Below are 70360 nucleotides of genomic sequence, written 5' to 3' on the forward strand. Positions count from 1 at the left end.
GGCAGATGAAGTGTGCTGAAGTCACCTTCTAGAACTGTCCCTGGCTGAAGAAGATAGCCCCCTCCCCCACCTTGTCCTTGCAAGCTCATGGATGCACACAGGCCAAGGCAAGAGGGAGGTCATGGAGGGGGTGAGGAGGAGACAGAGGACTGGGGAGAGGCTGGAGAGTTCTTCTGAAGGAGTCCTGAATTGAGGCTTTAGGGATGAAGCAAGAACACAGTGAAGGAAGGGCTAGACTTCCTGGATGGAGGAACCAGCTGGGACAAAGACATAGGCTAGGAAATCAGGCAAGGAGGGCAATACAAGATGGTTCGTAATAGTGTTTGCCTTCAAATCCTTAGGTCAGCTCATCCCACTCTTCCCTCTCTTCCTTCCTTCCTTCCTCCCTCCCTCCCTCCCTCCCTCCCTCCCTCCCTTCCTTCCTTCCTTCCTTCCTTCCTTCCTTCCTTTTTCCCCCCCAGGCTGGCCTCAAACAGAGATCCACCTGGCCCTGCCTCTACTTCCCAAATGCTGGGATTAAAATCATGAGCCACCACTCGGCTTTTCTTTTTTTTTTTTTTTTTTTTTTTTAGTTTTTCGAGACAGGGTTTCTTCGTAGCTTTGGAGCCTGTCCTGGCACTAGCCCTTGTAGACCAGGCTGGCCTAGAACTCACAGAGATCCGCCTGCCTCTGCCTCCCGAGTGCTGGGATTAAAGGCGTGCGCCACCACTGCCCGGCTCGGCTTTTCTTTCTGTAAGACAAGGTCTCAGTAGCTAGCCTTGGATGTCCTGGAACTCTCTCTATAGACTAAGCTGGTTTCTGAACTCACAGAGATCCTCCCCCCCACACCTTGCTTCCCAAGTGCTGGGATTAAAGGTGTGCACCACCATGTCTGTCCTTCCACCATTTTAACACTGGGTTTAGTGTATTGCTCAGGCTATCCTCAAACTCTTGGATCTAAACGATCCTCCTGCTTCAGTCTCCAAATTATCGGGGACAAAGATGCTCTGTTGAAATGTTAGGTCTTGATTTTGGGGCATTTTCCAGACAGTTTTACTTTTATATAACCCAGCTTGTCTTGCACTGGATATGTAACCAGTCCAGGCTGGCCACAAACTCACAGCCATCTTACTTCCAACTTGTGAGTGCTGGGAACACAGGCTATACCTAGTGTAACCTTTGATCTCAAATGTGCTAGGACACTTGCCGGCTCTAGGGGAGGCTTGTCCCCACTGGCTCAGGGTGGAGGTACGCTGAGCAGCCTGGCCTGGATAGGGGAGGCAGGTTGGTGGATCGTGGAGAAGTCAAAAGTCAAAATTCCAGAATGGCTCCTGGTTAGAGGAAGTAGGCGGAGCACACTGGTAGAGCCTCCACCCTGAGTAACCGTGGCTCTGCGTGCCTGTGCTTGGGGCTGGAGGCAGAGGTTGGTACGTGAACGAGGCCCCTGCTTCATCTTAGCCAGGGCTTTTCTAAATGCCTGCTTGTGACGTGAAAAATACTCGCACGTAGCAAGATCGTCATAAATCACAGCTATGTGCACTTTAAAGCGCCATCCTTAGGAGAGCCTACAATTCAATCAAATGAATTCAATCAAAAAGAAACTCCTCAGGAAACTCAAAGGTGGTTTTGTCCTGGAGAAGCGGGAAAGTACAGGAGAAACGAGAGTCAAGCTTTTCTTTTCCATAAACTTTTCAAAACTTACACCGTTTCGGAGACTGGAGAGATGGCTCCGTGGTTTGGAGCACTCGCTCTTTCAAAGAGGATCTTGATGGAGTTTCCATGCGCCCACATGGCAGCTCCCAAGTCCCTAAGTACAGTTCCAGGGAATCCAGCGCCCTCCTCTGCTCTCTGCGGGTACCAGACACGCAAGCAGAGCACATACATACACGTAGGCAAAACACGCATACACATAAAATAAGTTTTGAAATAAAATTACAGTTTTTGAAACAGTGCATAATAAAAAAAATACGGCGCTCGCCTTTGCTCGGTCATTCTTGTATGAGGAGGTGATGATAGAGGACGATGTTCTTTTAATGTTCTAAATTAGCAAAATACAGTTCATGATGAAATTTCTGTCTTGGAAACGGTGCATTCATCCAAAGCACCCTGGGAAAGTGGAATGGCCCGATCCGCGCACCTGCGACCCCGCGGATGGCCGGCAGGGGTCAGGAGAGCTCCACGCAGAGCCCGAGCAGGTCCCCGCGGTGTCCAACGCTATGCTAAGCGGCTCGCAGAGTTTTGAGGCCGGAGGCGGAAAGAGAGCACTCCGGATCTGTGTAGGCTGCGGATCGCGACCAACGACCACCCAGGTCCGAGGGTCCCAGCTCCCATCAAGGCCCGCGAAGTGCTAGGCACTTCCCCTAATCCCGCAAACTGCTGCTTTACACGGTCTCAGGCTCCACCCAACCTTTCCCCAGCGTCGGGGCGTGGCTGACTCACCCTTGGTCCCTGAGGTTTAAGTAACTCCCGTTTCAGGGCTTTGCACGGGGGCCTTAAGCAATCTTGCCTGGAGCACCCAGTTGGTTGCAAAGGTCAGGGAATTGGTGTGCGAAGTGAAGCAATATTACAGAGGTAAGGGACTACCACTTCGCTACAGGGTTAAGACTCAAGTCTCTGGGGACAAACTCCCTCCAGGCCCACGCTGGGTTGTTGTAATATTCTGTGGCTGCCTTAGCCCAGTGTCACTTCCCAGGGGACCCCGGTGTCTACATTTATGTATCACTAGATTTTGATAAAGACCATGACCAGGCCACAATTAACACATCTCATTAGCCCCTGCCAGCTGCCCAATCCACTTTTCAGGATACAGTTTGTTTTGTCTTTTATTTTATTTATTTATCTTTATTAACTTTATTTTATGTGAATCGGTATGAAGGTGTCAAATCCCCTGGAACTGGATTTTCAGACAGTTGTAAGCTGCCATGTGGTTGCTGGGAATTGAACCCAGGTCCTCTGGAAGAACAGAGTTCTTAACCGCTGAGCCATCTCTCCAGTCCTTGTCCTTTATTTTTAAAATATTTCTTGAGTATATCACATTAAACAACAACAACAACAACAGGAAAACAATCACATCCTTCCTTTGTTGTTACAGCTGGATGAACACAGGTTAGGTAATTGTAGAGATTTCAAGGTTCCAGACGCACTGGCCCTCCCACCGCCAGGATCTTCTGTTGCGCCATAGCATGGTAGGGGACCTCACATGACAGCAGGCACACTTGTTTAACAGCCTTATCTTATAAAGCCACCAAAGTCACGAGGGTCCAACTACCCAAGCCATTAGCAGACGGCTGGGGTTAGGACTTCTTAACACGTGTACTTGGGGACACGCTCAAGTTGGTAGGGTCCCAGGGGGCATGACTGGGCGATATGCTTCTTTCTGTTAACTTGTGGAGGTCAGAGGACGACTTGAGAACCAGTTCTCTCCACCCACCACGTGGGTTTCAGGACTCCAATGCAGATGGTCAGGCTGCTAGGCAAGACTTCATGCAGGCCTGCAGGTCCCCTGCCGCATTTTGACCATCCATCGTCTGTGGGTCATTCCAGTGTCCTGCCTTGGCTGACCACTAGGACCCAGAACAGCTAAGTGAAGGGGCAGCCGCGAGCTCCTTAAGATGAGACTGGGTTGGGGTTGGGCAGGTGCCAGCTTCACCTGTCTCAAGCCTCAGCTCTTGGCTGTAGGCTCAGACCAAGTATCGTTGGGCTAGGATCCAGGAAAACCACTTAGACCTTTGGGAACTGAGGAGTTGACAACTCAGGTGCTCCACCTAGGATGCTATATGCACCAGCCCCGGGTTGGGATGTTCAGGTGCTCCACCTAGGATGCTATATGCATCAGCCCCGGGTTGGGATGTTCAGGTGCTCCACCTAGGAGGCTATATGCATCAGCCCCACGTTGGGATGTTCAGGATGTTCCATTTTTTTCACTACTAGCCCATCTGTTTCAATTCTGACCTTGAAAACATCAAGCTGTCTGGATAGTAAGTAACAAAATAAAAACAAAACCACCCTCAGAGATTGGGCTGGGCATGGTGGTGGCACATTCCTTTAATCCCAGAATTTGGGAGGCAGAGGCAGAAGGATCTGAGTTTAAGACCTGCCACAGATATATATTGAGACAAAACAAAACTCAGAGATGCGCCGGGTGTGTTCATGCCTGTAATCTTGGCACTAAGGGGGCAGGGGCAGGCTAGTTCCTGTCTCGAAACCAAACAACTCTCAAGGATGGTCTCCAGAAACTTAATACAGTTCTCCTGCCTTTTGATGCTGGAAAGCCCCACTTTCTTTAAGAGAAATCACAGGGAGGTGCATATGCCTCATGCTTGTAATCCCAGCTCTTGAGGTTATGGGCAGATCTATAGTTCAAGATCTTAGTTCAAGGCCAGTCTGGAGCCCCAAATAAAACCATGGAGAAGTTGGAAGGGGAGGGAGGAGATAGTAGACTCAGTGCTACAGGGCTTGCCTGACACACTCCAGGTTCAACCTCAGCACCACAAAAGAAAAAGTCACTGGGAAATTTGAGTCTGCGACTTCCCATTCCAGACTCTTCAAAATACTCGGGATACAGACAAGTGGCTTGCTTCTCCTCCAGACACTGCTTTGGGCACAGAAGGGTTCGATTTGCAGTATGTTTAATACAAAATGGCAGCAGCCACTGTGCAGCCATAACAAAATTAGCCACAGGGTGTCTAGAGAAATGTACACAGGCAGAGAGACTGGAGTTGAGCCAGGCAACCCGGGCTGGCCACAGGGCCTGTGCCTGCTGCCCGGTCGGCTGCAGAAGGTCACACAAACAGTCCCAGCGCTGGCCCGTGACAGAGTGATGCAGTCAGATCCAGGCACACCAGGGACGCCATCCAGAGACAATCTTTCATGCTGTCATGGCTAGACCAGGACTCTGTCTTCCACGGGTCTGTCACATAGATGTTCTGGAACTGTTTAGACCTTAGGGAAACAGCTAACGAGGACAACAAGGTTTTTGCCTCTTCCTCAAGAAAAGAGGCCGTTAAGAAAATTGGAAGCAGCAGCACTCCCGCTACAGTTGCGTGGAAAGGGCTCCCTGCCAGGTTTGCCCCAGCTCAGGAGTAGGGCACCTGCATATCCCAGGTGCCATCCCAGAGGGTGAGAACATCAACATCGGGAGTGGAGAGTAAGGGCACAGTCACTGAAGCCCCCTACGAGCCCCAGAAAAACCCAAGTCCTTTGTGCGGTCCATTTTAAGCTTTCCTGACAGACTGGGCTGACAACGGCCGGAGAACCCCACCTCGTGCGGGTGGTGTGCTACCGTGTGAGGGCATGCCTCTGCTTCTAAAGGAAGGCCTCAGTGCTAGGACCGGGGGCGTCGGCCGCGGTGCTAGCGGAAGTCGGCATTGAATGCTCTGCCAATGACCAGCCGCCTCACTTCGCTGGTCCCGGCTCCGATCTCATACAGTTTGGCATCTCGAAGGAAGCGGCCCATGGGGAAGTCATTAATGTACCCATTTCCACCTGTGAAGGGAAACAACGGGCGGAAGAGAAAGGGCGGAATTGAAGGCAGCGAGAAAAGGAGAGCCAGGGAGTCATTCCCTAGTACCTTCAGGGATTGGTTTCTTTGCATATGACCTGCGTGCATTCCTTCAATACCCTCCACTCCCCGTGTAGGCCAATGCTCTACCACTGAGTTATGACCCCAGCTCATATTTTACATATGTCTAGGTTGTTTATATATCTAATGTGATACAAGTGCCTTTTAGATAGTTGTTATAGTGGAATGTTTAGACATGACAAGAGAAGTCTGTGTTCATCTCAGGACAATTTTCCTTTTGTCTTACACTTATTTATTTTGTGTGTATGTGTGTGCATGCACATGTGTCTTGGCACACATGTAGAGGTCAGAGGACAAGTGTGTGTGTGTGTTTGTGTGTGTGTGTGAATTTTCTCCTTTAACCAAGTGTGTCCTGGGGACCAAACTTCCTTCCTTCTGCGAAAGGGTGTGCCTATCCTAGGCTGGCCTTCAACTCATAAAATAGCCAAGGCTGACCTTGAACTTCTGATCCTCTAACCTCTAACTTCCTGAGTTCCGGGATCTCAGGTGTGTGCTACTGAGTGCTACACTGAGCTAGAGCCCAGGTTGGCCAAGAAGTTACTAAGTAGCCCAGGTTGGTCTCAGTCTCGTTGCAATCTTCCTGCTTCAGTTTCCCAAGTGCTGGGATTATAGGTGTGCACTCCTATGCCCAGCCTTTTCTGAATATGTTTGATCGTTGGTTGAATGCAGAAGAACCCCAGGATATACAGGCTCTGGAGGACGGCTGAGGCAATGAGGGACGCTTGTTGGGACCAGGAAGGCATGGGAGAGCTGGTCTAGAAGGTCAGAATGCTGAGGACCTAGAGATGGACAGGACAAAACCTGGGCCTGGGACTGCAGAGTGTTCACCTAGAGTGCCCAGAGTTCCGGATTCAGTCCCTAGCACCATACACAAACCAGGTGTGGTGGCATATGCCTATAATCCCAGTTGTCAGGAGGTGGAGGCAGGAGGATTGGAAGTTCCAGGTCATCCTCAGCTATACGACATTCTCACACACCTGGGACCTCATTTAAAAAAAACTGCAGAATGAATGGCAGAGATGGAATTCAAACCTAAGCCACTGATGAACGAGGCTGCTCCCCCCGAGACTCTCTCTCTCCATTTCCTGCTGACCTTAGGCCAGGCAGGGAAGATAAGGAACACTTGGAGCCTCCAACCTCCGCCCTGCCATTTATTTTCCTCTTCCCTTTTTATTTTTGGGGTTTTTCTTTGAGACAGTGTTTCTCTGTGTAGCCTTGACTGTCCTGGAATTCACCACATAAACCATGTTGGCCTTGAACTCAAGATCCACAGGCTTCTGACTCCTGAGTGTAGGCAGTAAAGGCGTATGCCACCACCACCCTATGGGTTTTTTTTTTTTTCCTCTCTTAAAAAATTGATTTTATGTATATGGATGTTTTGCCAGAATGTCTGCTCACCACATCCATGCCCGGCCTCTAGGAGGCCACACAAGGATGTTGGTTTCCCCTAGAACTGCAGTTACAGATGGTTGTGAGCTGTCAGGTGGGTGCTGGGAATAGAACCTGGGTCCTCTGGAAGAGAAGCCAGTGTTCCTAACCACTGAACTGTGTCTCCGGGCCCCACTCTCTTTACTTACTGATGGCCATTACAAAAACTTCCCTTTCCTCATCGCTGGAGGCAGACAGAGCCTAGGGAGCCAGCATGAATGTGGCTAGCGTAAGCCGAGTGAGGAGTGGAGAGGGAGGGCCACTCACCTAAACACTGAATGCCGTCCAGGGCTACCTGCGTGGCACACTCGGCTGCATACAGAATCACACCGGCACAGTCCTGTGGGATGAGGCTCTGCTCAGCAGGGTCCTGACAAACCCACAGGCCCCGTCCCCTGAGATGACCCACCAATCCGCCTCTTCTTCCCCCGAGCTGGCCCTCACCTTGGCAACAATGTGGCCTTCATCACAGGCCTTGGCGACGTTGTAGACATACTGTCGACATGCCATGAGGCGGGTGTACATGTCAGCCATCTTTCCCTGCATCAGCTGGGCACAAAGGGAGGCCCTGGGTCAACACGCTGGGACATTCTAAGGACTAAAAGCAGGTCAAAGGCAAGGACAAGCTGAGGGCCAGGGATGAGGCGCCAGGAGCACCGAGAGTTGCCTCCCGTGTTGCTAACTTTCAGCAGCTCCTCCCGGCGGACGGGCAGGATGAGAGATGCGGCTCCCTTTCCCCTAAACTCCAGCAGCTTTACCCTCCAGCCTTGCAGAGTCGAGTTCGTCCGTCTCCAATAGGAATGGGCAGGACAAAGTGACGGACCCCCCAAAGCCAGGCTGACTGGGAAAGGGGCTGCATTCTAAGAACTCAAGCTCATTGCTAGAAGAAGACAATAACCCAAACCGCACCACTATCTCCTCCTCTCCTTTAATCCAGCAAAAGAGGACACTTCAGAAAGTATTTCCCTTACCTGGAATTGGCCGATTTTCTGGCCAAAGGCTTCCCTTACGTGCAAATAGGGAATGGTGTGGTCCAGGACAGCCTGCATGATCCTGCCGGAGGAAGACAGCACGGGGGTGTGATGGGGTGTGATGTCAAGCGGGGTGAAAGGGTGTCAGAGGATTAGGCCTGAGGGTTGAGGTGGGAGGAGGAGGAGGAACTGAAGTCCCCGAGAGAGACTCCCTGCTGTCTCAGTGACAGCATTGCCTGCCCAGCTCCCAGGCAGGCCCACAGATCTGTTGGGTGTGGTGGAGCAGCAGGCAGGTGTCAGAGTCTGCATTTCTTGTTTCACAACCACACTGACTAAGCAGAGTTGCTCTCGGGCCTCACCTGCCATCTGTCACATAGTGACATTTCCCCGTGTGAAGAAATTAAATACAGGAGGAGATTCAAGAGGACAGAAGATAAACCACAAAGTAGCTTCCTTTGTTCCTCCCTTCCTTATCAGGGGGAGGCTGCTAACCTAACAAGACTGGCAAGCTCAGGTTGCCCCGGGTTTCACACTCATCCAGGGGCGCACTAGCTTCCCCAATAAACCTCACACTGGTGAAGCGTACCCACCAGTCCCCTCACACTTACCCAAGGGGTCCACCTGCCAGCACCAGGCGTTCCAGGTCCAGCCCGCTCATCAATACGTAGACCCCCTTACTCTCTTGGCTCAGGATATTAGCAGCTGCCGGGATAAACGCCAGAGAGGGCCGTTCATAGCCTCTTCACTTTTACACAAGGTACTATGTTACACAAGGCACAAAAGCACACTATTTGACCTCCAACTCGGGTTTCCGGTGAGAGGAAAATAGAGCTTTTGTCACTTCAGTCAGAAGTGGGGTTCTCGGGACCCTGCACCGTCCACAACACTACAGAGCCCCAAGTTGTTAGGGCTTTCTTTCCTCACCCTGGACTCCCTAGGATTGGTTTGGAAGTCACCCTCCCCTCTTCGCTTCTTTCTACACCTGATGTCTACTCATGCAGAAATCAGGACTCATGGGACTGAGGTCCTGTGCTCGGGTTCAGGGTCACCTTTTTGCGATGTCCATGAGAACTGCTTGGTCGAGAGTTAGGGTGGTCGTGACAGAAGCCGATGGGCAGCTACCCCCTAATGAGGACTCAGGAGATGTGGGCAGAGCGTTTGGTACAGAAACTTGACAACTTAATCCACCTTTAAGGCTGGTGAATGCATTTTCTGTCTTTTCTAAGAGGCGAGTCTGTATGGATTCTTCCTCGAGACTCTTTCTGGACACGGCATTCTGTTTCTGGAAGGTTCACACTGATACACGAAACGGTCCTTATTCATGACCAGATCCACGCCCTCCACTCCCTCACAGAGCTACATAGTGTCACGTTCACAGTTACGGCACAGGGGATAAAATATTCCTGCAAAATCAAATTACCTCTCCTTCATCGAGTCTGGCTTCTGTCAATTTATTTCAGAAGGGCTTTTAGCATCATTACCGAGTGTAATTCAGAGTGTTGTGGTTTGGACACAAAATGGCCCCCTGCGGGCCGGTGCGCTGAAGTCGGGGTTCTCTGTGCAGCAGTGTTCTGGGGTGGGGTTTGGGACGTGACTGGACCATGAAGGCTGGCCCAATCAATGGATTAACCCGATGACGGATTCCTAATTTGACAGCATTAATGAGACAATGGAAACACACACAAGGCCTCCAGGAAAAATGGGCCGCTGGGTGTGTGCCTTTGAGAGTCTAATGGGACTCTGGCCTCTTTTTGATCTCTGCTACTTATCCTGATAAGCCGTTCTCCCCAGGCCCTTCTACCTTTATGCTCTGGCTCACAGTACTGCAGGAACAATGGAGCCAACAGATCATAGGCTTGACACCTGAAACCATGAACCAAAAGAACTTCTTCCTCCTTTAACACATTTCTGTTGGGTTATTTACAAAGGAGACAAGAAGCCGGCCTAGCACAGGTTGGCTGCACAGAGTGATGGAAGGATGTCAGCGGGAGACGGTAAGCCTTCCCTTTCACCAGCCTTCATCTGGGCAGGCAAGCAAGCAGCAGCAGGGGCTGTGGCCAGGGCAGACAGCTGTCCAGGAGCTGTAAGCCCACAGCCTAGCTGCATATCATGGAACACGTAATGGTGGTGAACCTCAGTAATGCTGAGATGGGCTTCTCCAGCTTGCAGAGGAGCCAGGATGGAGCCTCCCTTATTATCGGGACACTTACCAGGAACTTTGCAGTCTTCGAAAACAAGCTCACAGGTGTTGGAGCCCCTCATGCCCAGCTTGTCGAGCTTCTTGGAGGTACTAAAACCAGGCATACCCTTCACAGGAAACCAAAGGAGGCCCTGGTTAGACTTGCCCCAAGGGGGCCTAGTCAAGGGGAAACTCACTCTATCTACCGATTCAGATACCTGCCCACATCTTACTCCCAAGTTCTCTCTCTGGATGCAAAACTCCAGTCTTCAAGCCCCACCCACTTTCTTCCCAACACCTCTGCCGCCAGTCTGCTACTCCTAAGTTCTCAGGGGAGCAGTTCTTCCTCAGCAAAACATGAAGTCCCCAGCTCTCCTCACTCTTCCAGGGACACGACTCTGAAGACACTCTCAGAGCCCATGCCAACTCCTCTGTCCCCTTTTCCTTAGCCACCTGTCCCACGAGCACGCTTTGACCAGGGTAACTTGGATGCACACGTGTCATCAGGTGACAGGGGAGTGAAGGCACACGCTGTTTCGTTACCCCCAGGCCTTTCCAGTTCCCATCTCAGCCAGTGACTCCTCCTCCTCACAGGGTGCCCTGCCCAATCTCTTGCTTAGCTTAACCATGTTACTACTTTCTACCATTCCCCTGCAGCTAGGTCCCCAAGCCTCAGTGGCACCTGTCCTCTTTCTTCACCAACAGTAGGCAGATGGTGTGAAGACAACACCTGCTCCCTTAACTTATATATTTCCAACTTTTTCCAGGCTGGGGCGCACGCCTTTAATCCCAGTGCTTGGGAGGCTAGGGCAGACGGATCTCTGTGAGTTCAAGGGAAGCTTGCTCTATACAGTGAGTTCTAGGCTTGACAGGGCTACACAAAGAGATTCCATCTTAAAAAAAAACAATAAAGCAACAACAAAAGATGACCCTGGTTTTCTTTTCTCTATAGAGAAAACTTTGCTGTTTCCTGCTTTTATTTTTTTTGGGACAGTCAAGCTATACAGTCCTGGACCTTATTACAAGGATCAGGCTAACCTCAGACTTGCCTCTGCCTGTCAAGCGCCGCTCATATTACAAATACACATCACCTTGTCCAGCTCCTGGTTTAAAACTAAAGCAGAACCAAAATGGAACTCTTGAGTTCTAATCTAACTCCTGATGTATCCTGTCCTTGTCCATACTATTGGAGGGACAGCGTCCAAATCGGCATTTGCATTCCCACCCATGCCTCAGTCTCCCCCACAGCTCCTACTCAGCCCAGTAAGAAAATCCCATAGCTTCTTTTTCTTCTTCCTTGACTCTGTAGACAGACAGCTTTTTTGCCTTCAGACTTGACCCAGCCTCTCTGGATCTCTTTTTTCTTTTTCTTTCTTTTTTTTTTTTTCTGTAGTGTTGAAAATTGAACCCAGGGTCTTGTGTGCTAAGCAGATGCTCTACTTCTGAGCAACTGGATCAGCACCAGACTTGACTTCTGGGCCACCTTCCTCAGCTTCTGCTACTGGCTCGCTCCTGAGAGCAGAGCACAGAACACTGAACACTGACTGAATCTCAATTGGTTGGAAAGTCTCTCTGATCCCATGCTCACCTTCTCCACAATGAAGGCTGTGATGCCCCGAGAAGCTGGTACAGCAGACAGATCTGTCTTGGCGTAGACAACGAGGACATCGGCGTCAGGGCCATTGGTGATCCAGAACTTGTTGCCATTCAGAACGTAGTGATCGCCTAAGGGACAGCAGGCCACTGGCTGTGGGCTGAAGTCTCCTGTCCTGCTTCAGCCAACCAGTCTGGTAACTGCTGCCGCCTTGCTGAGAAGCCATACTGGGAACCCAGCAGAGACCCCCACCTGCCTTGTGGCAAGTGGCCTTACCTTTCTTTTCCGCTTTAAGCTTCATGGAGACGACATCAGAGCCAGCATTGGGTTCACTCATGGCCAGGGCTCCGATGAAGTCACCGCTGATCAGCTACAAGGAAAACCAAGACCCGTCTTGTTAAGACCTTGGAAGCCCCCTGCAGCAGCTCCCAGGACTGCTCTTCCTGCTCATATTCCACCCTGCAAACTCCCCGCAGAGCAAGGTGGAGTAACTATCTGGAAGGCCTCTTTTTCTTCCGCTTCCACATCCACCACTTTTGGCAGCAGTGGGGATTGGCTCCAGGGTCTCAGGCATGCTAAGCACGGGATTTACCACTGAGCCCTCCCCTCAGCCCCCAGTCTTTAGACCTTTAAAAATTATATTTTTATTTATTTGCTCTCTGTGTTTACGTATGCACAAAGGCCACTGTGTGTGTGTGTGTGTGTCCTCATATCAGAGGATAATTTGCGGAAGAAAGTTGGTGCTTTCTCCACTATGTGTATCAAAGTCAGGTTATCAAGCTTGGTGGCAGGCAGGCACTTTTACCCACTCCTATTTGCCTTGAGACATGGCCTTGCCAAACCACCCAAGCTGGGACTCATGATCTTCCCTCTTCTGCCTCCCAAGCAGCTGAAACTCCACACGTCACCACAGCTCTGACTGAAGGCCCCACCCCCATTTTTTTTTTTTTTTTTTTTTTTTTTTGAGACAGGGTTTCTCTGTGTAGCTCTGGCCGTCCTAGACCTTGCTCTATAGACCAAGCTGGCCTTGAACTCAGAGATTCCCCGGTCTCTGCTGCCTAAGTGCTGGGATCAAAGGTGTGCGCCACCACCACACGGTTAGATTTTTTGATTTAAGTATTTCAAATCAATCTCAGTCACTCTCCTAATTCTGTTTAGTTTGTGGGAACAAGAAGAAAATGAGAATCTGCTTGTCCCCACCAAGGGGAGGGCATGTCATACAGTGGTAGTGCCGAGTCCGTGCGGATTCCTTCATTCCCGTCTCCTCACCTTGGGAAGGTATTTCTCTTTCTGCGCCTCATTCCCATTGCGAACAATCTGGTTGACGCAGAGGTTGGAGTGGGCACCGTAGCTGAGCCCTATTGCTCCAGAAGCTCGGGATATCTCTTCCATCACCAACACATGTTCTAGGTAACCCAGGCCAGAGCCGCCATACTGAACTGGGAGTGGGGCAGTGTGGGAAGCAGAAAGGCAACCAGGTTACACTGGAACACTGATAGGAGTCTTTTATGTTAAAAATTGTTTGGTTTTGAGATACAGAGTTTCCCAGTAGCTATGGAGCCAGTCCTGGAACTCACTCTATAGACCAGACTGGCCTCCAACTCACAGAGATCCACCTGCCTCTGCCTCCCTAGTGCTGGGATTAAAGGTGTGAGCCTCTACCGCCCTGCAGGAATCTTATTAATTGGCAGAAAAGAAACACCCTAGTAGCTATTCCAGGTTCCCCTAGCGAGGCTGGCAGGCTGTTACCAGGGGCTCTGCTCAGAAGGACATACACCTTGTTCTGTTTGACGCTGGTGCGGAACTGCACTTCAGAGACTATCATGGCTGACTCTGGCTTTATCCCAGACATCTTCAGTAAGGACAAGCAAAAACCTGAGCACCCACTCCTCCAGAAGTTATAGAAGGCGGAAGCAGATGGATGCAGGAAGAAAGAAGGCAAAGAAACACGAAGGGGGTGGGCGGGAAGGAGGCCATGCTCAGAGCACCAAAACCAGTTACAGACTGGGTATGTGCAGGGACCTCAAGAAGGTGAGATTTTAAAAAAGATTTATTAGTGTTTTTCCTTACCTACCATGTGTTTAATGCCACACATGTACGGGTGCCCCCAATACCAGGAGAGCCCCTAGAGCGGTGACTCTCAATCCCTTTGAGAAACCTCCAAAAATATTGACATCACTATTCGCAACAGTGGCAAAATTAGTTATGAAGTAGCAATAACTTTATAGTTGAGGGTTACCACATGAGGTACTATACTAAAGGGTCGCAGCATTAGGAAGGTTGAGAACCACTGCCGTGGAGCTAGAGTTATAGGTAGCTGTGCTCCACACCGTGTGGATACCAAGGGCTGAACCTGGTATCTGGAAGATAGGGGATGCTCTTAACCACCGAGCCATCTCTCTGGCCCAGAGGTGAGAGTTTAAAGCATAGCTTTGGGAACAAAGTGAGGCTGATACATATATGTAGCCTACGCAACAGGTGCGCATATACACACAGAGATATATATAAAAAAAAATTTTTTTTTTAAAGAGGTTTTCAGAACGGGCACAGTAGCAGACACCTGTAACCCCAGACTGGGAAGGTGGAGGTGGGGAGATCAAGAGTTCAATGCTGTCTTTGGCTTCGTAGCAAACTCAATGCTGGCCTGGGCTATCTGAGGCCCCATCTCAAAAAATTAGGAGGGAAAGGAGAAGAACAGAAAATGGAAAAGAGAAAGGAAGCACGTATTCCTTGTAAGCTGTTTCCCAAAAATCCAAGTGTTTAGGTCCCTTGGTCCAATAAACACGCTCGTCTGAGCTCTCAGGACGCAAAACGCTCAGGAGAGTGAAGCTGCCAACCACAACTCCGGGAAGTAAAATAGGAAACAGAACTCCTGTCTGGCCTTCAAAACTCATCCTTCAGCTGGGGCCTGCTGGTGTAGGCCTATGTCTCAGCCACCTGAGAGCCAGGAAGAACACATTCAAGTCTTAACCTGGCTACGGAGGGAGTTCAAGGCCAGCTAGGGCAACTTGGTGAGACCCAGACTCAAGATAAAACAATAGGAAAAGAGGTGAAGAAATAGCTCAATGTTAGGGTTCATGTCTGGCATGTGCAAGGCCTTAGGTTCAATCCCCAGCACAAACAATAGCCCTGGCTATCTTTTCGAAGTTCCCACTTGAAAGGACTTTATCTGAGTTCTTGTTTTTGTTTTCTGAGACAGGGTTTCTCTGTGTCCCAGTCCTAGCTGTCCTGGGACTCGCTCTGTAGACCAGGCTGGCCTCAAACTCATAGAGATCCATCCATCCCTCTGCCTCCAGAGTGTTGGGATTAAAGGCATGGGCCACCACCACCTGGCTTGATTTCTAAATTTTTAAGTGTGGTGCTGGGGGTCAAACTTAGGACTTCATGCAAAGCATACACACTCTTGCCAATAAGCTACTCCCCTGCCCCAGGTTTCTTCTGCTTCATTTCTTTCCTTTTCTTCCTTCCACCTTTCTTCTCAAATTCCTGCTCTTCTTGCTCTTCCTGCCTTACCTCTGAGTTTTGGGATTATAGGCACCATTCGTTTCTGTCATGTTGGGGACAGGCATTCTTGCAACTGAGCTGTATCCTCAGCTTCTTCCTCAGGGTCTCATATACCTCAGGGTGGCCTTGAACCTCCAACCTTCCTACCTCTGTCTCTCAAGTGCTGGGGTTACAGGAGTTTAATCACACAGCCTGGCTTCAGGCCCTTGATTTTAAATTCCTTCTTTGTTTTATTAAATACATTCTGATTCAGAAGCATGTTATGTTGGGCTGGATCATAAACCCTCAAAGCACAAAGAGAATCTCCCTAGGGGGTTCCCAAAAGGCCCTTCCCTATGTCAATGTGAAACTTGCTCACATTGACATGGTTTAAATGAAACAGTTTCATTGTATCACCAGAGTAAGTTGCCAGGGCCAACTCAAACCCCAGGAGGATATATGGTGAAATATACAGACACTGGTCAAACCAACACTTGTCTCTGATACCAAATCCAGTCACATCTCTTACATAAAGAAAACGGCAATATAATTTATGCATACCTCTAAATCCTCTACTACTCATTATGTAAATAGTGCATGCTTTGTACAAATAGTAGTATTTATACAAATATTTGTACAAATATTAGCTTTATTCCCCTTAAACATTTTTACATTAATTTATTTTATGCACACGGGTGTTTGTCTGTCTGTATGTACGTGTGTCATATGATGCCTGGTGTCCTTGGTTGACAGAAGAGCTCCTGCAACCAGAGTCAATGATGGATGTGGGGCACCATTTGGATGCTGGGAACCAGAGGCCGGTCCTTTGCAAGAGCAACCAGTGCTCTTCAAACCATGGAGCCATTACTCCAGCTACACCCCACAACCCCTTTTCGAGTGAGGATCTTAGCTCTGTAGCCCAGGTTGGCTCTGGACTTCCAGTCTTCCTGCCTTAGCCTTCCAAGTATGGGATTAGAAAGTTGCTCTGCTGGGCAGTGGTAGCTCACACCTCCAATCCCAGCACCCAGGAGGCAAAGGCCAGTGGATCTCTGAGTTCGAGTTCAGCCTGGTCTGCAGAGACAGTTCCAGGACAGCTGGGGCTACATGAGAAACCCTGTTTTGATTAAAACAAAAACAAAACAAACAACCCCCCCCCCCAAAAAAAAACCAAACCAAACAAACAAACGAGAGACAGAGAGAGAGAGAAAGAGAGAGAGAACCAGTTCTTTTGTATTCCCTCATGGCCAGGAGCGTGGCTGAATGAGGAGGCCAACAGCTCAGGCATTTACTGTCATGGCAACCCAGGCAGAGTCTTTTTCTGGAAGGCAACACAGAACCATAATATACCAACGTCCTGCCTTTTTACCCCAAACAAGTTGTAACACACACAGGGGATATTGGGCACGCCCAAGAGCCTACTAAAACTCAAGATTATCATGGGACCACCTTACCTGAGGACCCAGACATCCCTCTTAGTCCCATTTCTGACCCCAAATGAGCTTGGCGGACAGGCCGTGAGCAGAGTACTTTTCCTAAAGATTCGCACGTACAGGCCATTAGTGAGACAGAGCTCAGGGGTCCCCGAGGGAACCGATGCACTAGGACAGTTATTCTACACTCCCCCAAATCACCTGGAGGCATCTGTAGAGCATGCAGATTCCATAGGATGAAAGGCTCTCATTAAATCTTCAGCATGGAATTAAAATAGCGGGTCAAGAGTCTGAGAGATCCTGCCTTTTTGCCATCCCTAAGGATGATGTCGATGGGCACTGCTTCAGGTTCAAGGATGAGGAAGTCCTTTGGGAACGATCTCTCCCTTCTCTTTCTGTTTGGTTGTTGATTTCCGCGTGTGCGTATGAGTGGGCCTATGTATATGGACGTATGTATGATGCATGTGCACATGTGTATGTGAGTGCAATACACTCTTGTGGACACGCGGGAGGCCAGAGGAAGATATCAGGCATCCTCTTCTATCACTCTCTACATTGTCCCCTTTTTTCTTTTTCTTTTTTTCTCTGTGTAGCCCTGGCTGTCCTGGAACTTGCTCTGTAGATCGGGCTGGCCTCGAATTCAGAGATCTGCCTGCCTCTGGTGGGATTAAAGGCGTGTGCCACCATGTGCTGTGGGACAATGGTCTTATAACTTATAAAGATTTGTCACTTGTATTGCTTTAATAAAACGCTGATTGGCCAGTAGTCAGGCAGGAAGTACAGGCGAAGCGACCAGAACAGGAGAATTCTGGGAAGAGGAAAGTCTCAGTCTGCAGTCGTCACCCAGACACAAAGGAAGCAAGATGAGAATGCCTCGCTGATAAATGGTACCAAGCCACATGGCTGACACAGACAAGAATTATGTTAATATAAGTTATAAGAGTTAATAAGAGCCGAGTGTTGGTGGCACATACCTTTAATCCCAGCACCTGGGAGGCAGAGACAGGCAGATCTCTGTGAGTTCAAAGCCAGCCTGGTCTACAGAGCTAGTTCCAGGACAGGCCCCAAAGCTACAGAGAAACCCTGTCTTGAAAAACCAAATTAAAGAAAAAAAAAAAAGAGTTAATAAGAATCCTGGCTAATAGCTCAACCAGTTTATAATTAATGTAAGCCTCTGTGTGTTTCTTTGGGACTGAACGCCTGCGGGACTGGGTGGGACAGAAACCTCTGTCAACAATCATGCCTGGCTTATGTTGTTCCTTTTGAGGTAGGATCTCTCACTGAACCTATAACTCATGTTTTTTGGCTAGGATAGCAGCATGTGTGCCCAAACAAGCCCCAGCAAGCCTTCTCTGGGATTCCAGGCAATGGTGGGACAGGCCGGGCTTTTACAGAGTGCTGTGCTCTGAGCTCTGATCCTCATGTTTACATAGCAAATACTCTTAGCTTGAGCCTTCTTTCCAGCCCCCTGTTTTTGTTTTTCTGAATCAGGGTCTCAGTCTGTAGCCTAGGCTGGTCAGGAACTTACTGCATAGCACAGGCTGACCTTGAACTCAGAACTGCCCTTCTGTTTCAGGCCCCTGAATGTTGAGAGTACAGGAATGTGCCACCATACCCACTTGCCTTTGCGCCTGTTTTAGCAAAAGAGAGAGTCTCTGTAGGAAGAGAAGCCATACTCACCAGGGGCTGTGATGCCCAGTACTCCCAGGCTCCCCAGCTGCTTCCAGAACTCCTATCAAGAGAACAGAGTGGGCGAGTTTCAAGGTGGCAGTTAGCCATAGGTGGCCCAGACAACAAGATCAAGTCATTCAAAGAAAGGAACTATACACTTAGGCAGGCCCCTGTCAGCAGGAGATGGGGTGCACCTTTCTGGGCACCAGTGCAACACAGCACTGCTCCAGAAGCTGCCACTCCCACCCTCAGCCTTGAACTCACTCTCAGGTTCTTGAACTCGTTGCTCTGATCAATCTCTTGGGCTTTGGGGGCCAGGTTCTCATGCACGAACTTAGATATAGTCTGACGAAGCTAGAGAAGAAAGTTAGACAGAGGCTATTGAAATCAAGACGTGATTGCCACTGAGAGTAATGTCCCTGTGGCTGAAGGCCACAGGCACCCTCACCATGAAGTGTCAGGTCAAGGCTTAGGGGTCCCACTGAATTATGCTTCTTCAGAAGCATCAGAAAGGAGGGAGCTTCGCTGGGCAGTGGTGGCGCACACATTTAATCCCAGCACTTGGGATGCAGAGGCAGGCGGATCTCTGTGAGTTTGAGGCCAGCCTGGTCTACAAGAGTTAGTTCCAGGCCAAGCACCAAAGCTACAGAGAAACTCTGTCTTGAAAAAACAAAACAAAACAAAAAGAAAAAAAAAAAGAAAGGAGGGAGCTTTAACTGAGAGACGCCTCTATCAGATCCCACTGTAGACAAGCTTATAGAGCATTTTGCATTTTCTTTTTTTCTTTTCTTTTTTTTTTTCAAAACAAGGTTCCTCTGTGTAGCTTTGGAGCTTTTTTTTGGAACTCGCTCTGTAGATCAGGCTGGCCTCAAACTCAGAGATCTACCTATCTCTGCCTCCCGAGTGCTGGGATTAAAGGTGTGTGCCATCACTGCCCGGCTTGGGCATTTTCTTAATTAGTGATCAATGCGGGAGGGCACAGTCTATTGTGGGTATGGTCACTCCTGGAGGGGGTGGTACTGGGTTCTGTAAGTTAGCAGGCTGAGCAAGCCAGTAAGCAGCACCCCATGTAAGCCCCTGCCACCAGGTTCCAGTTTTGTTCAAGTTCCTGCCCTGACTTCCTTCAACGTGGAAGTGTAAGCCAAATAAACCTTTTCCTCCCCAATTTGCTTTTTGGTCATGGTGTTCACCATAACAATAGTAAATAGGACAGTAATATTCCCCCTCTTTATTAACGTTCTTGGTAGCTGGGTGGTGGTGGCTCACACCTCTAATCTCAGCACTTGAGAGGCAGAGGCAAGTGAATTCTCTGTGAGTTCAAGGTCAGCCTGGACTACAGAGTGATTCCTAGGACAGCAGGAGCTACACAGAGGGATCGTCTTGAAAAACCAAAAAAGATTCTTGGTTTAGACATCTTGGAAATGATTAAGATATTGCCATTTTATTAATTTTAAGATTGAATTTTGCCCAAGTTGGCCTTGAACTCATGTACCCCAGTCCCTCGAGCATTAAAGATGATCTTCAAGATGCTGCTTCCCTACGTGAAATTATTCCGTGCCTTCCTGCTGTACTACTCAGAGTAACACACAGGCCTCTAAGCCAGTCCGTACATCCTGTCCTCCACTGGCCATCCAGCCTTCCCCGTACCTTCCCACTACCCATTCCCGGCACTCCAGACACTCCCACGCTGTCCTGACACCTGCCAGTCTCTCCACCATCCTTGAGACTGTGGCTGAACGAGATTACTCAATGAGATGAGACACTGCCTGCCCGCTGGGAAAACTAGAGCCCTAGCCCTGAGCACCAGAGACCCAGGTGTGAAGCCCGAGGTCTCCAAAGCGGCTCTCTGCCAATCATACAGCCAGGGGCTGCTTCTGTTCGTCGTTTTTAAAATCATATTTATTTGTTTTGTGTGTGTATGGCGGAGTACCACGGCGCATGTCTGGATCAGGGGACGACTTTTGGGGTCAGTTCTTTCTTGCTACCACGTGGGTCCTGAGACTCAAACTCAGGTCAGCAGATTTAGTGGCAAGCGCCCTTGACCACTGGGCCATCTTGCTGGCCTACTTTGATGCAATGAGACTAGGGCTATGGGAGAATCACAGACCCAAGCACTTCAGGCAGCCTCTAAGTGACACAGCCTCCTGCCCCCAGCTAGAGCTCTGGTTCAGCTCTGCTTGTAACCACAATCTTCATTTCTCTGCCCCGCCTCCACCTTTCATGTGGCTACAAGAGCAAAACTTACTTAATATTTAACTTCTTCCCATCTGAAGCCAGAGTTTGCCATGTCATCCAGGCCTTGCCAAACTACTATAGAAGAACATCGCGGGCTGGAGAGATGGCTCAGCAGGTTAAATGTGCACCTTGTGAGCCTGAAGGCCTGCGTTTAGTGCCCCCTGAACCCGTGGAGAGGCGGAAGGAGAGAACATGCTCTAAAAAGCTGTCCTATTACCGCCACATATACACACAATAATAATACAGCTCAAAATAAATCTTCAAAAAAAAAAGTTTGTTATAGCGGCATGGAAGTAGGCGGATCTCTGAGTCCAGCTAGATTGGTCTATATAATGGAGACACTGTCAGAGAGAGAGAGGAGAGAGAGAGAGAGAGAGAGAGAGAGAGAGAATTATAGGATAGAATATGTTCAAAGTCCATGGAAAAGTCCTTATGCAACCTAACGCTACGTACAACAAATACACACAAATGGTGTATGTTTTTGGGGAGCGCATGCCTATCTATAATCCTAGCACTCAGGAAGCTGGGCAGGAAGATACTCAAATCTTCAAGCCAGCTTGGCCACTTAGCAACATCCTGTCTCAAAACAAGGCACAGTATAAAATACCAACTACAAAGGCAATCCTCTTTATAGTACTTAGAGTCAGGCCAGTGCACCGCAAAAACACTGATTTAGAAAGGCAAGTGTGGGGCTAGACAACCGGTCAGTGGTTAAGAGCATGTGCTGGCTAGTTGTATTTTTTTCTTTTTTAAAAAATCAACTTGATACAAGCTAGGGTCATTGGAAAGGAGGGCGCTTCCACTGAGAAAAAGCCTCCACACATCCAGCAGTAGACAAGCTTGTAGGGCATTTTCTTAATTAGTGATCAATGGGGGGGGGGGGAAGGATCAAGTCTATTGGGGGTGGAGCCACCCCAGGGTGAGGGGTGGGTCTGGGCTCTATGGGGAAAGGCTGAGCAAGCCAGGAGCAAGCCAGTTAGCCGCACCGCCCTGCCCCCCAGGGCTTCTGCCTCAGTGGGACTAAGGTGTGAAAGTGGAAGACAGATCAACCCTTTCCTCCCCGTGCTGCTTTCGGTCACGGTGTTTTATTGAAGCAATGGTAACCCTAACTAGGACAGACGTTGGTATCAGGACAGTGTCTGTGGCAGACCTGACTACGTCGTTTTGGGGAGGATCATGGGAGGTCTTTGTGACCTTGAGCTAGAAGAGTCACGGAATGTACAAAGCTGGGTGAACTGTTGTAGGTGTCTGGGAGATTAGAGAGTTGAGAGAAATGCCGAGGATGAGGATGGAGGCCTGGCTTGTGAAGTTCCACTGGGAAGTTTGAGAGTCACTAAAGACTTTTTTGGGGCCGTTGCATATTTCGGGTTAAGAATCTGTGGTTCTGGTGAGCTGGGGCTGAAGAGTCGGCTGGGATTAACAAGCTGTCAGCACCACTACAGTGAAGTCTTTGCTTTGCTAGGACAATCGATGCTGGAGCTGAAGAACTAGTGTTGTGTGAGAAGAGCCCAGCATCACGGAGGTGGAATCTGGTGTTTCCTCAGAGGCAGCACACAGACACTGAGGTGCAGAGGCGACCAAGGTTGTACCTTGTGCTGGCAGCTGAACATGATCATGTGTAAGAGTCACCCAGGGATGTGTTTGTGTCAAACTGACCACAGGTCACTTGTGCTGGCTACTGTTACATCATTTTGACACAAGCTAGGGTCATCAGAGAGGAGGGAGCCTTACTTGAGGAAATGCCTCCATAAGATTGGCTGTAGATGGGCTGAAGAGATGGCTCAGAGGTTAAGAGCACTGCCTGCCCTTCTAAAGGTCCTGAGTTCAATTCCCAGCAACCACATAGTGGCTCACAGCCATCTGTAATGAGATAGCGCATCCTCTTCTGGCCAGCAGGCATACATGCAGACAGAACACTGTATTCATAATAAATATGCACAATAAATAATAAATATGCAAAATGGGGGAAATCACAGTGTGGCCATCCTTGGGCAGTTGGTTCTGGGGTCTATAAGAAAGCAGGCCGGCCGAGCAAGCCATGAGGAGCAAGTCAGTAAGCAGCACCCCTCCATGGCCTCCACATCAGTTCCTCCCTCTCAGTTCCTGCCCTGTTTGAATTGCTGTCCTGACTTCCTTCAAGGATGGACTAAGATGTAGAAGTGTAAGTCAAATAAAATAAACCCTTTCCTTTCTAAGTTGCTTTTGGTAATGGTGTTTTATTGCAACAATGGTAATCCTATCAAAGACTTCCCGCCTTTGCAGATGACCTAGGTTCGATTCCAAGCACTCCAATTCCAGGGGATAGGATACCATCTTCTAACCTCTGCTAGCACCAGGTGGGCGTGTGGGACACATACATACATTCTGGCAGAAACACTTGTACACATAGAGTAAGTAAATATACGAATTAGTTAAAAAGGTAAATGAGTTCACCAGCAAAGACCCAATTCCTTTATTGCTGTAGGATGGTATAGAGACAAAAATGATATTCCATATGAACATCAACGTTCCAGATGCTTAGGAACACGACTGTGGTAGGGAAACCCACAGGTTCAGCTGGCCCGAGCTAGTGGGAGGACACTGATTCCGGACTGACAATTGGGGCACCTGCATAGGACCAAACTAGGCCCCCTGAAAGCAGCTGACAATGGTGTGGCTTGGACAGTGTGTGGGGACACTGGCAGTGGCACCAGGATTGGCTTTGTGGACCCATTCTCTATGGAGAGATGTCTTGCTCAGCCTCGGCACGGGGGTGAGGAGGGAGAGGAGAAAGGGCCTTGGTCCCGTCTCAAGGAGGTGATGGGACGAACTTAGTTGACTTCTCAGGGGAAGTCTTACCCTCTCTGGGGGGGGGGGAGAGGGAGAAGAGGAGGGAGGGAGAACTGGGATTGGCATGTAAATAAATCAATCAATAAAATAACAATAAAACAGGACTGTGGGAAAGTTACATCCTCAAAGTATGTTTGCTCCAAAGATCTGAATGCAACCATTGTTCTCTAGGACACAGAGAACACAACAGGTTGGGAACCAGGCAACATGAAGACAGGCTAGTGGAACGACAAGCTGGGACCTTAGTATCCAGGTTATGACAGTCTTCTGGCCTGGGGTTTCCAGACTCTTCCTCCACCTAGGCTGACATTCATAGCAACACTCTGACTTGTACACATCTGACTCAAGAAACAATTGTGTGCTAAACAATCACTCCATAGGACTTTTCTTAGGCAATCTATAGCAATTGCTTAATACATACATTGCTGGGACCCGAGCCATCCCAGGAAGTATTTTACTAGGGTTTTATTTAGAGCCTTAAATCCAGCAATAAGGGTGGACAGGCAATCTGTGAACACATCCTTCAAGGTCTTCTTCAGCCTTGTGCTCTAGGCCTTGAGGAAGGGAAGAAAGCAAACAAAGGGTGCATTTCAGAATTCCTTAAGTCTCCCACTGGGGGGAAAAAAAAACAACCCAATGCCTTGTTGGTTATGGATCAACCATAATCTCAACCTTCAACTGAGAACCACAACGTAAAGCCTGGTGTGATGGCCCACGTCTTTAAACCCCTCACTCTGGAGGCGGAGGCAATCAGACACACTAGAGTTCAAGGCCAGCCTGGCAGAGTCTAGAGGGAAGGGGACCGATACACGCAGAGTATTGGCTGGAGTCTGAGTCGACGACTGATTGCCACTAGGGGCAGGGCCAACCAATCCTCCCACCCAAATACCACCAGTCTCCCGGGAGCTTTGGTTCTTTTACTCTTCTGTTTCCTTCTAGCAGCTCTGCGTTGTTGTCTGTTGCAAATACTTCCTCACTAGAGATAACGATGAGTCAGAGGCTTGGGCATTAGCTAGAGGAGGAAGGGAACAGTCCCTTTCCCTGGCTTACTAGTGACGCTTCCAAGGCCCGGCAGGCACAAGTTACTTGTGGGATGGGACACGGGCACGAGGCCTTCGGGCCGGCCTCCCTACCTGCTTCTGTTCCTCGTTTAACCCGTTGATAGCATCGTCCACAGGCAGCATCGAGTGAGCCCGCTGCGGGACAGCGAGGGGCGATGGCCGCAGTCTCCAACTGGACACCCGTCGCCCCAGCAGCCTGATTGCAGTCGCCATCTCTGCCTTGCACCGGGAGCTTCGGCTGCATTAGCTCCACCAATCTAGTCTCACAACTCTGTCCAATTGGAGAAGGGGTGGGGCTAGTCTCACAACTCTGTCCAATTGGAGAGGGGGTGGGGCTTCAGCAGCCAATCACACGCGGAGACCAGCCGAAGGCTTTGCTGCTCTTGCAGTCACGCAAACCAATCAGTCGTGAGGCGGTAGCCTTCCCTGCCTCCGGTGGTTGTCGCCTGCGGTACTTTCTTTCCTAAGTCTCTTTCTGGGGTAGAAGAGCCCACAAAGTAGTATCTCGTGCTGAGATTGTAACCTTTAACCGCAGAAGACTACCTTCGGGGAAAAGCAGGTACTCCAACATAGGACGGACCGAGCGCATGTTTGGAGGAACAAACTGTCCAGACAGATCTAGGCTAGAGATCTGTAAATACTCTCTTGCCAGCTCTGGTTTAAAACAGTAAGAGTCGCTTTGTTATGTAACGGGTCCTCCAGATATTAGAAGGACGTTTTCTCGACAGAAAAGGAAGAGTGTTTGAGGTCCTCTGAAAAAGCCACATGTGTGCAGATTCTACAGACTGATTTAGAACTTTCTGGTTGTGGAGACTGGGCATTGAGGATTCTCAGCCAAAGTTATCTTGGAGACGGGCTGGAGAGATGGCTCGGTGGTTCATGCTGTTCTGCCAGAGGAACTGAGTTCAATTCCCAGCACCCACATAGGCAGCTTGCAAGTGCCTTTAACTCCAGCTCCAGAGGATCTGATACTGTTGGCCTATATAAGCACCTGAACATACACACACATACATAAACTAAAAAGATAATAGAAATGTATCTTTAAAAATTGACTTGGAGAATTCCTTTAGTAGTCATTTATCTCCAGCCTCTGTATCTGACCTAATATTCCTGACTATCAGGTAAGAAAATTTATTTTTAATTAATTAATTAACTTGAGACAAGATCTCTCCATGTAGTCCTGTTGCCTAGAACTTCTGAATTTGAACCCAAAGAAATCTGCCTGTCTCTGCCTCCCAGGTACTTTGACTAAAAGTGTGCATCACCCCACCCACCTGGAATTTAAAAATTTAGCCGATCGCTAACTTGTATACCATCAGATAGCATCTGAAACCCTTGGCGGAGATTTCCTTGGTTTGCGTTAACTCACCTCCTGTAATGAGCATGGAAGCAGATTCCTCTGAATGAATAAATAAAGGGGAATCTGTAGTGTAGATAGAGCAGGAAATTTATAGAATAAGAATGAATGTAACTTGGTGTAATGTAAAAGCATTTCTTCTTGTGTGGGATATGGAAAATTACTAAGGTGAAATATTGGGAGAGCATTTGCCCGTTTGAAGGCTGCCACACCCATCTGGCCCTGCCAGATGTGGGGGGCTGCACCCAGCAACCGTGGTAACGAAATAATCTTGCCACACAAGAGGTTCCCCCACCCTTCTGTGGCCAGTCGATACTGATAACCTAGGACACCTGGTTATCGGAAGGATCAAACGAGGGGCAATTTTGAACTGGCATAAAAGAGGTGGCTGAAGCAGGGCAGTTATCTCACTTCTCACAATGGCTCTGGCACCAGGCCTCCGTGGAAAGAGAGATCCTCCTAGCCTGCCTCCCGAAAAGCAGCAATACTGAATGCCTTGCCTAAACATTTAATGCTCTGTCTCCCGAGCACAGAGCTTTGTCTCCCGAAAACAGACATTTAACACCTTGCATCCCGAAAGCAAATCCTCATTCCATGAGAGTGGACATTGAAGGTCTGTCTCCCGAGAACAGACTAGATACTCTGCCTTTCAGAATGCTTTGCCATCCCGAAAGCAAAGCTTCGTCTTTTAAGCAGACAGAACGCTTTGCCACCCCGAGAGCAAAGCTTCATCTTCGAGAGTGGAGAACTAAAAGCCTTGTCTCCCGAGACTCGGTCACCCAAAAGCCGAGTCCAAGGCACTACCAGATACCAGCCTGGAACATCAGGACCTTATCTCCCGAGTGCAGACTACAGGGTCAAGAGTCGATCTTCGCTACCCAGCCCCCAGTGCGGACAAGAGCCCAGCCTAAAGAAATTCAAAAAGCCCTTTTTAAGCCAGGGAATATCAGGTCGTATGATGCTATTTCATGTGTGTACGAGAGGTTAAGAGAAGAGCATGGATGTGTTAATACACATGTTAATGTGTGAACTGTTAAGAGATATTTTATGGATAATTGATCAGATTAGGAAATAATGGATAAGTTAAGGTCAAGGAGTGTTTTATAGATAATTAATGGATAAGTTGCATTAAGGTTATAGATAAGTAATGGCTAAGTTGTATTAAGGTTAAGAAGTGTTTTATGAATAAGTGATAAGTTAGATTAAGGTTATGAATTGGTTTTATGTATTAGGTTTAGTGGGATTGATAATTGTGATATTAAATTGCCTGTGTGTTGCCCATTATCAATCCCATATGCCTACTGAGATTGTAACCCCCATTGATGCACTGGATATTAAAGTTGCTAGTAAAGAATCATCATAAAAACAATTCTCTTGCTTGGTCTGGTTACTCATCACTCTCTGGGGAGAAGGGCACAGAGTCCTCATAGATATTACTCGAAAAGAACCTGGAGCTGAAGTCCCCCAGCTCGTAACACCTCCCCAACATGGGAACCGATGTCTTTGATAAATGCACCGATTTGTGACGCCCTTCGGCTCTGTGACTATACAGATACCCTGTAGCTATTTCCGTGTGTGTGTGTGTGTGTGTGTGTGTGTGTGTGTGTGGCAGCCTCGACAAAAATATTCTCTTCCAGAGTGGAGGCATGGGAATCTAGAAATATAGTAAAGAATGCGAAGATGTGAATGAAAATAATAAAATGCAGAAACATATAGGATAGTATCAGGAGGGAATTTTTCAGTGAGTACTGAAAATTCTCTCGTGTTTTATCTTCCAATAGCTTAATAAAGTCCTGACTTCAAAGGGTAAGAGCAGAACAAAAGGACCGCATTAAAATACAAATTGAAAGTCTGGGGTACATTTATCACTCACGCCCTGGACTAAACACTCCGTAGGCAAACCACTCCCGGGGTGGAATCCCAAATTATTTCCATAAAGGGAACTAGTTGGATCTTTAAACTTTTGTTTTAGGTAGGAACCAACTACTTCCCTGTTTCAGGAGCACGTGGTCTGGCAACTAGTCGTACCTGTTGACGAGAGAGACAGAGAGAGAGAGAGAGAGAGAGAGAGAGAGAGAGAGAGAGAGAGGAACTCTTTGAGTTAGAAGCACAATAACCTTGAATGAACTAGAAACAAGTCCCAAACTCTCTGACCTTTGGCCTCTTTGGGCCCCCACATTCCCAAGGTAGAGTTTGTCATCAAGGACAATCTGAATTTTGGTTCCCAGGATGTGGTCACTTGGGTACCTTTGAGGAGAGCTCTGTCCTTTGTGTCAAGAAGACAGACTAACCTAACAGGAGTCAGAGTCTTACCCCTTAGTTCCCTTGATGAGACTCTCCACTTCTCTGAAAGTGCTCTTGGATAGCTAGTTCAAGTGTGTCGCACCCAAAGTCCAGGAAGGGGCTTTGCACACTTGGGACTTTGAACACATTTCTTGGATCTTTGCTGTCTCTTTAATACTTGACAACAGTATCCCTCAGACTTCAAAGCTATCACGAGGTATGCTCACTTGGGCAGAGGACACAGTTCTGTGTGAAGCGGGTAAGCTGATCAGCCAATGCATTCCCCTTGCTCAAGGGACCAGGCAGGTCAGTATGATCACGCAAATGCCCTATGTAAAATGGGAACAGATCAGGCCCAAAGCAAAGTTTGATTAGCCAATAACTGCATCTGGACTCGAGATACAGAGGCAATATAAGCTGCAGTTTGCAAAGGTGCAAGAATTTTGCTTATATACTGACTGTCAGTAAAAAGGTTAAATGGAATATCAGCATATTTCTCTATGGCCATTTGTACAGCGGTCAATTCAGCCACCTGAGCAGATTTAGCATTAGCAGGCTGAATATCAAAATCAGGAGGGGAGGCTACCACAGCTCTCCCGGTGGAAAACCCATTGGTAAACACATTCCGTGCCCCTGCCAGAGGCTGCAAAGAAATAACTTTAGGGAAGCATACCAGATGATTTTTGGAAAGGTGGCCAACTTATCAGAAGGATGATGATTGTCAGACCTGCAGGGATTAGTGCATAAAAACAAGGTCCAATCTTCAGTAAAATTTTGCAGCCAAGTTATTTTTGCCTGGGTATATGGTGTAATAACCTTATCAGGTAACAGTCCAAAGATTTGTAAACTAAATTTATTACAGGTTGCACATGTTCATGTACCTATAGGATGGGTCTGTGCTGCCAAAAAACTACAGTAGGATTATGCTGAGGGGGAAAAATTAACAGCAGCGGCTGACTATAGTCAATATAATGAATATGAGCAGAGGCAAGCTTTTCTTCAATTAAAGTAATACATTGCCTTGCCTGAGGTGTCAACTCATGAAAAGAGGTTGGATCTGGATTCCCCTGTAAAATGTCCATACAATCATTTACTGCTCTAAGATCTTACAGCAACCTCTATTTACCAGACTTTTTCTTAATAACAAAGATAGGAGTATTCCAGGGAGAAGTGGATGGCACTAGCGTCCTGCCTTTAGCTGTTTTTGGAACTCACTCTGTAGACCAGGCTGGTCTTGAACTCACAGAGTTCCACCTGTCTCTGCCTCCAGTTACTGGGATTAAAGGTGTCTGCCACCACACCTGGCTTTTCCCCTGGGCTGATTAACGGCCCTTATCCCTTTACCCACAGGGCAATTCCTTTCAACTCATCCTGACCATTAGCATTGAAAACAAGTCCTCGACCTAGCTCCACCTTGACCCTCCCTAAGGGCAGAAACAGTTACCTGACCCATCTGGTGAGTGCCATCAATGTCCCTGCATAACTGGATAAAGTCATTTAAATTCCCATTTCCATGAGACATATAGCCTCTTGACAGTATTTGTTAGCATTTTCAATAGGCCAATCACTTAAACCCACAGTGGCATTACTCAGTGCGGTATTTTTGCAATTTTCCTGCATTTTGCCTTTCCATAATAAATAATCTCCCCCCTCCCAAGACAAGCCCTGCAAAGCTGCATCCAGTCACTGGTGTAAGGTCGAGTTCCGTGAAGGATTCCATTAAAGCCACAGTGAAGGGGGCATGAGTTCCATAGGCTGTAACTGCTTCTTTTTGTTACTTAATGTCCTAAAAGGCCAGGGGGTTATACTGCCTGATCCTCTGCCCTTGCAGATCAGTAATTTCTACAACAGGATAAATCTGCCTTTCTCTGTTTAGACTTAGTCTGTTTTGGATCTCTCAGATTTCCGCCTCTAAGTCTACAGGGGCAGAAGCAGCAAAACAAGGATTTGAAGTGGCAAGGAATTTTTTTTTTTTTTTTTTTTTTTTTGGCGGAGGTCTCCTGGAGACACCTCTCTTTGCTTCATTCCTTTCCTCTTTTTTTCTAAATTCTTTTTTATCAGTGCGATCTCCTTTCTTCTTCCTCTTCTATACCCCTTCTAATATTCTTAACTTCCCGCTCCTCAAAACTCTTCATAGAACTCACAGATTCTACATCCTGAATCTCCCCAAAGGTTTTGTTCAAACTCTCTAATTGCTCTTTTACTTTACATCATCACTGAGAAGAGCATCTCTGACTAAGCTCCATAGTGAAAACATGGCTATGGGAAATTCTTCTGGCCCTCGCTCTTTCAGTGCTTTGACCTTTCCCTGCTCCCAATCAGTAACATTAAAGCCCCCTGCGTATAGAAACCAGGTACTAAACTCTCTCAAAAAATTAGGCAGCAAACTATCTTACACAAAAGAAACTGTCTTAAGGAACTCTTGTGCTGTCTACTTTTAATACTGGTGCCTTCCTTGCCTTGCTTCTCTAAAAGCACTATCAATTGGCCCTTTATCGGCCATCAATACCGAAACGGAATTACTTGCACCCATTACCAATACACCCTTCACCACTCAATTTCCTTCCTGCTGGCCAGCCTTCCGAGGACGACCTCTCAGGGATCCCTACTTCCCAATCTCGCTGATGGGCTTCCGATTGTAGTTGCTGATGATCCCAGCGGGGCCTCCAATTGTACTACACCCTATTCAGTGTTACCCCCTCGGTACAGTTCACCCGCCACTGTACCCAGTATGTGAGTTGCGCAAGGGCCTGGAGATTGAAAGAATACACAAGAGACCTGGGTTGTTCAAAAGGAGATCAGCAGAATGCTGTAAAAGTTTGAGGCCAGCCTGGGCCTCAGATACATAGTGGGGTCTCTGATACAATGGCACAGACTGCAGGTAGGAAGAAAGTTGCAACTGTGTTGCATCATGAAGTTAAAGCAGGGGAAAGGGGATTTCAAGAAGGTATTAAAGACTGATGGGATAGCTGCGGACACAACTTGGTGGTAGAGTGCTTGGTGGTAGTCTGTATGAAGTCCTGTGTGTGATCCCCAGCGCCATGTAAACCCCATGTGGTGGCATGTGGCTATAATCCCAGCAGTTGGGAGGCAGAGGCAGGAGGACCAGAAGTCCAAGATCATCACTACATAGTGAGTTTGGGGTCAGCCTGGGCTACATGAACTCTCTGCTGAGGAGAACTTCCAAGTCTGCCAACTGGTTGCCAACTACATGATCGCTGCGGGCCGTAGCCTGATTTAGCAATATGCTGGAAACCATGGAGGACACCCTGTACCTACTTTCTCATTCCTGGAATATCACTATCTGTAGCAGTCTGTGTTCCTCCAGACGCCCAAGGGAGGCCTACCCTGTCTGCAGGCCCTCAGGCCACGGGGACAAACCTCCGATTTGGAACACTGCCCCTCCCATATCCTTCTCCAAACCACAGCTCTGTCACAACTGGCTTAATGAGACTTCAGGAGGAGGGGAAGGGAGGAGGGAGGAACAGAAGGAGGGGGAGGGAGAGGAGCAACTTATTTTATGGAGCCAGCAAAGCAATGATACCAAAATCTGACAAAGAAAAAAAAATATACAAGTCAGCATTTCTCATGGATAGACACAGATTAAAATGGCCACATATTAGAATATTTCATCTAATGTTATGAAAAACAGATAATAGAGTCAACCCTGAGAGAAAAATTCTGAAGTGTTCAAAATTTAATTTCAAGGATCAGGGAGTAGAGGGAGGAGACAAAACAAGTTAACTTGTTAGCAGCTGCAGGTAAAACTAACCAAGCCATGCCAAGTTCACTAGTTATCAGCTGCAGGTAAAACTGAGTCATGCCAAGTTCACTAGTTAGCAGCTGCAGGTAAAACTAATTGAGTCATGCCAAGTTAACTAGTTAGCAGCTGCAGGTAAAACTAACCAAGTCATGCTAAAACCTTCAAAGTTATCACAGTGGATTGGTGGGGCCTCTGCAATCTGCTAACTACAAACTGGATGAATGCGAGGTCTGTTTGCCTATGAGGCTAGAGAGGTGGCTGGAGAGGTTGCCGGAGAGGTGGCTCAGCGCTTGAGAATGTTGCTCAACATTTTTGCTGTTCTTCCTGGAGGATCTGAGTTCGATTCCTAGCACTCAAATGGCAGCTCACAACCGCTGTGATTCCAGTTCCAGAGGATCCCAGGCCTCTGCCCTCCAGCACTCTAGATCACTGCACTCACGTGCACACACCTCCCACATACATAATTAGAAACAATGACAGTAAATTTAAAAAAGGGTTCTGCTCCTGGTTTGCACTCCTACCCAGACCTTCCTTGTTCCACCCTCTGATCTGTAGCTGAAGACGGTTATTTTGCTTTCTTCAGAGAAGGCTTAGAAAAATAAGCCTTTAGCTCTGGTGCTGTGGACAGTTTTTACCTGTTAGCCAGCTTTGCAGTTGGTGGTGGTACAGGCTGTTTCTAGGCTCTTAACTCCTAGTAGGAATGAAGAAAAGAGACACAAAGGACCTCAAGAAATTGGATGTCCCCCTAGGAATCTCATCCTTGGAGAAGGAAAATCCTGAAGCCTGCTGCCAGGCAGTGAGGAACTTATCTTCCGGAAAGGGATTCCTCACAGTTCTGAAAAGACTGTTGACCTTGTGGAGAAGCTGGTGCTGACAGTGACCACACCTTGGCCAGGACTAGTGTTGGGAATAGCTCTTGCCCTCTATTTAAACCTAAGCCTCAGGCCAGGATCCCCAAAAGACCCTCAGGGAGGGGGTGTTGTAGTTTCATTTCTGTTGTTGTGATAAAATACCTTAGCAAAAAAATGACTTGGTGGGGGGAGGGGCAGGAGAGAGGACTCAGTGGTCAAGAGTGCTTGGTGCTCTTGTAGAGGACCTGAGTTTGGTTGCACTCACATCAGCTTGTAACTCCAGCTCCAGGGGGAACTGATGCCATCTTCTGGCCTTTGCTGGCACACACACACACACACACATACACACACACACATTTTTTTTTAAAATCATCTTAGGAGAGAGAGAGAATGTGTGATTTAGTTCACAATGGTTACAGTCAATCAAGCATAGCAAGGAAGTCAAGGCAGGAACTCAGCTGGTCATGCTACATCAAGAGCAGCAAGAAATGCATACAGTTCTCTATTCCTATACAGTCCAGGGCCCCAAAACCAGGGCATGGGGCTGCCCACAGTCGTCAGTCCTACCCTGTCCATTAATACATAATCATGTCAGTCCCCCCCACACACACACACACATGCACCCAGGCCAACCTGACGAAGACAGTCTCTCATGGAGACTGCCGGGGTGATTCTCGGCTTTACCAGGTTGACAGCGAATGCTTACTGTCATGGCAGGTGGGGAGAGATTGTGTCACCGGGCTTGTGTCCCCTTTCCAGTGTGACCACATGGAATAGATCTCTTGTTCTTTCTACTGCTGCTTGTTTCTTTGGCTGACCTGTTGGGAACAGGTGCTCCATCCCGGCAGAGCTGTCATCCTAACAACCCTCGTCACACTGTCACTGTTTTTTCTTTATTTTTCTGGTTATTTGAGACAGGGTTTCTCTATGTAGCCCTGGCTGTCCTGGAACTCACGCTGTAGACCAGGCTGGCCTCGAACTCACATAGATCTCCTTGCCCCTGACTCTCTAGTGCCAGGATTAAAGGCGTGTACCACCAGCGAGGAACAGAGATTAGGTTTTATTACCAAGAAGACGTGTTCCTTCAATAGGAAATGCGAACCCGGGAGAGACAACTCACTTGACAGGGATTTCTTGTCTGGCTTATATAAGAGTCTAAGGACACCTAGGGTTATTATTAATTTTAGATTTATTTATCTGTTTTATGTGCAGGGTGTTTTGCCTTCATGTATGCATGTACATCACATTTCTGGTGCCCTCTGAGGGCTTCGGAGTCCATGGAACTGAAATTGTAGACAGCTGTGAGCCACTCTGTGGGTGCTAGGAATGGAAGCTGGGCCCTCTGCAAGAACAAGGGTTATCAGTCGCTGAGTCATCTCTCTAGCCCTGCACGTTGGTTCTTTAGTGAAGAGACTTAACAGAGACTGTTTCATGTCAGTGTGCGGGTTAGGTCACACATACTGGCAGGAGCCCGTTTTTCTTTCTTCTTCCTTTTTTTTTTTTTTTTTAAAAGAAGTCTTATGTACCCCAGGCTGGTCTTCAACCAACTACATACACCATACCATGTAGTGCTGGCTGGTCTGGAAACTCATATAACCCAGGCTGACCTGGAACCCAAAGAGGTTGCCCCTCTCTGCCTCCTGAGTGTTGAGACTAAAGGTGTGCAACACCACACATGACTTTATTGAAATTCTTTGGCTGCTGTGTTGGCGTGGGAGGCTCACACGTTTAAGTCCAGTGTGGTTGCAAGTCATTTGTGCGGTTGACTAAGTACTTGTTAGCTGGCTAAATTCCAAGAATGCATTTCCCAAGAGATGACTCTAGTTAGAAAAAAAGCCAGACATTGTACAACTTGACAAGGAGCATAAATCTAAACACCACTATTATAGCCTGAAACAAAGAAAGTGCAGGTAAGGGTGGGCTCGCAGGAGATGATCACAGATGCCCCATGGCTAAAGGGAAGACTAAGTCCTTCCCCACTTACTTCTTGTGCAGAAAGGCGGTTTCACAAATGTAGATCTGTTTCATAGGCACCGGCTTATTTTATAAAGAATTTTAGAGGCTGGACGGATGGCTCAGTGGTTAAGAGCACTGGCTGTTCTTCCAAAGGTCTTGAGTTCAATTCCCAGCAGCAACATGGTGGCTCACAACCATTTGTAGTGGGATCTGATGCCCTTTTCTGACGTGAAGGTGTAAATGTAGATGAAGCACCCATAAAACATACAGTAAATAAATAAATAAATCTTAAGAAAAGAATTTTAAAAGCTACAAAATTATAAATAAATAAGCAATGTTTTGTTTTTTATTTTAAATCTGAGCAATCAGCGGTAGAGCTCTTGTCTAGAGCAGACAAGTTTGCACTTGATCTTTAGCACGGAAAGGAAAAAAACCCTGAGCAGGTGTGTGGACCTGGTGTTGGCAATGCATGGCAGAATGACGCAGGAGGATGATGGAGCCCAGGAGTCCAGGCCCCTCAACAGCATAAAACATGTCAAAACACTAGCACCACCACTGGGAAACATAACCAAGTCCAACGCCAGAAAGGACTCTTATTGTGGAGACTCCAACTTAAGAGCACGTTTTTTTCAATTTAGGTGGTTTTTTGGTGGGGGAGAGGTGTCTGATTTTTTTGGAGGGGTGACTATTAATAAGATAGTATCTCACACTGTAGCACAATAGCTCAGGCTGGTCCCAGAACTCGTTATGTAGCCCAGGCTAGTCTCTGACTTGTAGCGTTCTCCTGCCTTAGTCTCCCTGCTGGGATTATAGGCATTTACCACCATACACGCCATACTGCTTTTATTTTATTTTACTTGTTTTTGTTTTGTTGTTTCTAGTGATGATGGTGGTGATGGTTTTTATTGATTTACTTACTATTTATGTATGTATGCATATATTTATTTATTCTGTTCTGAAAGTGGAATCAAGTTGAATTTTTACCTTTATTTTTTAAAATTTTTTATTTATTTATGTACATTTTTAGGTATAAGTGCTCTGTCTGCAAGCTAAGGATCCCACTATATATGGTTGTGAGCCAGCATGTGGTTGCTGGGAATTGAACTCAGGACCTTTGGAAGCACAGCCAGTGCTCTTAACCACTGAGCCATCTCGCCAGGTCCCTTGTTTACCTTTGTTTTACCAGACATCTGAGGGCAGGACGTCTGCAGGCCAGAAGCCCCTGCTCAGCTAAATTAGCTAAAACTGAGCAGCCAGTGGAGGACCTCTGACTCCATGACAATCCTGTATGCAGGCTGGGTGGCACGTACTCTAGTAGGAAAACATCCAAGTTTACAACAAGCTGTCTCATTTCCTATGTCCCTAAAGAAGTTTGGAAACAGAATTGACGGAGGAAAATAGATTTACAGCTTAGTCAAACCAAAGAGAGGAAGAATCTGATTTGTCTCCAAGGTGCCTCTAACAATCTTAGCACTTAGTGACCCATGAGGTCAGAGGGTATTAACTTGCTGGGTGTGATGGTGTGGGATTTTTTTTTTTTTTTTTTTTTTTTTGAGAGCTATAGTTTTTCTCAGCTTTTGGTGAGCTTACCTAGATAGCTACTGTGTTGAACGATCAACAGTACCTAAAGTCACCCGAGCCAGGGCTTCCAAGTGTGCTGGCTCATGCCCAAGAAGATTATAAGAAGGCAGACAGGAGCGAGCAGAGCAAACACAGACATATTAATGAAGACCTGAGAAGGAACTCCCCAGAATGAGAGGGGCTTCAAGTGAAGAATACAGACATGTTGCCCTGCCCAGTGGTCTGTTCCCAGGTCTGCTGGAGGGAACTGAATGCAGATGGAGGCCATCTATATAGAGAGTACTCATTTTTGGTCTGTCATGGCTGAGTCTGGAAGGAGCCCACATAGTTTATGCGTGGTCCCTCATCCCAACCAGGGGAGGGATCATGTGTGTGACCGGCCACATGTGTAAGTGACTAGCTCATGATCACTCATCCGCCCCATTAGCGTCTGAGGGGAGCCGTCTCAGTGAGACAGTATAGTGAGTCTTTTTCCTGGGGTTGATGGTAGGTGTTCACAGGGCCTCTGGTCACCTCCATTCTCAGCATGTAGAGTTCTATGTTGTTAAAAGTCATGCCATTACAGAGACTTCTGAATAAATATTCAAAAAATTAAATTAAAGATGGCTGGTGGTGGCGCATGCCTTTAATCCCACCACTTGGGAGGCAGAGACAGAGCTCTGTGAGTTCCAGGCCAGCCTGGTCTATAGAGTGAGTTCCAGGATAGCCAGGGTAACAGAGAGAAATCCTGTCTCGAAATACCGATAAGTAATTAAGTAAATTCATGTATTTAATGTGTACTAGTGTTTACCTGCATGTCTGTCTATGTGTCACATACCTGAGCCCAGAGAGGCCAGAAGAGGGGGTCAGATTCCCTGGATGGTAGTCACAGATGGTGGTGAGCAGCCCTGTGGGTGGTGGAATCGAACCCAAGACCTCCGGAGAAGAACAGCTGGTGCTCCTAACTGCTGAGCCATACCTCAAGCCCCTCTTTTTCTGCATTTAAAAGCAAATTTATGTTTGTGTCTGTTTTCATGTATGTGCACGTGCGTGCCTAAGAAGGCTAGAAGAGGTCCTCAGATCTTCATCTGAGCCACCTCTCCAGCGCCTTGAGACATTTGATGTTTAGATAAGTCCAGGCCTGAGGAAGATGAGACAGCCAAGAGCCCCATTAGGACACACTTTTGGGGGGAGGATTGGGAAGGATTTGTCATGAGGAAAGGGCAGCAAAAACCAAAAATAAATGAATGAATGAATGAATGAATGATGAATGAATAAATAAATAAATAAAATTAAATAAAAAATAAAATAAAAGAACACGCACTACTCTTATGGAGGACCCAAATTTTGTTTCCAACACCCATATCGAGTGTCTTACAACCTCCTGTAACTCCAGCTCCAGGGGATCCAATACCTCTGACCTCTGGGGGCACTTACATTCATGTGAATATATATATATATATATGCATATTTGTGTATGGTATAAAATAGATACATATATTACACACACATATAATATATATTTTACATGTATATATAATTTTTTTTTTTGGATTTTTTTGAGACAGGGTTTCTCCGTAGCTTTTGGTTCCTGTCCTGGAACTAGCTCTTGTAGACCAGGCTGGCTTCAAACTCACAGAGATCCGCCTGCCTCTGCCTCCCGAGTGCTGGGATTAAAGGCGTGGGCCACCACCGCCGGGCTATATAATTTAAAATAAAGTAAAATCTTTAAAAATTAAAAATAAAGTCAATGCAGAGAAATGTTGAATTGCTTTGCTCAGCACCCACAGGGTCTCGGAAACATAACCATGGCCTGTGAGCTCACTTGGAAGGAATTCTGTGTAATTCTACCTCTGTTGCACAGTTGATGAAATACTGAATCGGGGCCGCAGGCCTATCATTAGCCCTAACTGTCTGCTAGCCAGGGCCAAGGCAGTTGCACGGTCAGATCCGAACTGAGATTAGCACATGGGAGGTGTAGGTGTTACTGAGGAGGAGTGGATGAGCAGAATGAGGAGATGCCAACAGCTCTGCTAAGCATGATGAAGGGAGGAGGTGATTTATGGCACTAATAAATCACGTCCTTTTCTCATGAGATATTGACAAGGACTGACCCAGGGGGACTTACTGTACTGTGTCTCACTATGTTGGACAGTCAGTCCTACATATCAAGGAAAAGCTTCAGAAAGTGGCATTGGGTTCTCCAATCCCTAAATATAACTTCTAGATGTAGCTAGATGTGGCACAACAGGATTCTTCTCAGAACACGCTTTATTGGAGCGCTTACACTTGAGAATTGAGAGAGGCAAGAAGACCCCGTCCCTGTGGAAGCAGAATATATACGGTGCCAGACAAAGCCCTGACGTGTCATCAACCCAATGGCTCAGGCCAGAAAGGAGTGATCATGCTAAATTATGATTGGCCAGATCGAAAGACTCCCCCCTGCTAGGGGGAGCATGTGTGCATGCGCACAAGTTGTTTACCGAGTTCAACACGGAACAGCAAATGGCGCCCAGGCTCCGTGCCAACACACCCACGACATGAGGTGCCATGGCGTGCTACAGCTAGATGTAGTCTTAGCTTTTTTTTTTTTTTTTTTTTTTTTGCGACAAGGCTTCTCTGTGTAACAGTTCTAGCTGTCCTGGAACTAGCTCTTACAGACGAGGCAGGTCTCAAACTCACAGAGAAGATCCGCCTGCCTCTGCCTGCCGAGTGCTGGGATTAAAGGCTAGCCTTCTTCTTCCTCCCCCTCCCATCCTCCTCTCCCCCTCCCCCTCCCTCCTCCTCCTTCTCCTCCTTCTTCATTATGTATATAATATTCTGCCTGCATGCCAGAAGAGGGCACCAGATCTCATTACAGATGGTTGTGAGCCACCATGTGGTTGCTGGGCCTTGAACTCAAGACCCCTGGAGGAACAGCCAGTGCCCTTCACCTCTGAGTTATCTCTTCAGCCCAGCCTACCGTTCTTAAACTGAGATCAAGCAGGGGAAGAAAGACATGGCCTGAGATGAAAAGAGAGATCAAAGGCTAAAAAAGAGGCCAGCTACGTCTTTGACTGCTTTTTGAGAAACCATGACACACACCCCTAAGCAGGAAGGGAGGCTCATTTTAACCTCCAGCAGCCTAGACAGTGCAGGGAGGCATACCTCAAGGACAGCAGTTACCAAAGACACCCTGAACCACACACAGGCCAAAGGGGTCATCTGACTAGGACTGCCTTGACTCTGAAGAGCTAGAATCACCCTAGAAAAGTGGTGGTTAGCCATGTCTGGCTAAAGCAGCCAAGTTCCCGCTACACTGCAGCTCCCCTTGGACTTGGACGGGAGGAGTGCTAGGCAGTTCTGGGCATGCTCAGCAGGCCTTACTCTATTCTTTAACGATTTGAAGGCCACCTAGGCCAGTTTTATTCTCTCACTCTGCACCTTTTATTATTAAAAGGGCTGAGGAGGAGCTTCAGCAGAATTTAACTACCCGTTTAACCGTTTCTGAGGTGAACTACCCATCGACTCCTGAGTGTTCTATTCCCTTATTGAGGTAAGACTTCTTGCAAATTGGGCTATCAGCTTAACCAGTCAGGGATCCCATTAACTATACTTAGTTAATTTACTAAGTATAAACATTGCTGAACCTAGATACCACCCGCTACAGTGACAGATGAGTTATCCAAGATATGGGAGGCCATACCTCAAGACACACAGTTCTCAGTAAGGCCATTCGTATGGGTGGCCTTCAGACATAGCGAAGTCTCTTTGCTACATAAAACCAGTACTGTCTACAGCCAGAAACAAGGATAGGGTATCGGCTATTCATTGATACATTTCTCAAATATGTTTTAATCAGGTCTTGTCAATGTCCATGTAATATTTTTATCCTTTTGCTATAAAAAACTTAACAAAGATTATCACTTAGCATAAGACTTTGTTGCAATAATTTTTCCTGGAGAGACACAATTGCCTATTCACAGGCTGAAGTCATGGCTCAGTGATTAAGAACATTGGTTGCTCTTCCAGAGGAACTGGGTGCAATTCCCAGTACCCACATGGCAGTTCATAACCGTCTCTAATTCCAGTTCCAGGGCATCTGATACCCTGTCACCAATGGCATGTACATGGTGTGCAGAGACATATATGCAGGCAAAACACATTCATACACATAAAAAAATTTAAAAAAACAAACAAAACAAATATCTATTCACCCCACATGGGCATAAAACCAGACCAAAGTCTAGCATACCGATGTCTACCTTGGTGAGACTCACAGGTCCCAAAGAGACAGAGTCTCACTTCAGTTCCCATGGCTCCTCCCAGTACCTCTCACTCTGCCCCCCTACCCTAAACTTCTCCAGCCCAGGGGCTGGGCTTCCCTCCCCCAGCTTCCCTTTTCTATATAACCCGGCCAATTGTGTCACAAGCTCCCTTTGGTTCTTGGTTCCTCTCTTGGTCCTCTAGCCCTCTCCCCACCCTTCCTTTCTTCCACTCTACCACTTCTCCCTTCAGGGCCCGGTTCAGTCTGGACCCTTCCAGATGCCTCTGGCTGTACTCTCCTTCCTACTTACACTTAAACCTCCCCCTCCCCCGCCCACACCTAGGAGCTGCCAGGAACCAATGAGTTTAATGGACTTGCTTATAGGCAGGTGAGGGATTCCCTACAGGAATGTGGGAAGTCAGCTGTGTCACCAAAGCCCCACCCATTATGAATGGTGACCATCCGGAAGCTGCAACGTGTGTGAAGTCCTTTCTTTTAATTTCTTTAATGATTTATTTTTATTTTACATGCATTGGTATTTTGTCTGCATGTGTGTGTGTGTGAAGGTGCCAGATCTCCTGAAACTGGAGTTACAGACAGTTGTGAGCTGCCATGTAGGTGCTGGGAGTTGAACTCGGGTCCTCCGAGAGAGCAACCAATGCTCTTAACCACTGAGCCATCTCTTCCAGGTCCCTCGCCTTCCATTTTCTATACAGACTTTCAGTTCTTGAGAGCAGTTGGGGAAGAAAGCAGAACTAGGGCTAAGATCAGGGTGCCCTGACTCTCCTTATCTCCGTCTACTAGAGGACTAATCCTTCCATCACCACAGAACTGGCTACCAGTGGTTGTCATGGCGACCAGGGCAAAGTCCAAGATGTTGTCCTGTTATGACCTGTGAGCAGTAATGAAGCCATTTCCCCCTGCAGTTCTCAATCGCTGTGTATTCTCACTCAGACGCTCTTTGACACCACATAGTTTATCGTCTTGGATCTAAAAGATACTTTCCTTTTGTATCCACTCTATTTGTTTTGGAGTGGGCTGGCCCTCAAGCTAGTTATGCAACAATATATTTGGACAGTCCTCCTTCAGGGTTCTAATCATCTTTTTGGCAATGACTTAGCACAGGAATTCAGAGCCAGGTCTTAAGGAGGGAACTGATCATGAGTTTGCTATCCCAGAAATACGAGTAAACTTATTTGTGTCTTTCCACAATGCCAGAGTTTATTGAAAAGCAACCTATTCAAAAGGTACAGCTCGGGCTGGAGAGATGGCTCAGCGGTTGAGAGCACTGCCTACTGTTCCAGAGGTCCTGAGTTCAATTCCCAGCAACCACATGGTGACACATAACCATCTGTAGTAAGGTCTGGTATCCTCTTCTGGCCTGCAGAACACTGTATACATAATGAATAAATAAATCTTTTAAAAAAAAGATTTGCCTTGTAGGGAGAAAATAAAATCTTAAAAAAAAAAAAGGTACAGCTCTCTGCTTCCTGTTTGTGGATGAAGTCGAGCAGCCAGCTTCATGCTCTGTCACTCTTCCTAGCTAGCTAATTCCATGTCTTCTCACTATGATGGACTCTTCCTCTGGTGCTCTAGGAATTTAGCAGAGTCGCTGTATTTGGGTAGACATTAGAATGAACAGTTGTTTTCTAGAAGAACTTTGACTTTGAAGAATCATTGTAAACAGTAAAGAATCATTGTGGAAAACAGTGATTGTCTTCTGTGATTCCTGTACTTGTTTTTCTGAAGGGCCATTGCAGCCTTCGCATGACTTTGGTCACAAGGTGCCTTTGGCATACCTGAGGCTCTTGGATTACCGTGTATTGCAAATGATAACTATGTATAACAATCAATAAATACTCTTTTGTACAGCTATTTGGGTGCAATTCATCAGAGAGACTGGATCTTCCTGTTGCTGCCTAAGCCTTGAAATTTCATCTTGGAGTGATTTCTTTCTTCAACCGACCCACACTGCACAGAGCATCCCAACACTCTGGACCTAGAGTCACCGAGGCCACGCAATGTATGGCAGGTCACAGTCCCTCTGTGAGCAGGTCCTGAAGGGCTATTGTGTGAAGCTGTGAAGGTGAAGCCTTGGTTGAAGTGGGGACCCCAAGAGGTTGGAGATGACAGAGTCATGGGACATATGCCAAGAACCCCGTCTAGGGAGTGCAACCAGGCCGAGAGAGAGATGCGTGCTGCACGCATTAAAGTGAGAGGGGCAGAGCCATCGAAACCTTTTGCTACGCAAGTCCCAGACACTAGACATGGAACTACAGGATTTGGTGTTTGCCTTGCTGGGTTATGGTCTTGCTTTGGTTCAGTATTTCCTCATCATACCACGATTTCTCCCATTTTGGATGGGCTGTAAGTGGAGTGGTATGTTGGAAGTATATAATTTGGTTTTTGATTTTACAGGAGGACCAGAGATTGCCTTGAGTTTTAGAAGAGAATTTGGACTTTTGAAGAGTGTCGAGACTATTAAAGACTATAGAGACTTTGAGGGGTTGAATTAAGTGTGTTTTGCATTATGGGATGGCCATGCAACTTTAAGGAGCAAGGGTGGAGTGCAGTGGTATGATTGAAAAATGCCCTGCGTAGTCTCAAGTATTCGAACAATTGGTGGTCCCATTTGGGAAGCTTTCAGAAACTTTAGGAGGTGAAGCCTTGTTCTCCTGTTCTCTCTGGGGGTGGGTTTGAGGTTTATAGCCTAGCCCACCACTTCTTGTTCTCCTGTTCTCTCTCTCTCTCTCTCTCTCTCTCTCTCTCTCTCTCTCTCTCTCTCTCTCCTTCCTGTGTGTAGATGAAATGTGACCATCCAGCTTCCTGCTCCAGCTAGCATGTTTTCTCTGTCTGTTGCCATTTCTTCCTTGCCAAAATGGACTCTTTCTCCTCTGAAACCGTAAGCCAAAACAAATTATTTCTCCTCCCCTCCATCCCTGCCATAAGTTACAAACTAAAACATAGTGCGATGGTTTCAAGGACAGAAATTTTCTGTAATTTCTGTAATGTAATTTCACTTACGTTAGTAATCTGGCTAAGGCTAATGCAGGTTCTTTTTTACTATTCTTAATTATTAATATTAACTATCATTTTAAACAATAAATATGCCTCTCTCTTTATATATAGATTTATATCTATAGATAGAGCTAGCTATAGATCGATCTATCCATCTTATATCTATCTATCTATCTATCTATCTACCTACCTACCTACCTACCTACCTACCTACCTATATACCTATAAATCTATATATTCATCTAGCTATTCATCTTGCTGGGTTGAGCAGAGCTGAGTCCAGCTGTGAGGTGAAAGGGTAGAACTGGGTTGGAATATGAAGGTTGTGTTCAGATCCAGACAGGCAAGCAATTGAACAGTCAGATAGGCTGTGTCACTAGTGGGAACCCAGCCAAGTTGCAGTCCTACTGACAGTGGGGAGTTCTCTGCCTGTCAGTTCTTGATTACATGCCAGGCATCAGTAGTGGGGCTGTGACATCTCAACTAGGTGTCGACAACTTTATGGGCTCCAGGTGAGGGATTTATACACTTTTCTCAGTCTGATATGTCTGATACATTCTTTTTTTTTTTTTTTAAAGATTTATTTATTTATTTATTTATTTATTTATTTATTTATTTATACAGTATCCTGCCTGAAGGCCAGAAGAGGGCACCAGATCTCATTACAGATGGTTGTGAGCCACCATGTGGTTGCTGGGAATTGAACTCAGGACCTCTGGAAGAGCAGTCTGTGCTCTTACCACTGAGCCATCTCTCCAGCCCATCTGATACATTCTTGATCTTAATTTCCCTGGTATGACTTTAAAAGGTCTATGTGCACCTATGGTCTCAATTCACCCTAATAAGTTTGCAGGTGGTGCCCATTCTGCTCCAAGGAATAAGTCATTTGCCAGCCTGCTGCTCTCACTGGTTGATAACAAAAGCTACTTTGGCCTATAGCAAGGCAGAATATAGCTAGGTGGCAAAGCCAAACTGAATACAGGGAGAAAGAAAGATGGAGTTGAGAGAGACATAAGCCAACTGCCCAAGAAACAAGATGCCAGCAGGCCAGTAAAAATCATGGCCACTTGACAATACATAGACAAATAGAAATGGGTTAATTTTTTTTTTTTTTTGGTTTTTCAAGACAGGGTTGAAATGGGTTAATTTAAATGTAAGAGCTAGTTAGTAATAAACCTGAACTATATGCCAAACAGTTTATAACTAATATTAAGCATTTGAGTAAGTAATTAGAAGTGGCTGTGGGGTGGGACAGAACAGAGAGAACCTTCATCTACACTAGCAGGGGTGGCTCTGGGTATGTAGTGGTGTTCACATGATCAACCAAGCATACAGTCATCTTCTGGACAGGTAGTGGTGTTCACATGATCAACCAGGCATGCAGTCATCTTCTGCCTTCAATATGAAGTCAAAAGTGTGGGATTTTTTTTTTTTTTTTTTTTTTTTTGGTTTTTCGAGACAGAACCCTCGGTGGCTTTGGAACTTGTCCTGGAACTAGCTCTGTAGACCAGGCTGGTCTCGAACTCACAAAGCCTGCCTCTGCCTCCTGAGTGCTGGGATTAAAGGCGTGCACCACCATCGCCCGGCTGTGGGATATTTTTTGAAACCCTTTACAGAAGGCTTTGCAAATTAATTCAATCTTGGCTTTTCTTTTAAATATTTATTTGCTTAATATGTGTGTGCCTTGAAGTACATATGTGTACCACATGTATGCAGTGACCATGGAGGCAAAAGAGGGTGTTGGATCTGCTGGAGCTGGAGCCAGCTGTTGGTGTTGGCAACTGAGCCTGGGTCCTCTGTAGTACAAGTGCTCTCTTAACTACTGAGCCAGCTCTGCAGCTAACAAAGATACGGAATTTAAGTTTACAAGAATATTATAAAGTCTCCCCTGCCAATAGCCTGCGGGTCCACTTCTTGGGGGTTAGCGCTGGGAAGAGAGCTGACTCCCAAGATTGAAGTGAGGATCCTAAATATCAACTCCCTATAACTGAGAAGTAGTTAATACCATTCCTGGAAACAGTCTTCTAAGGTTTAGAACCACAGCTTAGAGATGTTGCCAGCCCCTTTACCAGAATCTGGAGGGAAGGGATCTTTTTCTTTTAGTTCCATTTGGTTCTCTTGAAACAGGATCTCCTCTTTCTTTTTTGAATCAGGGTCTCTCTGTCTTAGTCTCCTGCCTCAACTTCCTGGGTGTTTCAGGTATGTGTACGCTGCTTGTCTTGATCAGGGAACCAATGCTACAAGAAGCATCTACTAAGTTAAAGGTGTCCTTCAGTTGTTCCCCAGCCCTCGGGCCGCCAGACTGGGAGCAGCCATTTTTTCTGCTTTGTAGTGGAGAGACAGGAAGTGGGACCAGGGCTGCTTACCTCACTCAGGAGTTGGGTAACATCCCCAGGCTCCTGCTTATTTCTGTAGACAGCTAGATACAACCATATGTGGATGACCTAGAGTAATGAGAATATTAGCCACCACCACTTCAATAGTGGAAATCACTAAGTTAACCTTGAGAAAGATCCTACCCATGATACGTTCACATCAGATTCAAGCTGTATTACAAACTAAATGACCGGGGGAAGATGGACGAAGTAGTAGGCCTTGTTATTAGACACCCCTGGAGTTAGTCTTGTGAGATTGTTGGGTATCCACAAAAGAAGACCACTCGGACATAGTTTTAAGACAATAGGAAGTCTTTATTAGCCGGCCAGTGACTGCACTGAGTGTCCAGGATCCTGGTGTAGCCCTGAGCCTTCCTCAGCGTGAGCTTTTAAATGCTAAAACCATGTTCTGGGTTGACATGATACTTTGGTTAACAAGAACAGTTAGTCAGAAAAACTATAGAAGGCAAAAAGCAAGGTTAGTACGTTTAGAGACTTTTCCAGATGATCTTTGAGGGATTAGGCCCTGGTTTTAGTTTTTGGACAGTGGTGCTGTCTGTATGCTGAGTGCACAGCCTGGATGGTACTTCTACCATGGAGCCAGCTGTCTGGGGCTCTGTTATCTTAGGATAGACTTTTCCCCCCTATTTTTTGAGGCAGGGTTTCTCTGTGTAGCCCTGGTTGCCCTGGAACTTGCTATGTAGACCAGGTTGGTCTCAAACTCAGAAGCTTGCCTGCTTCTGCCTCCCGAGTGCTGGGACTAAAGGCATGTGCCATCACTGGCTGGCTTCCCTTTATTTCTTGTGATTTAAATTAACCCATTTATATTAATCTACATTCTGTCACATGACTTGTTACCTCTCTGTACTGCACAAGCTGCTACATCTCCTTCTGACTGGCAACTGTTTAGTTTTTAGTTATACCAATCACAGCAATCTTCACAATGTACAAATTGTAATGGTCTGCTCTGTCCCTTTAAGAGACAAGCCACGCCCACTCCCTCTGCATTCCACTGAGGCAAACTGATCTTCAGCTTGCAGCCTGAGTCCTTTCTTTTCCTGTCTCCCTCTCGAAGATGCAGCTTCTGTCTCTACTCACTTCTCTCCTTCCCCCCTCTGTTTCTCTCTCTCTTTCTCTCTCTCTCTTCCTGTTTTTCTCCCTTTTCCCCTTCCCTTCCATAACCCACTAAATAAATACCCAACCTCACTCTGCATGGCATGCCTATCTGTCTGTCTCTTGCCTGCCATGTGACTCCCTGCCTGGGAGTTGCTTTTGGAGACCTGTGGCATGGTTTCATGGCATGCCCATCTGTCTGTGTCTCCTTTTGGGACTCATTGCCCCTTATGGCCCACTGCAGCCACTTGGGAACTGTGCTGTCCCTGCCTGGGACTGGCTGCTCTAGGGGCCTGCTGACCACTGCTGCCACTTGGGGACCTGCAGCGTTTCTGCTGCTGCAGCCACTCAGGGGTCTGCAGCATTTCTCTTAATTCATTACACAAATATCCCACAACAGAGGTGAGCACCAGCCTTTGGGCAAGGCATCTCTGATATGTTTTACTGATGGGAGTAGTTGGATAAAGAACGGTTTAAAAACTTGCAGGAGGCTGGGCATGTTGCTACATGATGACTTTAATCACAGTACTTGGGAGGCAGAGGCAGGCAGATCTCCATGAGTTCAAGGCCAGCCTATTCTATGTAACTAGTTCTAGGACAGCCAAGGTTACACTGAGACTTTATCTCAAAAACAGCAAGTAGGCAGGCACACAAGCAAGCAAGCAAACAGACAATGATTGCAGGATATGTGATATTGGACTCCCATCAGACAGACCATAGACACAGGACCATCAATCTGAGCCTCTGCCCTAAGTTTTCTCTGGCATTGAAGCTTGTGGAGGTTTGAATGAGAATTTTTTTTTCTCTTAGGCTCATGTAATTGAATACTTGGTGTTATGGTAAAAAACAAAATGCTGCAGGTCGCTGAGTGGTGGCAGTGGGCAGCAGGCATGAGACCAAGGTGGGCTACGAAGGCAGCTGGTCCCAGGCAGGGAGCTGCATGGAAGGTGAGAGCCACTCGGTGGGTGAGAGACAGAGACGTGTCATGCAGAGAAAGTGGGTATTTATTTAGTGGGTTATGGAGGGGAAAGGGAAAAGGGGGAAGAGGAGAGAGAGAGAGAGAGAGAGAGAGAGAGAGAGAGAGAGAGAGAGAGGTGAGGAGAGGAGAGGAAGGGGAGAAGTGGAGAGAAGGGAGAGAGGCAGAAGCTGCCTCTTGGGGAGAGAGCAGGAAAGGAAAGAGCTCAGGCTGGAAGCAGAAGGAAGATCTATCTGCTTGGTGGTGGTGGTAGTGGGGAGGGCTTGTCTCTTAAAGGGACAGGACAGTCCATTACACTTGGTCTCCAGTTGGTGGCACTGTCTGGGGAGCTTTAGGATGTCCTTGCTGGGGAAGTATGTCACTAGGGGTAGTTTTTGAGAGTTGGTGCTCTTTGCTTCCTTCCTACATGTCAGGTTGTGAACTCTCACAAGCCACTCTTTTAGAGGACCAGAGTTCATTTCCCAGCTCCCCTGTCAAGAGGCTCAGCACAGCTTGTAACTCTAGTTCCAGGGAATCTGACTGGCCCTTTTGGGGACACACACACAGCATGCACACACACAATAATTTAAAATAAATAAATATGAAAACCAAAGCTAGATGTGAGCTCTCTGCTTGCTGCTCTTGCTGCCATGCTTGCTTGCTGTCCTTGGCAGCTAGTGACCAGCCTGAGCTAGTGGCCCAGCATTTATAATTAATATTAAGTCTCTGAGTGGTTATTTGGGAACAGGTGGCAGAACAGAGCTGATCGTGGTCCCAGTAAAAGGCTCAGCCAGAAAGAGAGAAAGAATGAGTAAGAGAGTATGAATATAGCTGGGCCTGCCAATCACCTGGTCAGAAGATGGCCCCACAGGAAATCTGATTCACCTGAAAACACGCTAAGGAGAGGGAGGAATAATTACACCTTAATGCGCGATTGGGCGGCCATTGACAGAGCCTTTTCTTTCCCTTCTTTTTCTTTCAGACACTGACTGAATGCTTATATATTCTTTCCCTGACACTCCGGGCTTCCTTACTCTTTCTCTGAACTCTGCCCCTCTTCTACCATGACACTGCTTGCTGAACAGGCCACCTTTCTCGAACCCTAACTCAGAAAGTCGTTGCTTTCCCATTTCCTCCCTCCTTGCAGCAACTGCTGAAATGTACGGCCTGCCTGACCTATTGTTTTGAAAGACCCTCAGAGAGGACCTTCCCTCAGGAGGAGACCCCCGAACTCAAGGAACAATCCGAGACCACTGGCTGCAAACTGCAAGAGGTTTTTTATTGAGAGTACACAGGTACCTGTGGGCGTCAGAGTCTCTTTGGAAGACTTGTGCGCCCCCAGGTTGGGCAGGGGGGTCTTTTATATGGAAACGGGGTGGCAGAAGCATGCATGGTTACAGGGATTCCATTGGTCAGTTCGGATGGGGCGATGTGTTCACTTGGGGACAAGCTCCTTGGGGACATGAAGATCTGATAATAGCTGACTTGGCTCTATCTAGGGCACATGTAGTTTTTTCCCAGAACTTTTCGTTCCCCTCCTAGGCCTGATATCTGACCATGGATATCCTGTTTTAGCCGCCTAGGAGTACTGACTTTACCTTGAACTTACACTTGTTTGTGTGAAAGCCTTGCAAAATGGCATTACAGCAGCTAAGCTGGGGTCTTTCAGTTTTCCTTTCAAACTGTGACAAAATGTCCTCAGACTTGCCAGTCAAGACTACTTTGGGTCCTGAGCCTTGCTGGTCAGGAAGCTTAATCACTGATAACTAAGGTATCTCTAGCATTTGGGAGATGACCCCAATTCCCAGTAAGTTTTTGGGTCTTGGTTTTCACCAACCAAAGTAACTTTGGAATTAAGTAATACATGCCAGTACTAATTCCTGGGCCTGTTGGTTTGACTTTAAATGCATTGCACATATTTCTACCATTAATTTATTTACATTTAACCAAGACAAAGCTAGAAAGCCTACACAAGCCACTAACCATCTAAGTTACATAGGAGTGTAAAAACAGAGACTTGGAGACGATACATGAGTGACATTAAAATCTCTAAGGTCAAAGTTTAGCACATTAACAACAAATTTTTTTATTTAAATCAGTGGAGTTCTTCTATTGATTTATTCTCTTGGCAACATTTACCAAAAAAGGACTAGTAAAAACCATATCTAATCAATATAACTGCTTGGGTAATTGAGTCTTGACAAAACCAGGGTTTAAAAGTGTTTGGCTTTTATCAAAGCATTATCTAACTATTACATAAAAGTTAAAAGTATCAGACTGTTGTAATCAATCTTCTGTGTGTTCAGTATCCATACTTGGAGGCCTTAGCCAGCGTGGACAGGTGACTAAAACAGCCAGTAATTTGGTTCTTGCCCTCTAAGGTTAATTAGGTCCTGGGGATTATGCGACATCTCTCCAAAGGTACTGAAGCTCTGGTGAGTCACCTGTTCTCTTGATCAGAGAGGCTACTAAGACTCAAAGACTGAACCCTAACTAGGGTACAGTTTACACAAGAAGAGTCAGCACAGGGGACTTGCTTCCTGTGCTTCTGAGGGCCACCTGAGTCAGCAAGACTTCGATACATTCCAACCAGTAAAGGAAAGACTAGAGAAGCCAGGGGCTCCATCCTTGTCTGGAGTAACCCTGACATCTGTCACTGACAGCTAAGAACAAAAGGGAGGTGTAGGTAGATAGTGGGTAATTTTTAATTTTGGCCATTAGGTAGTCCGAAACAGCCAAAGAGAAAGAATAACTGAAGAGTAAGGTGATTGGTATGTTTTTGTTTTGTTTTATTTTGAGACAGGATCTCACTTTGTAGCTCTGACTGTTCTGGATGTAGAGCAGGCTGGCCTTGAAGTCACAGAGATCCCCCTGCCTCTGCCTCCCACATGCTTGGATCAAAGCCTTTTACATCAGGCTTCTTGTTTTGTTTGTTTTTTCCAGACAGGGTTTCTTTTTGTGTAACAATCCTAACTGTTCCAGAACTGCTTTGTAGACCATGCTGACCTCAAACTCACAGAGATCCTCCTGTTTCTGCTTCCCAGTAAAAGGCAGACCATTGTCAAAGAGCCTGAAAGAGAGTCCTCAGGTCCTCCATTTGAATCTGGCCTTGAAGACCAGGGAAGGAAAAAAGCTTAAGGGAAGCCCAATAACCCAATATAGATGGATCCTCGTGTGAGTCCGTACTAGGCTGTAATTCAGACTGGAGGCTAGAGAGGGCAACCGACTCCCTGGACCTGGAGCTGTGAAGAGGTGTGAGCCACCATGAGGGTGCTGGAAACCAAACCCAAGTCCTCTGCCAGAGCAGCCATAGCTCTTACCCACTGCGCCGTCCCTCCAGCTCTGATGCAGACATTTCCGGATGTCATTTGTCTGGCTTCGTGTTCTCTGTCTACAGATGTATAAATTCACACCTGCTGCTGGAGGGACGGAACCACCACAGCTTGCTCCTCTCTGGCCTTGCTCCTCGTCTCAACCCAGGCACCAACCAGATGTCTTTTCCTAACCTCACCTGGCTGTCTTCTGAAATTTGCTGTCCCTTAGATTGACCTCTAGAGGGCTCCACTCGACTCACAGGAGCCAGGACAGTCACCTTCCAGATTCCTTAAGACAGTTACCTCTCCTCAGGGGAACACAACTGGAGATGGGGACCCCGGAATCAGCAGCTCCCGAAATGTCCTTGGTCCCGTCAGCACTTGTGTCCTTGCTACAGGCCAGAAATGCCAGGAAGGCGGTCCGATTCCTGGTACCCGGTTAGCTCTCCTAAGCGAGCAGCGTTGCCTGGCAGCTCACAGGAGGACCTGACCAAAGCTTTGAGGGACACTTGGTGGGTGGGCCCACTGGACCGACCCCAGTCTCTGCCATTGGTCCTAAACACTCACCCCGCCTAGCAGCTGCGTGGGCTGCGTCTTGGGACCCGCTCCCGCCTCTATTTAGCTTTCTTCCCTCCCTACACCAAAACTCGCCCTCTGTGGGCCGTGAATCTCATTCTTTGAATCCCCAAGAACTTGGAGCCAGTGGTTCGGTAGAAGGTTTGTGTGACGGTGAACTTCTGGCTCCCTAATGCCCCAGCGCCCGTGAGAGAGAAAGCCTCCATGAAGCTCTAGGACCTCACTTTCCCTTGTCACCTGGGTAAGGGGCCCCTTTTCCTCCTCCCAAGTCTCAAAATGTCCCTTGCCTTTCAGTCTTGCCTCAGTTCTATTTCTTCAGAGCAGGTCGCGGACAACCCAGACTGGTTTTAAACTCCTGTTATCTCTACCTCCCAGGTGCTGGGATTATAGGCTGTGCTAGGCAAACGCTCGCTTTAGTATAAACCACCAATGCTGGCACCCCATAAACGAAAAAGACATCGGGGGTGGTGTGCACAATACAAACACAAAAGAATCCGCTTCAGCGGAGAAGCGCTGGTTGTCGATCCTGAGATTGCGTGAGGAAGACAGCAGACCTTAAAAGGGACCCGCAGTGGCTCTCCTACGTTCCTCCAGGGGTCTCGGGAGTTCTCAGTTTTCTTCTTTGTATCCTTTGGCTGCTAGATTCGTCCAAGAGCAGAATTAAAATAGATTGTGGTTTGTAATTGTGTTATTTTTAAGAATTGAGCACTACGTCCCATGGAATAAGCTAAGTGCACACCGAAGTTTTATAAACAGAGAAGGGCTTGAAAAAGCACAAACCCAAAGCAGATTGGTCCATTTCCTTGGGGCCGTGGGGGCGCAGGGCAGAGATGGGAATAGAAGGAAAGCAGCTCTAAGGTCTTTCTGATTTCTGAGATAAATGAGCATCTGCAGATTAGCGCCCTTTGTGTAAGAGTTACGGCAGAAGGAACTCCATTATGACATCAGTTGGTAGTGGGGAGTTAGGGAAACTTGGCTGTTATCAGTCTAATCCTGAACTGTAAGAGCAGATAACATTTTAGTTTCGTTTTGGTGGCTTTAGTTTAATTCTCTTCTGACTTTTAACCTGGCCTATTTAGATCAGTTCAAAAACAATGGCTTCCTAGAAATCTCTGTTCCCCTGAAAACACAGACACAGACACAGACACACAGACACACACACACACAACCCTGGCATTGTACTCCTGCAGTGTATGTAACAGAGAATGAATTTTTTTTTAGATAAGTTATCTAATCATTGTTTATACATGTGTGTGTGTGGTAAGTGTGTCCTTGGGAGCCAGAAGAGAACATGGGATCACTTAGAAATGGGAGTGACCTCTGGAAGAGAAGGCTCTAACTGCTGAGCCAGCTCTCCAGCCTGTCTCAATCCTCCTGCCTCCAGTTCCTGGACCAGCGGCAGGCATTATCATACCTCCAGTTTAATGCAATGCTAGGGACTGAGCACATGCCTTCACGTATGCTAGGTGAGAATTTTACCAACTAAATGCAAACCTAGCTTGGCCTCTTGCAACTCTCATTCAACATTAGAAACAGCTCTTGGAAGTCGAGTGGTGGTGGTGTATGCCTTTAATCCCAGCACTTGGGATGCAGAGGCAGGCGGATCTCTGTGAGTTCGAGATCAGCCTGGTCTACGAGAGCAAGTTTCAGGATAGGCTCCAAAGCTACAGAGAAACCCTGACTCGAAAAACCAAACCAAAAACAAAAACACCCAAAACAAACAAACAAACAAAAAAAACAAAAAACAGCTCTTAGAAGAATACTTCTGAAGAATCAAACTGGAAAACCTCGGCACGGCTGACGTGGTGACACATGCCTGTAGCCCTAGCTTTTAGCAGGTTGAGTAAGAGGAACATAAGTTCAAGGGCAGCCTGGGCTACACAGAAAGATCCTGTCTCTAATAAATGAATAAGGTTATGTCGGTAGAACGCTTATATAACATTCCCAGAGCCCTGGATTCAATTACCAGCATTAAAAAGAAGTTTTAATTGATAAAATCAGCACAAATATGTACCAATTGAGAATACTTTTATTTTTGGTTTGTGATAGAATCACACTCTGTAGACCAGGCTAGCCTTGAACCCACCAGTCTGTCTCCTGAGGACTGGGGTTAGGGAAGTGCTAAAAACAATAACAAATCCTGCAACTAAACACAACATTGAGCATCAGAAACTTGATGGTGCTCCCTCACCCTCCGTTCTACTTTGTCTCAACGAATTTGACTATTTTAGTGACTTTTCTATCAGTGGTTTCATTTGTGCTCTTAAGAGAAAAAGGTGTGTGTGTGTGGTTACCTGGGACTGAAGCCAGTGCCTTGTGCACGGAGGATACATCCTTTACCAGTGAGCACTCTCATACTGCAAGCCCTGGATGTCCGTGAGCAGCTCTCTGAAGTTGGGTTTTTGAGATGGGTAGATCTAGTGTACAAGACAAAGTGGTATATGCAGAAGGGGGCGGTGTCTACGGGAGGCAGTGGGCTTGCTCTGTCAGGACCCTGGCTGGAGGGGCTAAGGCAGGGTCACAGAGGGGTCACAGAGCACTGGGCTGCAGATGCTGGAGTTGACATCACTTGCGGCCTGTGCTCTGTGCTGGGGCAGCGCTGGATTTGCTTAGGAAGGATGGTAGCTGGGGGTAGTGCCATTCTGAGCACTCACAAATCTCTGATGGGAAGAAGGGACAGCAGGAAGCGGCTTAGGAAGTTGTTTAACCAACCTGCTCTTCCCTCATGGTCCTCTAACAGAGAGAAGATACCAACGGGGTATGTGGATCTCTAAACTAGTTCAGTGGAAAAACACAGACATTAACCGTGGACATAAGAGAAACATTTGTGTGGTAATTTCCTTCCCAAGCGGTCAGTCACATGTTGACTGGTTGGGTTTCTTTTTGTGTTTTATACAAAATAGGATTGATAAAACATGTGACATACATGAATGTATCCAAATGAGACCCAGTGTGTCACCACACACCTTTAATCCCAGGCAGAGGCAGAAGGATCTCTGAGTTCAAGGCCAGCCTGGTCTACAGATCAAGTTCTGAAACAGTCAGGATTTGATAGACTTTGCCTAAAAAAAAAAAAAAAAAAGAAAAAAAAGAAAGAAAGAAAGAAAGAAAGAAAGAAAGAAAGAAAATGGAAGTTGAAGGTAAGCTTTTCCTAGCTTGGGTGGATGGGGACTCAAATCAGGTGTGGAGAAAGATGGTGGATAGAAGGTGCATGGGAGATTATAAGTAAAGGGCTGAGCTACACCATAGCAGCGGACAAAGTGTTAGAGCCTTTGTTATGTAGCTTGTGTATGGCCCATCGTTTCCTCAAATATTGTAAGCATCTCAGGACTCAGGAATGCCAAAGTGTTTTAGGTTCCTGTAATATCCAATCAAGTAGGAGGTGCAGATCTGAGCTTGAGCTTGGTTGAGATCACATTAGTACCCAGAAGACCTCCATGTGTCTTCTGCATCAAAGAAGGAAGAGGAGGTAGCCCAGATGCCATCTGGCAGTGCTAAACAGAGCCCAGGGTCAGACCCTTTGAGAGCAGACAGGAGCAAACAGCGTTCCTACTAGAAGGAACGTGGGACAGCTGGAGAGGAAGCGAGGCTCCCCTACGTGACAGCACCCTCTCCTAAGAAGGAAACTGTCTTTTCTGCCAGATGTCAACTGCAAATTTGAGCAGACAGTTATTTAAACAGAACATCCTGAAAATGGGCAAAGGAAAACATTACCCTTTAACTGGTTAAGAGCATTTATTTAGGCCAGTCAGTGGTGGTGCATGCCTTTAATCCCAGCACTCAAGAGGCAGAGACAGGCGAATCTCTGTGAGTTCGAGGCCAGCTTGTTCTGCAGAGTAACTCCAGCCAGGGCTATTACACAGAGAAACCTTGCCTTTAAAAAAAAAAAAAAACCTTCCAAAACAAAACAAATCCAAAAACAAAAAGACACTATTTATGACATACGTAATTAACAATGAAGTTGTTTTAGCTATTTAGCCCTTTTAAGTTGACCTGTGGTGTGTGTGTCTGCTTTTGTTTAGCTGGTGGAAAAACACATGGAAGACAGGTAAAACAACAATAATCAAAAAACCTGCTCTTCTGCAGCCCAGAACTCATGGTCCAGTATGAGTTCTGATAGAGACAAGAGTGGAATACAATACTTAAGACTGCTCCTAAGACGGTGCGGGTCACCTGCTCCCATGCAGGCTCCCGTTGGCATGTCCTTTGATCACTTCATGCACAAGCACAGCATACTCCCGTGACACTGTGTCCACTGTGTCCATCCCTCAGCTGAATTCTGCACACCATTCAGGACTTCACCATAGTCTTGGAAGGATCACAAAGGAACCCAGAATACATTGCTCTATAGCCGTGCCTCCTGGCGTCCCACCTTGCACGGTGAATGTGTGTTGCTTTACCTACTGTGTGATGGTCCTTATTTGTGCCTTTATGTTACAAACCATTTAACACATTTGAAAAAGAAAGAAAAAAAGTATGGACATTACTTGGCTTCACTGGAGATGGTGGACTGTGGGCAGCCATAGTGATTTTGAAGGATTTATTAGGCAAGTTTGGTGAAGACAGTGGAAGGCACAAAACAGCAGGAGATAGCTAAAGCAAAGCTGGTATATTTCTGTTAAGAAAGAAAACATGGCGACACTTTTGGTGACCTTAAGGGGAGGCTACCATGGGTGCCAGGCCGTGGGCCACAGAGACCATAGGCCCTGTGGGATGAGGCTCTGGTTGGCTGTGGTAGATAAACCACTGACAAACAGAAGAGCAAAGGCAGCAACTGGCCACACACCCAGCGACTAGAGCCTGGCACACACTGCACAGACGCAGAAGCAACAACCCTGGGAGGCAAGGGGCTGTCACAGCAGTAACGGGTGGAGGAAAAATACTGCGTGAATCAGAGCACCAGTGTGCTCAACTCCTGTATCTAGGCTGTGCTACTTAATCCTTCCTCCTTCCCCTTTCCTCATTGTTTGACAGGATCTCTGCAGCCTGGGTTAACCTCTAACCCAAGGCAATCCTCTTGCCTCAGCTTCCCAAGTCCTATGATTATAGACATAAGCCACTACACTGGGCTATTTTCATTCCTCAGTCAGTCAGAACATTAATACTCACATAAGCATTTATTTCAAAAGCAGTACTTAAAAAGCTCCAAGTGCTATGTGTTTCAGGTAGGTGTTACTTTGTATACTTCTACCCCATTTATTAAGCCAGAAACTTCAGGGATTTCAAGTTCGTAAATTCAGCTCAACCAGATGGACAAAGGGGACAGCATGGCTCCCAGTGACAGCTCCCATAGAGTACATGTGCTGTCATATGAGGGCTTTCTTCCCATGATTCCGAGGCAGAGCCTCTAGATTCTCCAAGGTGGCTGGTTTAGCATCCTGGTTCTAAGGGTCGGTGCTCTGCCATGCACGAGGTGGAGTCAAGCTTCCAGGTCCCTATCTTGCAGGTCTCCATTAGCAATTTGTGAGGCTCAGGTGAGCTGGGCAATCTGAAGGTGGGGAGTCTGCTTAAGGAGGAGCCCCAATCCGCATCCACCGCCCTCAACTGCAGCAGGTCTTCTCTATAAGGGATGGTGAGTCCTTGAAGGTGACTGGAGTTTACCCCAGGAAGAAGCCATCTAGCCACTTGCCTTGTATTACATTTCTAAAAGCTGCTCCATTTCCTCCAGGACTATTGTGAAGTCACTGGCTTGGTCCTTACATAAGGTTTGCTGCTCCAGGAACTGCATCCTTTCTTCTTCTTTCAGCTTCAACTTCACCTTCAGGGCCTGAGAGGGAAGGCATTTCAAAAGAAAACACATCAAACTCTAGCCTCACAGAAAGTCAGCACCGGACCAGAATTAACACCTGTGTCGCATAGAGGACGACATCACATTTCCACCTTGGGATTTATCTGTGCTGGTTTGGGGAATTTGTTCACCCCTGTATTTAAAATGGAGCAATGAAATCCTCTATATCTCCTGCCCGTGGTATATCTAGGCAATCTAAAGCTGTCTAGATCCAACAATCTCTAAGACAGGGTCTTACCTTGTAGATCAGGCTTCAAACTTAAAGATCCTCCTGCCTATGTGATAAAAGGTGTGTGCCACCATGCCTGGCTTCTCCACTGTGCCTGGCTTCTCCACCATACCTGGCTTTTAAGGGTTTTTCTTTTTAATTTGTGTGTGTATGTGTGTGTGTGCACACATACGTGTGTGTACTTTGGATGCCCATGGTGAGAAGAAACCCCTAGAGCTGAAGTTACAGAGTTCTGAGCTGTGGGAAACAGAACCTGGGACCTTGGCAAGAGCAGCAAGCACTTTCAAGTGCCGAGCCGTCTCTCTAGCCCTGGGATCCGGATGTCTTGCCCAGGTCTCTGGACATAAGCTTTCTAGCATAGATTTCACACAGTCTCAACTTTGAGCAGCCTACTGTGTGAAACCACTAGAGGTGTGGAGATCCCTCCTCTCCCCTTATCCCTGGGAACATTTCTGAGTCCTTAGGAACAAAAAAAAAAAAAAACCAAAAAAACAAACAAACAAAACAAACAAACAAAACTGTGGAGGAAAAGAATCCAAAACAGAAACTGATTGAGTACAAACTCCGGGAATTTCATTAGCAATGACACACCAGTGGTTTCTTACTGGTGACAATGTGTGAGGACAGTGTGAGGTGTTATTCTTAGGGGAACTGGATTTTCTGGATCATCTGCGCAACTTTTCGATAAATCTAAACTAACTTTAAAGGAGTTTATTCAGAACAAGCAGGAGCCAATCATGGGGGAGGTGGAATAGTCCAATGGGTAAAGGTGTTTGCCATCAAGCCTGAGCTGAGTCTCATGTGCTGTGTATGGACCCACACACAACAGACATACATACGTACACATACACTCATGCATAACGAATCTATGAAGGCAGGGGGAACTGGAGATGCCTCTGCAGTTGGAACCCCCTGCTTTTCCAGACAACCAGAGTTCAGTTTTTAGAGCCCATGTTAGTCAGCTCACAATACTCTAAACTCCAGCTCCAGGGGATCTGATGCCACCTATGTCTTCCGTGGGTGCCTGTACAATATGAGGCACACATTCACACTGACACACACACACAAATAAAAATAAACGTGAAAAATAAAAAAATAAAGAGCCAGATATGATGGCTCACACCCATAACCCAGCACTTCAAGGGCTGAGGGAGGAAGACTGCTCTGAATTCAAGACCAATCTGGGACACATCAAAGACTCTATCAAAAGAGAAGAAAAGAAGAGCTGGGCGATGGTGGTGCACACCTTTAGTCCCAGCATGCAGGAGGCAGAGGCAGGTAGATCTTTGTGAGTTCGAGGCTAGACTGGTCTACAAAGCAAGTTCCAGGGCAATCAAGGCTGTTACACAGAGAAACCCTGTCTCAAAATAAATAAATAAATAAATAAATAAATAAACAGAAAAAAAGAAAGGAAGAAAGGAAAAGAAGAGAAAAAGAAGAAGGAAGGACAAACTAAAGAGATGGCTCAACAGTTAAGTGGCTGCTCTTGCAGAGGACCCAGGTTCAGTTCCCAGGACCCAGCACGACAGCTCACAACTGCACATAACTCCCGTTCCAGGGGATCCATGCCCTCTTTTGACCTTTGTGGGCACTGTTTCTCATGTGCTGTACCTACATACATACACTTAGGCAAAATAAACCTAAAAATGATAACAGAAAACTAGAAAGCACTATTCCCCACCTACAAACTGTGGGAGAAACGACAGCACCGCCTTGGGGTGGGTCTGTCTTACCTGTAGCTCCTCCATCTGCTTCTTGGCAGTTTCATTGAAAACCTTCAGTTCATTCTGCAACGTTTCCAGCAGCCGCTGAAAGCAAAGCAGAATATCAAGAGTTGAGCTGGACTCACAGCTGGGAAGCAGAGACAGGGAGAACTCTGAGTTCAAGGCCAGCCTGGGCTACACAGGGAATTCCCGGATAATGGGGACGATGAACTGAGACCCTACTTAAAAAGTTAGGGGCAGGGGAACGAGAAGACAGAAACATACACTCAGACAGAGGGATAGGAATTAGATGGTGGCCACCATCCTTCCCATTCAGGACACGAGCACTGCCTGACCATGTCAGGATCTCCCTTTGAGAAACCCAGCTCACCAGTGAGCCAAATTACGAATGGGTGCTGCTCTTAGGAATTGTTCCTCTGTACCATGGAGGAGTCCAGACAGACAGACGCCTTTATCTAGAGTGATAAAATCCCTATGTTCTCCTCAACACCCCATCACTTATCCAGGCAATTCCAACAGTCCAGGCCCAAGAAGCTTGGTTTCTTACTACAGGTCCCCTCCTTGAGATATCAAATTTATCTGCTACAATGTGCCCTGTTCTGCATGGACCTCAGGAGCAAACCACAGCAGACTCAAAGGGAAGCCAGGGTGGCTTTCTCGGCTAGCACTGTGACAACTGACCTTCCTGGAGAAGAGATCAGACGAGTTTGGAAGTCTTTATGCCCAGATAAATTACCTTCCTTTAGGCAAGGGGCCAAAAGGAAATTCTGAATTCAGTCAAGCTAGGCCTTGGCATTATAGTGTTCTCAGCAATGGAATAGGGGAGACACCTGATGAAGTGTAGGTCTCTACATGAGTTCTCCATATCAAAGATTTGTGTATACGCGTGCATGTGTGGTGTGTTTGAAGTACTGGAGTCAACCTGAAATGCCACGCATTCTAGGCAAGACTTACCACTGATTCCTCTTAGAAGGGTTTGTGTGGGTGGTGTATGTATGTGTTCCTGAGGCATATGCACACATACATGCAGCTACAAATACAGTGGAGGCCACAGATTGACATTTCATATTTGTTTTCCACTTAAAAAATTATTTTTATTATTATCATTTATTATTGTGTGTGCATGCCACAGCATGTATGTAGGCCATGGGACAACTCTGGAGTGGGTTCTCTTCATCTACCTTTCCCTTCCAGAGACCAAGCTCAAGTGGCAATGTTTGTACAGCAAGGTTCTTAATCGGCCATCTTAACCAACCATCTTAAGTCACCTGCCCAGCCTTCCCCCAGCCTTTTAAAACATTTACTTATTTAATATGGCCGAGAACACATGTGCATGCACTATGACACACACGTGGAGGCTGATGGCAACTTAGGGGAATGGTTTTTGTCCTCCCATCATGTGGTTCTGGGCATCTAGTTCAGGCTGTGAGGCTTGTAGCAGCATCTTTCCCCTGAGCCACCTCAACAGCTCTCTACTTTTTAAAGCATTTATTTACATGTGGGAGCGGGGATAATCCATGCCACCTGTGGAGGTCGGAGGACAACCTGAAGGAGCCGGTCCAGGGCCTGAACTCAGGCGTCAGGCTTGGCGGCGAGCACCTTGCCCTGCTAGCCCATCTTGCAGGCCTGTCTCTACTTTATTTTTTGAGACAGGGTCTCAGGTTAATCAAGGCTGGCAGGACAAGGAGCTCCAGCTTTTATGTGGGTGCTGAGGAGCTAAACTTGGGTCCTCCTGTTTGTGTGTACTGTACTGTACCGTACTGACTGAGCCCTCCTCGGCCCCATTCTGGGTTTCAGTTCTGTTTCCGGGTCAGAGCCACTTATATCTGTCTCCCTGTGAGGGGTAAAACATGCCCTAAGAACACACTCCATTGCTCTGTTGTCATGGACAACCGAAGCAAACACCTTAAAATCTGCAGAGCATGAAGCAGAGATCTTAGTCCTGCTGGGTGACAGACCAGCCTGACTCCTTGTTAAAAGCCATCTTGTTACAAGATCAAAATAAGTTCATGCCTACTTTCGGTAAAACTTGGATTTGATTGGGTCTTGCCCTATTTCCTGGAATCTGACATGTCTCACAGTTTTTTGGGGGGGCTATATAAACCCCACTTTCACCTACGTGCAATGCTATTTTCTCAAACACTCTGTTAGAGAGATAGTCGGGTCTGACAGAAAATAAAGGTTGCTTAATTTGACCAAGGACATTGGTAATGTATTTACTCTCATTTGGTGGAATCAACACCGGGCCCTGGATGAAGGCCTGCCCATCTCCTCCCTTGCCCTCACCATGGAGTCCGTGTGATCTGTTGTAGGTTCCCGCTGTGATGCCAGGGTCTCGCTGCCTAAAATGGATGGAAACAACAAAGTCAGCCTCACATAGGAACTACACTTTAACCAGAGGGGAAGTAGCTCTCCATGGACAGACAGTACATGCGCATTTCTGAGGGAAGCCTCTCCAATGCCTGTTCCTGGAAGCTCTCCCCTGACTGTGTCTCCCACCCAGAGTTGCAAATGGCCAGAGTCTATTCTGTTCTGCTTCTTTTTGGAGAAACTTTGTCCAAAGGAATGCATGTGTTTTCATTTTGTTTACAATATACAAAATTACAAAAAAATCTTTTAGGCCTTAAAAGTCATTATCTTTGGTAACTGTAGTAGTTTGAGAATGGCCCCCATAGGCTCATATAATTGAATGCTTAGTTACCAGAGAGTGATACTGTTTAAGAAGGATTAAGAGGTATGGCCTTGTTGGAAGAATTGAGTTACTGAAGTGGGCTTTGAGGTCTCAGAAGCCCATGCCAGGCCTAGTCTCCCTCTCCCTCCCTCTCTCGGCCCACAGATCAGGATGTAGCTAGCTCTCAGCTACTGCTCCAGTGCTGCCTCAATGCCACCATCCATCCTTCCATGATAGGGGCTCAGCATCTGAAACTGTAAGCAAGCCCCCAGTTACTTCCTTTTATTATACGGATTGCCTCAGCCACAGTGCCCCGTGCCAGCACTGACCTGTGACTAAGACAGTCAGTGCACAGACAGGAGAAACGGGGCTGGCTGCGGTGCTCCCTGCCTCCAACTCCAGTACCTAGGAGGCTGAGGCAGGGAGAGTCAGTGTTCAAGGTCAGCCTGGGTTACCTGGTAAAGCCTCGTCAAACCCTGCTTCCCCCACAAAACCTATTCTATTACCAGGGGATTCAATACCTTCTTCTGGACTGGGGCACCAGGTACACATGGGGTGCACATACGTATACATGTATGCAAAACACGCATACACATAAAATAAAGTCTTAAAGAAAGAAGAACAGGGCTGGGAGGTGGTGGCACATGCCTTTAATCCCAGCACTTGGGAGGCAAAGGTAGGCAGATCTGTGAGTTTGAGGCCAGCCTGGGCTACAAAGTAAGTTCCAGGAAAGTCAGGGCATTACATAGAGAAATCTTAATTTGAAAAACAAACAAACAAAAAGAAAAACAAAAAAACTCCCCCACATGTCCTATACCCCCAAATAGACCCTAAACTGGGTCCGGGGTGTTAAGTGCTGGCACAAGGCAGGCCCCGGGTTCCATCTCTAGCACAGAGTCAGCATTCCTTAATTCAAAGAGGCCCAAGTCCCTTTCCTGGGCAGTTTCTGGCTCTTCAGTGCAGTCTGAGGGTATCTCATAGTCTCTGGACAAATTCTCTTCTTGGGGAGGTACTGAGGATAGAACCCAGGGCCTCCCATGTCCTAGGCGCATGCCCTTTCACTGAGCTATACCCTATCCATGGGTCACACTGCAGGATAGGAAGCCAACTCAGGAACCACGGAGACAGAATTCTCTCCTCTCACCTGAGCAAGGTAGCTTGCGGCCCTGGGAAAGAAACAGCGTTTCTGGTCTCTTTGCTAGCTTACACCTGCTGACACTGAGTGCGTGGAGCAGCACTCAGCTGAGAAGGAGAGCTGTCTCTCTATAGTCACCGGAAACCCTGTTAGTCAGGCAGAAGCGGACATTTCCTAAGAACATCAAGAAACACTCAGAGATCTTTAGGGCTTGGCTAAGCAGCTCCTGCACTCGCAGGACAAAGATCCCATGCTGCCAACGTAGCTCCAGGAAGGGCACTTGTGCTGAGTCCAGAAGGCAGCTGTGTGCGCCTCTTACCTGGGTTGAGGCCTCTGCTCTCCAAGATTGCTAAGCAGTTATCCTGAAACTTCTCCAGCAGCTCCACTTTCTGGGTCAGGTCCTTCAGTTCTCCCTACGGAGCGGAGTGGCAGCCAACAATCAGGAGCCGTCCTGCACACAGCAGGCCTTCTATAGCAGGAGCCGGCTCCTTTAGCCTGCAGTGGTCAGCTTGCTCCCAGCCAGCAGGAGTCCACCTGCATCACCCGGGGCAGCTGATGAGTCAGAACTGGGTGGGCTTCTTACCTGCGTCTCCATCAACTTCTGGTGTAACTGCTTGTTGACGGCCTCCAGGAGCTGGTTTTTATCCTTTAGTTCCTCCTCTGGTTTTTGCTTATTCAGTGGTTTGTAGCTAAAAGTTGTAGAAATATGATGGGTAAAGGTTTAGGAGTACATGCTATTGACTTATTCAAACGAATTCCAATCCTGGCTTCCTGACAGTGACCTGTAACCGGAGTCCATTTCCTCATTTCCAGAATTTAGACAATACCTCCATTTCATAACATTCCTATAAGACAGAGAATCCATGGACAATGCTTAGCCTCAACAGCTGTCATCCTAAATAGTAAACCTTTACTGTGAAGGTCTTGAGTTTTCAGAAACGTGTGTGTGTGTGTGTGTGTGTGTGTGTGTGTGTGTGTGTGTGTGTGTGTATGTGCATGCAGAGGTCAGAGCAGAATTTCAGGATCTGCTCTCCATTCCATTCCCTTGAGACAGATCTCTTCCTGAATATGAAGCTTGCCGAGACCATCAGTCAATAAGTTCCCAAGGTCTACCTGATTCCTCCTAAATCTGCAGCTGTGGCAGGTGTGGCCCCGTCCAGCTTTTTACAAGGGCGCTGGGGATTCTAACCCAGGCCCTCTTGGTGATTGTGCAGCAAGCGCTCTTACCCGCTGAGCGCCCCAGCCCAAAATGTTTTGTGTGTGAGGGAGAGTGTGTATGATTTTTAAACAGGCTTCCCCTGTGTCATGGTTAGGGGTTCTATTGCTGTGATAAAACACTATGACCAAAGCAGTCTGGGGAGGGAAGGGTTTATTGGGCTTATGCTCCCAGATCATTGTTCATCGCTGAAGGAAGTCAGGGCAGGATCCTGGAGGCCGGAGCTGATGCAGACGCCATGGAGGTGTGCTGCTTACACGGCTGCTCTGTCTGCTTTCCTACAGAACCCGGGACCCGCAGCCCAGACACAACCCCACCCACATGGGCTCTGCCCTCCTCCAGGCCTGTTTTCAGGTGAGGTCCCCGCTCCAGTGACTCTAGCCTGTGTTGTCAATATAAAGCTAGCTAGCACACTCTACAACCTGGTTGGCCTGGAATGCAGCCCAGGATGGCCTTGAACTTGTGGCAATCCTGCCTGTTTTCCAAGTACTTCTATTACAGGCATAATCCAACATATCTAGAAAGAAGCTGTTTTTTGCGGGGAGGGGTGCTACAGGACATCATGTCACACATGAATCCCAAGATTGTGTTATTTCCTGGAAAAACCTGTTTCTGGTTGTGGTGTGGCTCAGCTCTAGCACACACCTTCAATCCAAGAGCTTTCTGCTCGAATACTGTAGACAGGATTAAACAAGCAGGCACCTCCACCCTCAGTCTGCCCCCGCTCACCCCTTCCTGATGTTCTTCCTGCTAGCAGGCTCTGCAACTCTCACGTGCCTGTGGAAGCAAAATCAACGCCAATCAGAGAACCACAGTGCTAGGTGCTACGATCACTGCCGTTTGGACTCCTGAGCCCCCTGCCTCAGCCTCTCCAGTGCTGGGATTACAGGTGTGTGCTACCATACCTGGTTTAAGAGATTCGAGCTGCGAAGGAAAGAACCAAAGAGTACATCCAAGTAAACAGCACAGGCTGAAGGCCCATATGTTATGGGATATTTGTACATTGTGTGAGAATGTATTGCTGTGATTGGTGTAATAAAAACCTAAGTAGCTAGGCAGGGGATATAGGAGGGACTTCCAGGTAGGGAAAGAGAGAAACTGGGAGGAGGAATCTAGGTGTGCGATTTCGCCAGCAGACTCGGAGCAAGTCGGATGTGCTGCACTAAGATGGTAAGGGAGCCAAGAAATCCAGGTTAATGAAGTTGTAAGAGCTAGTTGTGTAGAAGCCTCGGCCAAGGCCAAGCATCCATCATTAATACAAAGTCTCTGGGTCATTATTATTCGCAGGCTGGCCTGATTAGAAAGCTTGCTGCACCGCATGCTGGTTTCAGCCTGTGTGGGGAGGAGGCTTTTATTAAGGAAAGGGGCCTTAATCACACCAACAACCGAGAGACCTGAGCATGCTTCAGATACCATAGCCACCTCATGTCAACCACACCTATCTGGCAGAGGATCATGGTCACACACATGGATCCTGGGGCTGGAGTCTGCTCAGACTGTGAGTAAGGCTCCCAGCCAGCTCCAGCTGTCAGCAGCTGCCAGGTGCTGTTGCTGTAGTTGGAGCCAGTGTGGCAGAGGGAGGTGCGGCTTTAGAAGGATCAGGATCGATAGAGGGCCTCACAAACAGCTCAGGAATCCCATTTTGTTTGCATGAGACAAGGGCTCCCATATTCTTTTTCTTTTAAATTTTAAATTTAAATTTTAAATTTTTTTTGGGGAGATGGAGTGTTCTTTCTTTGTTTATTAATTTAATTTATTTATATTTTCAATTTTTTTTTTCAAGACAGGGGTTCTCTGTAGCTTTGGAGCCTGTCCTGAAACTAGCTTTTGTAGAACTCGAACTCATAGAGATCCGCCTGCCTCTGCTTCCTGAGTGCTGGTATTAAAGGTGTGTGCCACCAGTACCCAGCTTATTTATTTATATTTTCTATGTCTCCATGTACACCTGCACGGCAGATGAGGGCACTAGATCTCATTACTGATGGTTGTGGGACACCATGCAGTTGCTGGGAATTGAACTCAGGACCTTTGGAAGAAGAACAGCCAATGCTCTTAACCTCTGAGCCATCTCTCCAGCCCCAGGAAGGAATATTTTGAGACAGGGTCTCACTGTGTCTCTCTCTGTCTTTCCTGAAACTCACTATGTAGACCAGGCTGGCCTCAAACTCATAGATATACAACTGCCTCTGCCTTCTAAGCACTGGGATTAAGCAGTGCACCACTATGCCCAGCTTTACTTCTATTTATGTGTATGAGTGTTTTGTCTATAGGCACAGATGGGCATCTACTATGTCAACAGAAGTCAAAAAGGACGTTAGAGCCCCTAGGACTGGGTTAGGGATGGTTGTGACCTACTGTGTGGGTACTCGGAACCAAGCCAGGGTCCTCTGAAAGAGCCACAAGTGCTGAGTCATCTTCTCAGCCTCCATTTTAAAATTTTTGGTGTTCAGCAGTTTTAGAAAGATCAGTCTCTCCCTGTTCCTCCCCGTCTCGCTGGAGTCACCCCAGGCTGTTGCACAAGCACTCTGGCACTGAGCTCCACCCCCTAGCTCTGGTGAGATGTTCTAACACCAGATGCCAACGATCTGCTCTTACCCATTCTCGCGTCTCGGTTTGGTGACTTTTGTAACGTCAGGGTCTGACCCTCCTGGATGAAGATGTCTAAAGGCATCAGCTTCTTTGGACTTAATAGGTAGCTTAGAAGTAGTTCGAGTTTGTGCATCTGAAAGGGAGAACAGGAGTGAACCACAGCATCACGCACCAGCGCTGCCTCCCGATGCCACACAGAGCCTCCCTGCGAGCGGTCAGAAGCCTTGCTTCCATACTGTCCATTTCAGTCTAGGCATAGAGGCTGTTTCCAAATGAAAGGACTCTACTAATTGGCCTTAGAGGCTAAGATTCTTTTTTAGCTTTTGGATATGGTTATTACTCTATCTCTGAGTGGCCTTGAACTCATATGTAGAGACCTTGTGACGTACAGTGATCCTCCTGCCTCTGCTTCCAAATGCTGGGATTGAAGGTGTGCGCCACCACACACCATTGAAAGTTCATCACGAGTGACAGCTTAGCGGACCTGACGATATGTCAAACTGACAGCTACAGGTTTGTGAACGCGGAGGTCGACAGAGACAAAGAGCTGGAGGAAAGGCTGAGATAGTGGGGAGAACCCAGCTGGAACTGACCGGTCTCAGAATGGGGGTAGGTTCCCACACCCGTTCTCCCCAGACAACATCTAGCTGCTGCTGACTTTCACCCAAATGTCCTCCTAACCACTCGGAGACATCTTTATGTCCAGGTACCTAGTAAAGGATCTGGCATTCGACCAAAGTTCAAGAACCAACAAGTGACTTAGACGGAACGTATCAGCTGTACACTGTTTCCCTGCCCTCACTGTTGTGAGCGATTTCCTCTCCTCTTCCCTGGGCCAGGTCCAGCCCTTCCACAACGCTTTTACTGTCAATCCCTTCTTAAACCTAAGAGGTTTCCATTTGGCAAGCCTGCTGATCTCCCTACTGGGTCAGGCTGGGTAACCATCAATCCTACCATACATGTCCTTTAGCATACATGTCACACTAACATTTACATGTCACAGAACCTGTCATGCCCCACCCCCAAGCTTTTCTATTTCTCTTCAGTTCAGGGGTTTCTAGATTATACTAACTTCACTTTGTTCATTGTAAAATGGCTCCTTTAAGCCATATTAATTAGCTGGGCGGTGGTGGCTCACGCCTTTTATCCCAGCACTCGGGAGGCAGAGGCAGGCAGATCTCTGTGAGTTCGAGGCCAGCCTGGTCTACAAGAGTTAGTTCCAGGACAGGTTCCAAAGCCACAGAGAAACCCTGTCTCGAAAAAACCAAAAAAAGAGAAAAAGCAAAAAAAAAAAAAGCCTTACTAATTAAATAATTAAGTTGAAGAAATGAGGTATAAAGTGCTGGATCATATTGCAGGGTACTTTGTATTTAATAAAAAATTTATTCAAATACCTTGCTACATAATAATTTGGAGTAAGTACATACTCCCCCAGGTTGACACATTTTGTTTATAGGTACAATTTACAGCACCTGAATTCGAGTTTCAATATTCGTAACACTATGCAAATATTAAATGGGTTCTTAGGAGTTATCTTTTAGGAAAAAGAGGTTACTTTGTGCTACTATCTTGTCTGATCTCAAGTAGTAGTAACTTAAATATAATAATATATCTAGTCCATGTAAAAGAGTTCATAGGAAATTGGAAAAAAAAAACAAATTAATTGCAATCAGCTCCAACAATCTGAGCCCTGAGGGTTGCACTGTAGGAAAAAAGTCGGAATTCAAAGATTGTCTCCTAGAAAGGAGGCACTAAGGAGAATTGGATGGCTGATGTAAAGAACACGTCAAACTTGTTTATTCAAACCCCTCCCCGAAAAGGTCTCGCTGTATAGCCCTGGCCTGTAACTCACTATATAGAGCAGGCTGGCCTCGAACACATGCCCATCCTGCTGCCTCTGCCTCCAGACTGCGGGCACGAGAGGTGTGATCCCCCCTCCCCCCGCTTCATTCTATAGCTTTCTAGTTTTCCCTTGTTGGTGGAGACCGCCTAGAAACCTTACAACTGTCCCGGAACATGTGCTCGAGAAGCTGGGACAGGCCTTACAAGCGGAGATATGAAAACCTGGGGTTGGCAAGGAAGGCTGGTCACTGCCAGCCATCCAGGGCCACTGTGAGGGAGAGGACAAGGCCACAGAGGTCTCTGAGGGATGCTTTGAGGAAAACAGGGCAAAGAGGATAAAATCCTTTGAGCCTGGTAGAAAAGCCATTTTATCTCAGAGACCAATCCTGCTGCCACGGCTCTTCAACCAGCTGCCTGGAATTACTTGCGGAGTGATGGTAAAGGCTGCTCCGAAATCCCTCCCTACAGCTGCTGGTTCTGGGCCCCCTTCCATGCTATAGTCTTTACATTAGGCAGCACAGCCACTACAGATGCCACCAGATGACTCTCGACCACAAGAACATCAACACACACCAAGATGGAAAGGCAACTACAAATTGTTTAGGTCATGCTCCCTCCTCTCGGGGTTCTCGGGAACTCCGGCTAGGATGGGTCCTTCTCTCTTGCTCTACTCAGCATAGGAGAACAAGGAAGGAATCGTGTGTTTGCTCCCCACTATCCTCCTCCTCCAAATGATTCTCTTCTCTGACAACAAAGCCACCCCTGCAAGACAACCAACCCTAATCTGGAAATAAAAAGGATAATTGCATAAGAAGCGATTTCTGGGGCTGGAGATGGCTCAGCAGTCAAAAGTCTACTTTTGCAGAGGACTGAAGTTTGTTCCAGGACCCACACCAGGAATTTAACTCCAGCCCCAGGGGGATCAAGACCCCAGACCTCCCTTGGGCACCTATATTTATGTGCACAAGCGCCCCGCCCCGCCCTGCCCATTTAAAAAAAATAATGTCTTTGCAACAGAGTTCTAGAGAGGCAGGTGTGGTGGGAATGAGCCTTCAATTTCAGCATTCAGGTGCTGAAGTAGGAAGGCTGCGGCAAGTTAACGTTACTAAGGGCTACGTAGTGAAAACCTAGCTTAAAAAAGGGAATGAAAGGGGGCTGGAGAGATGGCTCAGCGGTTAAGAGCATTGCCTGCTCTTCCAAAGGTCCTGAGTTCAATTCCCAGCAACCACATGGTGGCTCACAACCATCTGAAATGAGGTCTGGTGCCCTCTTCTGGCCTTCAGGCATACACACAGAAAGAATATTGTATACATAATAAATAAATAAATATTTAAAAAAAAAAAGGGAATGAAAAGTGA

General features: G+C 47.1%; 2 protein-coding genes and 1 long non-coding RNA gene across 4 annotated transcripts in view; 1 reads left to right on the plus strand and 2 right to left on the minus strand.

The window, feature by feature from the left end:
• The first annotated feature begins 2803 nt into the window (after positions 1-2803).
• Positions 2804-3981, plus strand: LOC126496237 (uncharacterized). Its single transcript, XR_007590314.1, has 2 exons — positions 2804-3734; positions 3785-3981. It is a non-coding gene; the product is annotated as an uncharacterized lncRNA (long non-coding RNA).
• A 609-nt stretch (positions 3982-4590) lies between these two features.
• Ivd (isovaleryl-CoA dehydrogenase) lies at positions 4591-24702 on the minus strand. The gene is made up of 12 exons (XM_050133772.1): positions 24514-24702; positions 18581-18670; positions 18326-18377; positions 13002-13171; positions 12009-12102; positions 11727-11863; positions 10170-10266; positions 8568-8661; positions 7960-8041; positions 7433-7537; positions 7256-7328; positions 4591-5463 (listed from the first exon to the last, which is right to left on the minus strand). The coding sequence occupies exons 1-12, from the start codon at positions 24652-24654 to the stop codon at positions 5330-5332; spliced, it is 1269 nt and encodes a 422-aa protein (XP_049989729.1). The 5' UTR covers positions 24655-24702; the 3' UTR covers positions 4591-5329.
• Positions 24703-56173: 31471 nt separating this feature from the next.
• The window catches only part of Knstrn (kinetochore localized astrin (SPAG5) binding protein), a 14940-nt gene continuing 753 nt past the window's right edge, over positions 56174-70360 (minus strand). Inside the window, exons 3-10 of one of the 2 annotated variants that reach the window (XM_050134471.1) lie at positions 67167-67293; positions 65301-65348; positions 63939-64044; positions 63675-63768; positions 61836-61891; positions 59559-59633; positions 57438-57575; positions 56174-57296 (exon numbers count right to left, since the gene is read on the minus strand). In XM_050134471.1, coding sequence (XP_049990428.1) covers positions 57444-57575; positions 59559-59633; positions 61836-61891; positions 63675-63768; positions 63939-64044; positions 65301-65348; positions 67167-67293 — 638 coding nt within the window. In that variant the 3' untranslated portion in view covers positions 56174-57296; positions 57438-57443. Of the gene's footprint in view, positions 57576-59558; positions 59634-61835; positions 61892-63674; positions 63769-63938; positions 64045-65300; positions 65349-67166; positions 67294-70360 lie in introns of both variants that reach the window. The other variant, XM_050134470.1, reaches the window with a different exon arrangement.

Source organism: Alexandromys fortis, unplaced genomic scaffold (genome assembly GCF_014885135.2).
Source record: "Alexandromys fortis isolate MF-2015 unplaced genomic scaffold, M_Fortis_MF-2015_v1.1 scaffold_6, whole genome shotgun sequence".
Classification (NCBI taxonomy): Eukaryota; Metazoa; Chordata; class Mammalia; order Rodentia; family Cricetidae; genus Alexandromys; species Alexandromys fortis.

Excerpts from the sequence above, each read along its gene's own strand:
- Ivd (XM_050133772.1), bottom strand. The coding sequence starts at position 24,654 with ATGGCGACTGCAATCAGGCTGCTGGGGCGACGGGTGTCCAGTTGGAGA. Across the intron at positions 8,042-8,567 it reads CTGGCAGGTGGACCCCTTGG|GATCATGCAGGCTGTCCTGG; the intron begins GTAAGTGTGAGG and ends TTCCTCCGGCAG. Across the intron at positions 5,464-7,255 it reads GGACGGCATTCAGTGTTTAG|GTGGAAATGGGTACATTAAT; the intron begins GTGAGTGGCCCT and ends TTCCCTTCACAG.